Source organism: Oncorhynchus masou, chromosome 32 (assembly GCF_036934945.1).
Source record: "Oncorhynchus masou masou isolate Uvic2021 chromosome 32, UVic_Omas_1.1, whole genome shotgun sequence".
Lineage (NCBI taxonomy): Eukaryota > Metazoa > Chordata > Actinopteri > Salmoniformes > Salmonidae > Oncorhynchus > Oncorhynchus masou.
This window is the reverse complement of record NC_088243.1, coordinates 54,107,790-54,177,519: the sequence shown is the minus strand read 5'-3', so window position 1 is coordinate 54,177,519 and position 69,730 is coordinate 54,107,790. Positions and strand designations below refer to the sequence as shown.

Here is a 69,730-nt window from a genome sequence, read left to right as displayed (position 1 = left end):
TTTCCCTTGTGGGGATGGGCAAAATGTCCTTGTTCTATTATCCCTGTGAGGACTTCTGGTCCACACAAGGATAGTAAAACCAAACACACACACACAGTCAAAAGTTGCATTTGGTGGATTCATTCTAATCACCATTGGATTCCAGCCAAGACGTTTGAAAGGGAAGATGCTCTGTGTTTGTTTGTGTATGGTACCTGATTGTGTAGATGAGGTCATAGAATGTCTTCTCATAGAAAAAGGAATGAGGGGTTATGTATGCCCAAAGCCATATACATGTCTTTACACATGTGGTTCATTGTGAGCAGAGGTACATGTCCTCCAGCATAGGAAGATTGAGCCAAAAACAGCTGGACATACAAAACATGTCTCACACATGTTGTTCATTGTGAGCAGAGGTACATGTCCTCCAGCATTGGAGGATTGAGCCAAAAACAGCTGGACATACAAAACATGTCTCACTCACGTGGTTCATTGTGAGCAGAGGTACATGTCCTCCAGCATTGGAGGATTGAGCCAAAAACAGCTGGAAATGCTTGACATGATAGCAGGCACATAACCATGACTCTATGTGGGATGGTAAAACACTGACCTCCTGTGGCTACTCCTCAGAATGCACAATGTCTAATGGAGACTTGGATGTGTGACTTTCTGCTTGGTTCTCCACAGGGTTTCCCTGGTCTCAATGGTGTGGAGGTGAGTCTGTTATCCAAATGTTTGTGTTTCTTTGTGTTTTGACAGTTTTACTAGCACAAGAGCACATGACATGGTACCGCAGCTAGAGACGTGCTATTTCGTTTTGGGCACTAGCACGTGCAGGCGAGTAGAGGGATTATGCGCCAACTACATCTCTTTGTCATTCACAGGGACAAGCAGGTGTACCTGGAAAGCCGGTAAGTCATGCCTCTATGCCCGTACACATACCACAAAATACACTATAAATGTACACTCGATATGCATGGAGTTCACAGTATATCTGGCCGGATGCATACAATAGGGTACAAGTTTGTGTTGTGTGGTTACCTTTGTTGACCCCTTGTGCACTCTCAGGGTGAAGATGGCGAGCCAGGATACCCAGGGCCACAGGGACCCCCAGGGTCAAAGGTGAAGATGATGCTAACGCTAATTAAGGAGTTAGCCATTGCTAACACTACTAGCTGCTTATTACATGACCACGCTCAGAGTTTCTCCTACGCCTAAACCTCCTTCTCTTCTTTTTTTCATCTCTAAGTCAGACTGTGTTTTATTCCCTCTCTCTCTCTCTCTCTCTCTCTCTCTCTCTCTCTCTCTCTCCCTCTCTCTGGCCGTCCCTGCCTCTCATATCTATCCCTTTCATTCCTCTTTCTTCACTTGTTTCTGTCTGAAGTTTATCACTCTAAACAGGTCTTGGGTGGCATGGATCAAGACATCAAACACATTGCTTTCGCTTTCATTTGTACCCTCATTGCGCTCTCTCTTTCTCTCCCCATCTCTCCCTCTCCACCGAGTTAGACCTCTAGCCAGTGCTAAATACTCTCCTCTGTTGCAGTGATGTCATGCGCTTTTTAAAAGACTCCAGAGACTACAGATGCCAGGCACTCGGCACTGACTGCCTCTCTATCAGCTTCAGTCTGTGTGTGTATGCGTGCGAGTGTGTGTCTGTGTGTGTATGCGTGCGTGTGTGTGTCTGTGTGTGTATGCGTGCGTGCGTGTGTCTGTGTGCGTATGCGTGCGCGTGTGTGTCTGTGTGTGTATGCGTGTGTGTCTGTGTGTATGCGTGTATGCGTGCGTGCGTGGTGTTTGTATGCATGCGTGTGTGTGTGTGTGTCTGTGTGTGTATGCGTGCGTGCGTGTGTCTGTGTGCGTATGCGTGCGCGTGTGTGTCTGTGTGTGTATGCGTGTGTGTCTGTGTGTGTGTGTATGCGTGCGTGCGTGGTGTTTGTATGCATGCGTGTGTGTCTGTGTGTGTATGCGTGCGTGCGTGTGTCTGTGTGCGTATGCGTGCGTGTTTGTGTGTCTGTGTGTGTATGCGTGCGTGCGTGGTGTGTGTATGCGCTGTCTGGGAGTGAGTTGAAGTGAGCTGCTGTTTGTGGTTACTGAAGCTTTTATTCTGGAAGAACTGCTCAGCTCCAGCTCAAACTGCTATGGCCAGGAATAGTAGAAGGCCTGCTGGCCTTTCTACAGTCTGTAACACAGGCCTGTTTTATGGTGTTAATCCCTCTCTGTTCCTCTGGTGTTGTTTTTCACCACTTCCTCCTTCCAGCTATACCACCATAGATGGAACAGACCGACTACAGCAGGCCTACAGTTTTTTTATGATATTGTACAGAACACATTATTGTAAAGTGACTTACCTACGTCTAAGCTATTTGTTTTCTTTCTGTGTGTAACAGGGGGAGGCTGGTTTGCTGGGAGAGAAGGGGGAGAGGGGCATGGACGGACTCCCAGGGTTTAAGGTGCGACATATCCGGTCGCCTCCACACTAATACATGAGAGGTTGCTTCTCCTATATGGACACAGCCAATTCAAAGGCTTTTGTTCAACTGTTTGTGTTTGCGTGTATTTTGTAGGGAGACAAAGGAGATATCGGAGAGCAAGGCACCCAGGGAGACTTGGTATGTCTAATCAGCCTAATCACCACCAAAGATCATGTTCACAGTTGTCTGAGGCTACCTTTTTATGTACTTTTTTGTGTGATTATTTGATGCTCATGAGCATCTCAATCTCTCTCTCTCTCTATATATATATATATATATATATATATATATATATATATATATATATATATATATATATATATATATATATTTCTCAATATCTCTCTTTCTCACTATCTCTTTCTCAATATCTATCTCTCTATCTCTTCCTCAATATCTGTATCTCTTTCTCAATATCTATCTCTTTATCTCTTTCTCAATATCTATGTCTTTCTCAATATCTCTCTCTCTTTTTCTCAATATATTTACCTCTTTCTCAATATCTCTATCTATCTCTTTCTCAATATATCTCTCTCGATCTCCTTCTTAATATATCTCTCTCCATCTCTCTCTTTCTCTTTCCCTCGACGACTCTCTCTCTCATTCTCTCTCTCTTTTCTTCTCCACTTCTCTTAGGGTTATCCTGGTGAAAAGGGGGGTCCTGGCTCTACTGAGGTCATTGACTTCAATGGGAAGCTACTAGAAGCCTTCCAGGTGAGACCACCCAGTCAGAGACGTAGACAATGTGTTTGAAGGCCCCATAGAGTATCATAGAGTTATCCCGACAGACTTAACACGCTGCTCTTCCTTCCTGACAGGCCATCCAGAAAATCAGTGTCGGGGTAAACCACTGTCACATCACGGCTTTGTAGATGTGGTCTGTGTAGTCAGTGTGTTCTCGCACACACTAATGCATAGACATAGACGCATACACTCATACACGTGAGCATACACACGGGTGCCTGTGTACACATGTAGCTTCTAAGACCGGAGTGAACAACCTCTGAGTGTTTGTGTAAGGAGGACACTCTGTCCCACAGCCCTGACATCAGACACATTAGATATCACTACTCCATCACCCACAACCACCAACTAACCAGAGACATAAAACCAAAGTTTCCTGCAACCAGCCACTGTCCTCTCATACATATATATATACAGGATCCAACACCAAGCCACCATAAATACCTAACAGCTGGAACACAGCCTCTGATATTACATAGCCTGGAGTGACATTCTCAATCATGCAGAATCAAAACATCATTCATTTCACTTTTCAAATGTATTTTTTCCATACGTTGTTATTGTTGCCTCACATGATATGCGGCTTGAAGTTAACCCTGCTGTGTGGCGGTGTGATCTGTGATGTTGCTTGGCTTGAAAGAACTAGAATGATATAATATCCTATTTGCGATTTTTTTTTTCTTGCTCAATCCAGTCGGGACACATAGTAAAGAGAGAGGGAGATGTCTTTTAACTCATTTCACAGTTTAGGCACAAACATCTTCTCTTCATGCTGGGCCCCATGCTACATGCTAATAAGAGATCCCTATCTCTTCACTGGCGTGTGCTTCGGATTCACAAACACTATCTACATGGGGTCCCCAGGTTTAGAGTAGGCTCATGCATGCTATGCTTGAGACATGACTGAGTTACACATGAGCTGGTCACCACATAGACCTGAGATCTCATCAGTGTTCTGAAGCCTATCTATATTAGTTTACATACTGGTGAACTCTTACCCAACCCAAATCCCTTTTGAATCATTTCACTTGCTTCATGATGGGCCATATTGATTCCATCCACATTTGGGTGATGCAATTGGTGCTTCAGAATTCATTCATTTGTTTTTACAGCTTTCAAAGCATCCGTGTGGGTGGCCATCGTTTCAGAAGATGGAGTAACTTGGAACAATAGTTGTTTGTAAACCCTTTCCGTTGCCATAGTTTTGCCAGAGCACAAAACAAAACCCTGGAAGAGAGAGGGATGGAGAAATCAACATGTATTATACACCTCTGGGAATTAATCGGATTTCCATCTTTTATTGCTTCAAGAGGTCACACACACTGACTCTGCTTTGTGGCGAAGCACCACCACCGAAGGCACAATGGCTCCATGTCCCTCACATACAGCATGCAGAAATAGAACCATGCATTAGCAACTAAGGCCGAGGGTCAGCCTTCTCAGCTCTAACCCAGGAACCGTCCATGCTGCACTGAGAAAATGTCAGTCTGAGTCCAGGCTTCCATTCTCCTGCCCTGAGAGGTTGACTCCATCCTGCCCCATTAACTGTGTGGTTAGAAGAGGTTAGGATGCTATGGATGCTATGGTAATAGCTCTGGCTAGGTCAATAGGGCTGTATCCTCTTTTAGGTTTACTGCTGGTGGGTGCTGGAGGTCTTTGCTGTGGTGTGTGTGTGTGTGTGTGTGTGTGTGTGTGTGTGTGTGTGTGTGTGTGTGTGTGTGTGTGTGTGTGTGTGTGTGTGTGTGTGTGTGTGTGTGTGTGTGTGTGTGCGTGCGTGCGTGCGTGCGTGTGTGTGTGCGTGTGCGTGTGCGTGCGTGCGTGCGCCATCCCCAGCTCCTTGCTGGACTTGATCCACTTTCCTATTGTTTGCTCAAGACTCCAGAGTCCTTCTCTGAGAGTTCAACCCCGGGTTAATAATGAACCAGCCATGTAGTGTGACATGATGCCAAGGCATTGTGTTCAGCAAACCGCATAACCTGACCCAATAGATCAATTTTATTGCCGATTTGCACCAAAGCATCCATAGCAAAGCTGGTCCTCATCAGAGAAAGGAGAATAATGATCCGTTAGTTTACTGAGTGTTGTATTGTGAAATCCACCATCCATCCACAATGTTTTTCTGTTTTTGCCCTACACTGGCGTCTTGAATCCCACAATTGCTCTAAGGATAATACACACATAATCCACTGACTCTGAGTTAGTATGCTTGTCTGAGCGGACCTACTCAACAAACAATCACAAACAATCACTGCCTGATGAAGAGTGATGGAATTGGATATACGTAGATTTATCCATGGATTTTATTGTAATTCTACTAACAGACTACTGAGACAGATCGACTCGCCTGGCTGATGTTTTGTGTTTTGTGTAACCTCTCTGTCTGTCTGTCTGTCCCTTCCTAGGGCCCACCGGGTTTACCGGGGCCCCCAGGACCCCCAGGAGGAAAGGTAGGGTCTTATTTATATACACATGCCATCTCTTCCATCCATTGTGTCTGAATCAATGGAAGTCAATACTCTTTGAAGGTAAATTGTCAGTTGGAACTTGTGTCTTTTCCTCACTACTCCAGGGAGAGCTCGGCTTGCCTGGGACATCTGGACTAGATGGGGAGAAGGTACAGACACTCTAATGTCCCTTTGACTGTTTTGTTTTATAACCCACGTTGAATCACTGTGTCACTCCAATGTTTAGAAATGTTGCACATTTATATATTGAATTCACTTATTATCTGGAATGATAATGCACATGATTAATCAGAGTTGTCCTGAAAAAGAAATCTCTCACCTCTCACCTTTTGACCTCTAACCTTCTCTCCTCTTACGGTCCAAAGGGAGATATGGGGGAGACGGGGTCGATCGGAGAGAAAGGAGAGAAAGGAGAGATGGGTCTCTCTGGGCCAGGGGTAAGTAGACAGACGGGAATCCAAAGTAATAACCCCTTTCATCAGAGGTGTATACATGTTGTCGAGTAGCCTACTGCAAAGAGATTTAAATCCCCCCTCTCTGTCTGTCTCAGGGGATGGATGGACAGAAGGGGGACAAGGGAGACTCCAGGCTGGAAGATAACCTGGTAAGTAAAGCACACGGGTGTATACGGTATTCACACACTCAATAGTTGTCGTTGAATCTGTATCATATTGGCATTGAACGCTGCTTCATGTGGAGCATAGCTTGGCAGACAGTTGAATTACACATGGTCTGTATCTCAAAGGATACCATTGGAGATACAACCATTGATATGTTCATCATCTTCAATGTGTTTGTTGTTCTGTTATTCAGGTTCAGATGATTTCTCAGCCAGGCCCTCCCGGCCCCCCGGGACCCCCTGGACCTACAGGGTACATGGTGAGTGTCACTATACGAGAGTGTCTGTGTGTCACCTAAAGAGTTTCACCCCTCTGTTCCCCAACATGATGTGGCTGAATCATTTCAGATACTTAAGACTGACATGAAATGATATCTTTGTGTGTTCCAGGGCCATCATGGAACGCCTGGCCCTAAGGTAAGACTAGAAAACCATAGAGGTACAGTAATGTCTGTCTTCACATTGTATTTGTCATGTGCTTCGTAAACAACAGGTGTAGACTAACAGTGGAATGCTTACAGTGCCTTGCAAATGTATTCATCCCCCTTGGCATGTTTCCTATTTTGTTGCATTACAACCTGTAATTTAAATTGATTTTTATTTGGATTTCATGTAATGGACATACAAAAAAAAATCTAAATTGGTGAAGTGAAATTTAAAAAATAACTTGTTTCAAAAAATTCTAAAAAATAAAAAACAGGAAAATGGTGTGTGCATATGTATTCAGCCCCTTTGGTATATGAAGCCTCTAAATAAGATCTGGTGCAACCAATTACCTTCAAAAGTTAAATAAAGTCCACCTGTGTGTAATATAAGTGTCACATGATCTGTCACATGATCTCAGTATACCTGTTCTGAAAGGCCCCAGAGTCTGCAACACCACTAAGTGAGGGACACCATCATGCAAGCGGCACCATGAAGACCAAGGAGCTCTCCAAGCAGGTCAGGGACAAAGTTGTGGAGAAGTACAAATCAGGTTTGGGTTATAAAAAAAGGTCCGAAACTTTGAACATCCCACGGAGCACCATTAAATCACGTATTAAAAAAATGGAAAGAATATGGCACCACAACGAACCTGCCAAGAGAGGGCCGCCCACCTAAACTCACAGATGAGGCAGGAGGGCATTAATCGGAGAGGCAACAAAGAGACCAAAGATAACCCTGAAGGAGCTGCAAAGATTGGACTATCTGTCCATAGGACCACTTTAAGACGTACACTCCACAGAGCTGGGCTTTATGGAAGAGTGGCCAGAGAAAAGTCATTGCTTAAAGAAAAAAATAAGCAAACACGTTTGGTGTTTGCCAAAAGGCATGTGGGAGACTCCCCAAACATATGGATGAATGTACTCTGGTCAGATGAGACTAAAATTAACTTTTTGGCCATCAAGGAAAATGTTATGTCTGGTGCAAACCCAACACGTCTCATCACCCAGAGAACACCACCCCCACAGTGAATCATAGTGGTGGCAGCATCATGCTGGAGGGATGTTCTTCATCGGAAGGGACTGGGAAACTGTCTAGAATTGAAGAAATTATGGATGGCGCTAAATACAGGGAAATTCTTGAGAGAAACCTGTTTCAGTCTTCCAGAGATTTGAGACTGGGACAGAGGTTCACCTTCCAGCAGGACAATGACCCCTAAGCATACTGCTAAAGCAACACTTGAGTGGTTTAAGGGGAAACATTTACATTTCTTGGAATGGCCTAGTCCAAGCCCAGACCTCAATCCAATTGAGAATCTGTGGTATGATTTAAAGATTACTGTACACCAGCGGAACCCATCCAACTTGAAGGAGCTGGGGCAGTTTTTCCTTGAATAATAGGAAAAAATCCCAGTGGCTAGATGTACCAAGCTTATAGAGACATACCCCAAGAGACATGCAGCTGTAATTGCTGTAGAAGGTGCCCCTACAAAGTATTGACTTGGGGGGGTGAATAGTTACGCAGGCACAAGTTTTCTCTTTTTTGTCTTATTTCTTGTTTGTTTCACAATAAATAAATAAAATGCATCTTCAAAGTGGTATGCATGTTGTGTAAATCAAATTATACAAATCCCCCAAAAATCCATTTTAATTCCAGGTTGTAAGGCAACAAAATAGGAAAAATGCCAAGGGGGGTGAATACTTTCACAAGCCACTGTACTTCCAGACCTTTCCCAACAATGCAGAGAGAAAATAAGTTAAATAAACACACAATGAGTAATGATAACTTGGCTACACCGAGTCTATGTGCAGGGGTACAAGGTAATTGAGGTAGATATGGACATATAGGTAGAGATAAAATGACTAGGCAACAAGATAGATAATCTGTACGTGCTCTTGAGTGTTGTAGAGTGTACTGAGTATAATGTGTTCCTCCCATGCAGGGAGAGCCTGGAGACAAAGCTAAAGGGGAGAAGGGAGACATTGGACCTGCTGGACTGAGGGTGAGTGATACTGTAGAATAATAGATTATGAGCTGCACCCGCTGATGATGGTGATGATATCTAACGTGTCTGTCCTCCCCAGGGTGTTGATGGCCCTCAGGGTCCCCCCGGCTCCACAGGATTGGTGGGTCTCCCAGGGACCAAAGGAGAGAAGGTGGGTGACGTCCTCATTATCAAATTACCTTAGCATATTAGGCTTACAATCATTTGCATGTCATGGTTTTCCATGGTCTTGGTCATGGTGGTACTGATGCATTCAATAATGTGTGTGTTGACAGGGCAAGTCTGGGGAGCCTGGAATGGATGTAAGTATGAAATAGTGTTTTTGAACTTTGACCTACCAGACTATATGACACTGGGGATTTCACTGCAGCCCACACTAACCTGTTCCTCCCTCTACAGGGTTTCCCAGGCCTGATTGGAGAGAAGGGAGACCGGGGAGACAGAGGAGACAAGGTGGGAGGAGCATATTCTTCCCTTCTCTCGCCCACAGTTCTGCTATTATGCATACACATCACAATCAGTGTTGCTGCACCTGTATGCTTACCTGACACCATTGAAGCAGGTCTCGCCAATTTAAAGTTGGTGGGTTAGCCAAGACATGTTCATTCCATTAAACATTGGTTAAAGATCTGAGATGGTTGTAATGGTTATTGTACGGTCACTGTTATTACAGTGACTACTTGGTGATGATCCATAAGTACACAGGCGTGCTGTAGGGAGCTGTCGTTGTAAATACACTGGGGTGAGTTGTAGTTCTAAATATGACCACCAAAATACACCACGTGAAACCTGCATGATGAGCGTTCGAAATCCCGTTTTCCCTCATCAGTATTTGAAGTCTCTGTGATGTGACAAACACTATGCTAGTCTACATCGTTTGCCCTCCCCATCTGGGGTCAAAGCCCCAAAGTACCAATAAACAACCATTTGCCTTTGTAAGCTATGCATTAATGAAAGTAATAAAGATAAATGAAGTAAATATGAGTGTTTAAACTCAGTTCTTATAAAACAAGGGTTGCAAAGGGAGGGTATATTACTGTAGTTGACCAGTAAACTACTAGAATTTCGGTATTTTTCAAAGATTTTATGTAATCTATCACCAGACATCTAATGGCCCCTTTGAGTACTTCAGATTGTCAGAGGAGTCTGTAATTACTCTGTTCCTCTTTCTGGCCCCATCACATGTAAAATATATGAAATATGAATTGATTGTAAATAAGAAATGACAAAGCTACTAAACATTATGCTAAATACAAACCGTCAATTTAGGGTGTGTCTGTAAATTCAATCTGGAGTGCCAGAGCGCGCTTAGTGTGCTCTCGGGGTGTTCAGAGCGCACACTGGCTGAGGAGTAGGGTTGATCCAGAGTGTTCTGACCTCACAAAGGCAGTCAAGCACCCAAGATAACTGGCTAGCATTGGCTAGCTTGCTTGCTACTTCCAGACACAAATGAGAGAACACCTCACTCTGACCATTTTTCTCACCCTAGCAGACCTGGTTAGGATGTTTTCATGTTATCCAGAACATTGGTGCCTGTAACTGTGCTGCTGGCAACGTTTACTGACACTGGCCATATTCAACAGGTGTTGAGCATTCAGCGTTTGTGAATTCATCAGTTATTCTGCACTCTGGCATACTCAGACGAGAGCGCTCTGAAATTGGAGCAGATAGCCAGAGTGAATTTATGAACGCACCCTTAGTGCATACCTTTGGTGATAATATGAGAGTTTCAGCATGAAATATCCTTTATATATATTTTTTAACACTTGTTTTGTTTACTATGTCAATATGTATTTAGTTGTCTATGTTTTGGCGTCAAACTGGCAGCAGTTGTGAAAAAAGATAATAGTCGGGTGATTTGTGGAGGTAGTTGAAACAATGCAATTGTTGATTAGATGCTATTTCATTAATTAGGTTATTTTCTCTTGAACCAATTGTTCTTTCTATTAGAAACTGGTTTATCTCCGCTGCAGCAGGGTGCTCTATTCTTCACTCCACTTCTGCATAGTTGTCATGCTGGACTGTTGGTCTCCTCTGATTCAGGTGCTGTGCTGTTAGCATGGGGGGTAGTGGGGTGAGGGGGTGTTGGACACTCTGCAAGGGGCCCGATGGTACAGGGTGGTGTTGGACACTCTGCAAGGGGCCCGATGGTACAGGGTGGTGTTGGACACTCTGGATGGGGCCCGATGGTACAGGGTGGTGTTGGACACTCTGGATGGGGCCCAATGGGACAGGGTGGTGTTGGACACTCTGGATGGGGCCCAATGGGACAGGGTGGTGTTGGACACTCTGGATGGGGCCCGGTGTTGGATGGTACACTCTGGATGGGGCCCGATGGTACAGGGTGGTGTTGGACACTCTGGATGGGGCCCGATGGTGTAGACACAAGATTTAAGTGCTTTTGAACAGGCACAGGTGCACCGGTTTGAGTGTGTCAAGAACTGCAACGCTGCTGGGTTTTTCACGCTCAACAATTTCCCGCGTGTATCAAGAATGGTCCACCACCCAAAAGACATTGAGCCAACTTGACACAACTGTGGGAAGCATTGGAGCCAACATGGGCCAGCATCCCTGTGGAACGCTTATGACACCTTGTAGAGTCCATGCAGCATCAGGTTGTTCCTCATTACACATCGATTATTTTTCACATCTTCGACATAGGAATCATTGCAAAACCTCATGCATGATCGCTTTTACACAATTTTAGTTCCAGTCTTTGGAACTTATTTTTTTCCAGATATGCCTATTATATTATGATCAATACATCCAATGGTTGTGGATACGGCTTCAGATCAGATTTCTGCCACATTAGTAAAGATGTGATCAATACACGTGGATTTAGTTCCTGTTCTGTTTGTAAATACGCTGGTAGGTTGACTGATAACCTGACCCAGATTGCAGACATTGTGTTACAGCTTGAAGACTATTTTTGAGTGGACAGCTGGATGACAACCAGTCAATATTTAGGTCACCCAGAAAATATACCTATCTTTTAATATCACATACGTTATTGAGCATTTCACAAGTGTAGTCCAAAATACTGACTTTTCGCATTCGGTCGCCTGTAGCATCTTCCCACAAGAATAGATTTTAGGTGAGGCAGATGATTCTGTAGTCATACTACTTCTACGTCATCTGATTGAGATCATCTCTCAGCCTAACAGGAATATGACTCTGGATATACATACAAACACCTCCTCCATTTGCATTTCTATCTCCCAAATGTATTCTATAACCATGTACAGCTACTACTGCATCGTCAAAGTAATTATCTAAGTGTGTTTCAGAGATGGACAGAATATGTATGCTTTCTGATGTTCGTAAGTTATACATTTGATGAATCGTGTTTCTCAGGCTACATAATGTTTATATGGGAATTGTTTTTGTCCTTTACTGGGTTGCTATTTTTTTGTGATATTCTGAGAGGCTGATCCGAGGTAGACATGTCAGAGTAGTGTTGGGTGAGGTACTCTGAAAATATAGTTTATCAAGCCACCAACTACTTCACACTGGAAGACATTGAGCTACAGTAAAGCTACCCTTAACGGAAATATAGTTGGTTAGCTGAAGTTGCTTTGAAATCTACCTTGTGAAAAATGATCATATCTAAATCTGAAATGTCATATAATAAAAATGTTGTGGGGGTTTTGCGAGAAAAGGCTATGTTTTTGGTTGAAAATAGTGTTTAGTTCCAGTAGTTCCCTTCGCCATTGCAGGCAACAACAAAAAATGATTGACTCCTGAAAACACTACAAAGATTATAATTTAGTTCAACTTCAACCAAGGTCCTGCAACATGTCGTTGAATTACTAGTTGAATTTCATTTAGTGGAACTACTCCCCGACACTGCATGTCTGACCCCTCTCTATCTCTCTCTCTCTCTCTCTCTCTCTCTCTTTCTCTCTACAGGGTGACCGGGGGACGGTGGGGAAGAGAGGTCTGAAGGGCGGTAAGGGGGAGCAGGGTCCTCCTGGACTGGACCAGCCCTGTCCTGTGGTATGTCACACTCAACTGTGACCTTTCGTCCATGAGCCTATGGACATTTAGCTCCTTTGACCCAGGCTTGATCAAATATGTAACAACTCTATGTAATTACATTTGTAGATACTTCACTATTTACTTTTTTCATTTCTATCTCTATTTCTATGATTTCTTACTACAGTGCCTTCAGATAGTAATCACACCCCTTGACCTTTTCCACATGTTGTTGTGTTACAGTCTGAATTTAAAAAGCATTATTAAATTGCAATTTATTTATTTTTTCCACTGGCATACAGTACACAAAATACCCCAAAATGTCAAAGTGGAACGTTACGTTTTTTTTACATTTTTACAAATTAATCAAAAATGAAAAGCTGAAAAGTCTTAAGTCTCTAAGTATTCAACCCCTTTGTTATGGCAAGCCTAAATAAGGCCTGGAGTAAAAATGTGCTAAACAAATCACACTCAAGTCACACTCTGTGTGCAATAATAGTGTTTAACATGCTTTTTGAATGACTACCTCATCTCTGAACCCCACACATACAATTATCTGTAAGGTCCGTCAGTCGAGCAGTGAATTTTAAACACAGATTCAACCACAAAGACCAGGGAGATTTTCCAATGCCTCACAAAAAAGGGAACCTATTGCTAGATGGGTAAAGAAAGTTATTAATTACATTTTGGATGGTGTATCAATACACCCAGTCACTGCAAAGACACAGCTGTCCTTCTTAACTCAGTTGCCGTAGATAGGAAAGAACCGCTCAGGGATTTCAACATAGGCCAATGAAACAGTTATAGAGTGTAATGGCTGTGATAAGAGAACGGAGGATGGATCAACAACATCGTAGTTACTCCACAATACTAACCTAATTGACCGAGTGAAAAGGACGCAAATCCAATACCACACATTACTGAGTACCACTCTCTGTTTTCAAGCATAGTGGTCGCTGCATCATGTTATGGGTATGCTTGAAATTGTTAAGGACTGGGGAGTTTTTAGGATAAAACAATTAATGGAATGGAGCTAAGCACAGTCACAATCCTAGAGGATTGGCAAACAGTTACAATGTAGTCCGCTACTCGTGTGTTTTCCACCAGACACTGGGAGATGAATTCAACTTTCAGCAAGACAATAACCTAAAACACAAGGCCAAATCTACGCTGGGGTTTTCTTACAAGGAAGACAGTGAATGTTCCCAAGTGGCCGAGTTACAGTTTGTACTTAAAACTACTTGGAAATCTATCGCAATGCCTGAAAATGGTTGTCTAGAAATGATCGACAACCAATTTGAAAGAGCTTGAAGAATTTTGAAAAGATTCGTGGGCAAATGTTGCGCAAGCCAGAGATAGAAAGCTCTTACAGACGTACCCAGAAAGACTCACAGATGTAATCACTGCCAAAGGTGCATCTACAAAGTATTGACTCATGGTTGTGAATACTTATGAAAATGAGATATTTATGTATTAAATTTTTATTTTTTTGTTGCAGTATGTATAAACAATATGTATAAAAATATGTTTTCACTTTGTCATTATCATGTAGTGTGTGTATATATATATTTTTAATCAATTTTGAATTCAGGCTGTACTACAACAGAATGTGGAGTAAGTCAAAGGGGTTTGACTACTTTCTGAAGGCACTGTATATGGTATTCTGTGTCTATGGGGCGAATGTACGTTCAGAGTGTGTGTAACACTAGGTTGGCTCTTGCTGACAGGGTTCTAGTGGGACTAAAGGACTTTCTGATGAGGAGGTACAGTCCGCTCCTCCTCCTCTTCCTCCTTCTGGCCCTGAGGCCTCTTGTCCTTTGGTACAGTATCTCTACGTGTTTCTACCTTTCCACCTCTTTCCTGCATCGTGTGTCTGCCTTTTTTCCCTTGTCTATCCCATGTCCCTTAGTCCGCTGCCCCATTCCATTGTGTGTTTGCAATCTGAATTCTGTCTTCTTCTTTTTTTTACATCAGTAGGCAGGATGGTTACAGGAATCCATAGATCAGTATAATTCCAGCTCTATATTGTTGTTTTTCTTATAAAGATTGTGCTGAGTTACGTTGTGGTCTCGGTGTGGTTGCCGGTTGTTAATGTGCTGACTTGCATGTGGGATGGTATTGTGCTTTCAGAAGCTAAAATAACTATGCATGCTGGTGATTGCACACTCTACACATCAGCACCTACAGCCAGTGAGCTCAGTGAGACTCTTGGCAAGGGGTTTGCAGTCAGTGTTCGAATGGGTAAGGACCAATACACTGGTCTTAAATAGAGCCAAAAACCAAAAGCATTGTATTTGGTTCAAAGCATTCTCTTAGAACTAAACCTCAACTGGAGCGGCCCATGTAGGGTGTGACCGTTGAAAAAGTAGAACGTCAAGGAGTAACATTGGATAGTCAGCTACCATGGTCAAGACATACTGACAAAGTTGTTGTGAAGATGGGGTGAGGTATGTCTGTTTTTTTTTTACACAAACACCACCTGTACTAGTTGTTTTTGATTACTATCCGGTAATATGGTCAAGTGCAGCAAGGAAAGACCTAGCAAAGTTGCAGCTGCCTCACAATAAAGCAGCATGCCTTGCCCTTAACTGCACACATAGATCTAACATAAACAAGATGCATGATGGTCTTTCATGGCTGACGGTTGAGGAGAAATGGACTACCTTTCTTCTAGTCTTTTTAAGAAACATTTGTGTGTTGAAAATGCTGAACCACTTGCAATACACCTATTTGCATACCCTTCAAACAGACATGCATACCTCACCAGACACGCCACTATGGGTTGCTTCACTGTACCCAAACCATAAACAGATTTCATGTGTCACTCAGTTATCTATAGCCATGTCATCGTGGAATGCTCTGCCATAAGAGGCAAAAAGCAAGTTTAGCTTTTAAAAAAAAACAGATTTAAAAAATATTGTATCACAGCAGCTCTCCTCTTTCTAAATATCTAATTTAACTGTATATAAGAATATGAATATGTACAGTATGAACAGTGTGTAAATAGTATTTTTGTTGTTTCTTGGTGTCTTTCCAATATATAACTCTTATTTAATTATATGTGTTATTATTATTATTATTATTATTATTTGCTCCTATGCTGTATATATACAGAGTATATACAGTATACTGTATATTGAATTTAATGTCCTTGGCTATAACTGTTCTGTACTTTGTCATGTTATTTGTATGTTTTATGTGGATTCCAGGAAGAGTAGCTGCTGCATGTGTAGTAGCTAATGGGGATCCTAATAAACTAAACTAAAATGTAGTGTTTTCACCCTACATGACGTGAAACTGCCCCACTGACCATCCCTGTCTCTTGTTCTCTTATCCCCAGGGGCAGGATGGACTGCCCATACCAGGATGCTGGCACAAGGTGAATGGTGGTAGATTCTAACACCCAGAGTTGCTTAAAACCTGTCTGAGTTATATGTAGTACATTCATTCACAACCACATGCACTGTGATGAGGGGACATTCTCTATCAAACCAGAGCTTCAAGATAATAAACAATGAACAACACAATGTTCATTGCCCAACTTAGATTATTTTTACTGTGCCAATAAGCATGTATTAAACCCAATATATACATGTTATTGGGGTGTGAGTATGATTATAACATGTATGTTATATAATCATCATCTTATGAGTGTGATTATAAGATGACGAATGAAGCATGTATTACAGAGCTGTAGTGATTTGCTAACATTAGTGTTGTTCTTGACCTGTGATCCCCACTAATCCCTACTCTCCTTCTCTTGCAGTGATGACTAACATCAAGCATGGCCGCTGTACATATTGATATGGTATATATTGCAACTGAATACTACATCGCATTTATGTTCTTTTTTTGCCTTTTTATGGGAACGTTTTATATAATATATAGAGATTTTTTTGTTCGTTATTTTGAGTCAACAATATTAACCAGACAGCATATATCGATCGATACAGATATTTTTTGGACACATAGACTCTGGATATAAAGTAAAAGGGAGTCAATGAGACACAGACATCTTTGAGAAACATCAAGACAGAGAAATAAAGCAGCAAACAGACTCCAAACCTAACGGACATACAGACACATGCTGGAAAGTAGATGGATAAGGAGAGTGGTCTTACTAATGGAGTCTCGTCTGCCATATTGCTGCCTGGCCGTTCATTTTGCATGGGAGTGTGTGTGTTCGCGCCCCCCTGCTCAACCCCACGGATGGACAGACCCCCTGGTGTGGTAAATGGAGGAGTGGAGGTCAGTGCTCTCTTCTCCGCTCTCTGTTTTATAAAGGAGGAGAAGGACGAGGAGAGGAGGAGACAGAAACTCAAACGCAAGCGTCTCGCTCTCTCTCAGCCCAGAGGGGAGAGCAGGCCTGGAGGACGGAGGGAAGACGTGGGAGAAACAGACAGTCATGGGAGCAAAGAGGACAGACAACCTCTATTGAGAGAGTCATGAAACAGTTCCGTGCAATTCAGTTCACTGAAGAATAGTGAGATCCTGCATTATGGAAAAATACCAGTAGAGGGCGACACAACACTACATTTACACTTTCACCTGAAGAGGAATCTCACCCATTGGCTGTTGTCGTTTTTTACCACACTCACAGTTGGTTCTGGGCTACAGAGGCAAGGATTGTCCTACGATTACAAAATAATAATAATATATGTCTGTGGATTCACCCGACGGATATGATGAAAGTGTTTTTATGATATGAAGTATGACAATTTAATTTGTTGCTCTTCTTTACTTTAGTGTTTCCATTTAATAAAGTGCATGATCAACACAAGTCACAGCATTATATAAAGTAGCTTCCCCCATACCAGCACACTAAGGCAATAAGTTACTGAGGTATTTACTTTGCAAAGAACAATCTCTAGCAGTCTTTCCATGTAAAATGCCACGTATCGTTTCTTTATGCAGATGTTGCTGTTTTTTGTGTGCGTGGGTGACACTACTGGGAGTGATGACAAGTGTGATGTTTTATTTGATTTTGATCTAGTTCAGTTACATTTGCATTCCTGTGCATGGACGTGTTTGTATAATATACAGATGCATACTAAGTTCATTGTGTTTAAATTCAACGTCAGAATTGAAGGAGCCATTTGCAGTATTAACAAATATGGAGCAATCCATCAATGAAGATGAATATGAAGTTCTTTGAATATTAAGTCACTTTGTGATTTTATATGGCATTCATCAGATGCCAAATAGAAATATCACATCAGTATTTTCTGACAGTGTTGACAGTACAGTGTTGAAGACACTTTTTATTTAAGTATTATCACTTAACCTTAGCTAAAGAGACATTTAGATGAAATACTGTTCTCTCAACAACAGTATGAATTCTTGCTGCTGACTTAAAATTGTATTGTTTGTTTTTCTTAACCAATGAGTTTAGTTATATAAGACAAGAGTTCACAGACTGAAGTACAATAATGTACCCAAAGTCATTGATTTAATAATAGTTATACTCATTGATCCACATTGACAAAAAGGTAATCATTGACGGTTGGTTTCACTATACCTACTTGTTTTGTTTTTTTTATACATTATCACATCATGAATGACATTTTTTCATTTTTTTCTGATTTACATGTTTCTTTTCTGACTTTATGGATTGTCTTTTGGAGATTTATCTTCTTGGTGCTCGATCACTCTTTCTAACTTTATGAATTCTCTTTTAGAAATCTATCTACTTGGTGTTCGATCACTCTGCGTTTCTGTTTTTCTCAAGTCTTCCTGTATGGTCCACACACAACACACACACACACACACAGACACACACACACACAGACACACACACACACACACACACACACACACACACACACACACACACACACACACACACACACACACACACACACACGCACACCTCAATTTCAATGTCAAGAGCACATGGCATATATAAGTAACTTGTCTTGTGGGTTTCACTATACCACATTTATGCTATTAAGATAAGATAATAAGCAACTAGTTCATTATATTGTACTTTATTAATGTACCATTTCCAGTATTTTTAATTCACAAAGTGTTATATTTGAAACTGGGATGTAGTGCACAATCATATTTGTTGTTTCCTTCAACCCTGTCATTTAAAGGCCCAGTGCAGTCACTGTGAAAGTGTGAACAATTTTTATCAGTGTTATTTCCTAATAGTTCCTGATTGAAAATACAATCTACACAGGACCTTTCCATTCAGCAGGTTTACATAGGCGGGAGGTTGGTAAATTGGTTAATAGACCAATACAAAGTAGACTTTAAACCTCTCTCCATTTTAATTCAAATCTATTACAGTAAGGGAATTAATTGTTACCAAGAAATTATTTGATATTGATATAAAAAAAAACATCTGCATTGGGCCTTTGATGTTAGATATATGCAGCAATGTGTGTGGTACACTACCTTAACAAACTGGTGTTTCTCTGCAATATTACAGGTTTATTTCTTTGGCAGATATCCTCAGTTTCTAATTTTTTAAGGAATAATTGCCATCCATTGGTGACACAATGTCTCAGTACAGTTTAGCGTGTTTTATAACAAAAATATTACAGTATTAGGTCATTTTATGAGTTTGTTTATTTGGTTGTGTATTTGGTTGTAAAAATAATTAAGCTATTTTTGTAACTGCTATCTTTATCTTTGTATTATGTTACATCTGGTCAACTCAACATGTAGACTGAAATAAACTCCATAAAATATACTGTTACCTTCTTGAAACTCTTCCGGTCATTTGTTCTTAACAATCCTCACTCATATTTAAAAAATTGTAGGAAAAATAAAGTTATATAATTAAGAGGAAAATGTATTTTGCATTGGGAATAGTAGGCCTACTGCATTATTCAGAGCAAAGCACCATAATGCATTCTGACTACAATCATTAGGCCACATTAGGCTACAATCTTGATCTGCTTGCAAACCCAAATTGACTCCCAAAAATATAGGGGATCCCACTTGAAATGTTTTCTTGCCTTTTTGTTTAATCAAGGGACTCCATTTCAATATAAGGATCCCCAAGTTTGAGAACCTCTGCATTAGGTCTACTAATAATTCCAGAATGCATTTGAATGAAAGACCTGTGGCCTATTTTCATGGCCACCTATAAAGCACTTACATGTATGAAACTGTAATACAATTTTGGGATCCATTTTTGGGGATTACCACATGATTGCTACAATTATAACTTTGCAATGGTCTCTTTAATCTTTATAATAATTTTATTATGTGTCTGTTTGACATGGAAGAAGAGTAAAATCCAAGTAAAAATAATAATAAAATACACGGGCATGAAAGGGTTAAAACTGTTCTTCCCAGTGTACTCCGCGCGCGATCGACCCCTCAAAGGTTCTCCATCCGGGTCTGAACTTCCTTTTTCTCTGTGCCTAAATGTGAGAGGACCTAGGGAAACCTAGCCCTCAAACTAATCTATATCCATCCTTGAAAAGGGCACACTAAAACTTCGCCGAAATGACTGAGCAGATGACAGTAAGGGGCACCCTGAAGGGGCACAATGGTTGGGTCACCCAGATCGCGACTACCCCTCAGTTTCCCGATATGATTCTGTCTGCATCCCGAGGTAAGCGCTTCTCAGCCCGCTACAAATGGTCGGCAATATGGCTAACCCCAAGCATGTTACATTGCTAAATTGATGTGTAGCCGCGACGGCTTAAACAATGTAAATCGTGAAAGTGAACTAAATCAATGTTGGGGGCAAGTCTTGTGTCGAACGCAATGTCTAGTGGACAAACTACTCTATACAAGTAAGTTATGTCTGATTGTTAGCCCTTGAGAACAGACATCGCCTGCTATACCGACACATCCACGTGCACCGCCAAGTGGACAAAATGTTCATTAGGCTCGCAATGAGAGATGCATTTCTAGACCTGACAATTGAATTGTAACTACCATAGCAGTCTATTAAAAGTTTATGTTTTGAGGACGCTATGATTGTGCTTGTCTGTCGGTAATTGTTGAAGGAAACATACCGGTAGTTGGCTGGCTAGCTTCCCATACTTAACGCGACGATAGTTGGACAGCTTGCATGGCAATGCATTTTTTGCTTCTGTCAACCGTCCATGTTACATTTAGTTAGCTAGGCCTACCTTTTGGTTGTTCAGCTGCAATCTACCATTCCATACATTTTATATTTTTATTTTAAATGTATAATCAGCATTTCTCTTTCAGATAAGTCTATCATTATGTGGAAGCTGACTCGTGACGAGACCAACTATGGCATCCCTCAGCGTGCCCTGAAGGGACACTCTCACTTTGTGAGTGATGTAGTCATCTCCTCAGATGGACAGTTTGCCCTGTCCGGGTCCTGGGATGGGACGCTCCGCCTGTGGGATCTCACCACGTAAGTCTAGGGTTGTGGGGTGATGTAGTACCATACAGAGGTCTAAATTGTGTGCAGGCATCTGTACATCTGATTCTGGCCTGAACTGAAGACTAGGATCAGTTGCCTCATTTTGTCCTGGGTGGTTCATTGCTGAGCTGGAACAAAAGCTTACAGACATTCTAGGACCAGAGTTATCTGCCTCTGCCAACCTGTTTACACCCCTCCAGTCATATCAGGTCAGTGTGGATGAGGTTATCAATCCAACCATTTGGGTAAAGGGGGTTCACCCCTGGTGCATAAGCCCAGGAAGGAAATGTTAGTTTCATATCATGCTGCAGTCAAAATGCTGGTTCTAAAGTGATGAAACTTCCGATGCCATCTGTATCCTTGTGATGATAAAGAGGCTGTTTCTGAATGCAACCTGCGCTTACCTGTGAAAGATGAGACGTGGATATCAGAATCATGTGCTGCCTTGGTTTCAATGTTGACTTGAACAACGCAATTACACCGTTTATTAGTCATCTGTAGTATGAAGATTTACACATGGACTCAACGGTTCTCTTCCTCTCCAGTGGCACCACCACCCGTCGCTTTGTGGGCCACACCAAGGACGTCCTGAGTGTGGCTTTCTCTGCTGACAACCGGCAGATCGTGTCTGGGTCTCGGGACAAGACCATCAAGCTGTGGAACACCCTGGGAGTCTGCAAGTACACCATCCAGGATGAGAGCCACTCTGAGTGGGTGTCCTGTGTGCGCTTTTCCCCCAACAGCAGCAACCCCATCATTGTCTCCTGTGGTTGGGACAAGATGGTCAAGGTACGGGCAACGCTGCATATAGCACCAGTGACTCGCTAGGACAGTTGGCTGCGTAGATTATTAAACAAAGCAGAAGTCCTTTTAAATGGTTTGGTTACTGTAGATGTAATAAAATCAAGCTCTCTGAAGTGTTTTCCTGCATTGCCCTGTGATTACAATGTGACATAATCACCCTGAGCTTCGGCTCTGACGACAAGTCCTGCAATGATGATGGGTACAGGAACCAGACTGCAAATGTGTTACACATTGCACGCTTGAAATGGTTCACCTCAGCGGGTATTTTTCTAATCAGTGTACCCTAACACATGGCCTTCCCCACTAGGTGTGGAACCTGGCCAACTGCAAGCTGAAGACTAACCACATTGGCCACACTGGCTACCTGAATACAGTGACAGTCTCTCCTGATGGCTCTCTCTGCGCATCTGGTGGAAAGGTATGCTGAAAGCACTCCTAATATTTGCTATTACGTTATAGATTTAAGGTTGTCACTGTTCACCTGCAGTTTCTGCCTTTATTGAATTTGACCGGATTAGATTAGGGTCACTGGATGGGTCTGTGGTTGATGTGATAACTTGGGGCTTGTTCTTGGTGTTAAATGTGGTGTTGCAAAGTTATGATGGAAATATTGTTGCCGTCTGTTTCACTATGATGATAAAGAGGCTGTTTCTGAACGCAACCAGCACTTTTGAAATGTAATTTAGTGTACTCGAACCTGCTTCCTGAGATTTGCCATTTAGGGTTATTGTTGATGGTTCGTATCCCCGGTGAACGGCCATGGCCATACACTTAATTGCATGCCCAAGTTGCCCTGCAAAGCAAGCATGTTCGTTTGCATTGTCCATTGGCTGACCTTTGACCCTGAATCCCATTCTCCCATAGGACGGTCAGGCCATGCTGTGGGACTTGAACGAGGGCAAGCACCTGTACACCCTAGACAGTGGTGACAACATAAACGCCCTCTGCTTCAGCCCCAACCGCTACTGGCTCTGTGCTGCCACCGGCCCCAGCATCAAGATCTGGGTAAGACTCCTACACTCAGAATACATCAGCACTGTCTGTGCAGTTGGTTAGAAACACGGTTTGATGTTGTAATCTGTAATCAAACTACATTAGTCAAGGAGCAATGATGGAAAATTCCAATGCCATCTTATTTCTATGATGATAAAGAGGCTGTTTCTGAGCTCTGCTAACTGCGTCCTTTTCTGAAGCCATCTGTTGGACCTGAGAATGTGATTGTCATGTCCACATCAGAGTAGGTCCAATTTCATCACAACCTATTGTTTCTCAAAGCTATGCTAATCAGTCCCCTTCTCCCCCCTTCAGGATCTGGAGGGCAAGATCATTGTGGATGAGCTGAGACAGGAGGTTATCAGCACCAACAGTAAGGCCGAGCCCCCACAGTGCACCTCTCTGGCCTGGTCTGCTGACGGACAGGTACGTCCCACAGAGCTACGCTAGAACCCTGGGTTTACTTCTAGAACAGGGTCGTGTTATTTCAGTCTGCTCTCAAAGTAGTGTCTCTGCTGGATTGTTTGTTGCCTTGCCCTGTGATTACAAAGTGACATTTTATTGCCTGAGCTTTGGCTCTGATGACAAGTCCTGCAATGATGATGGGTATAGAAACAACAGTAGTACATATTCATGCAATGTCTAGCACTAGGAGTCAAACCTAGTGGGAGCATTATACTTTAATATATTGTCAGCAGCTTCTTTTTTGCAACTTCTGGACTTTTATTTTTATTTCTTCCCTTATTCTTCTCTTTTAACAGACCCTGTTTGCTGGCTACACGGATAACCTGATCAGGGTGTGGCAGGTTACCATCGGAACCAGATAAGGACCTTTTCAGATGATGAATAAAATACCGTTTTAAATGAACTTTTTGAGTGTCTTTGTTTGAATACGTTTGCACTGTGGCACAATTAATGACACTTTGTTGACCTTTTGTCATAATTGGGTTGTTATTCTGTAATAAAAGGGTGCGACATATTTTCACATTTAAGATGTTTTGTAATTGTCAAACAGTCAACATGTTACTGAGCTTCTGCGTTTCTCCACTTGCCGTCAAGCGGTCTAAATATTTTACTGTAATAGGTATCCTAGCAACAGTGCGAACGTCGATGGGACTGGGTTAACCTCTTCGAAAAGGTTTGTAGCTAGCGGCCACTTTAAACTTGGGCAGCTTTACCATGGGTCTTCCTCATCAGCCTGTAATGTGGTAAAAGCTATTCCATTACCAATTTGAACATGTTGCAAACTGACGTTATATTCGTGTCGCCGGATTTTGCGATGGTGCCCGTATTAATCTGACCCGGGTGAGATTGGGGCCGAGAGCGACCGTTGACAAATGTATAAGTAATGTGTTTATTTTACCTTTAACTAGGCAGGTCAGTTAAGAAAAAATTCTTATTTTCAATGATGGCCTAGGAACAGTGGGTGAACTGCCTGTTCAGGGGCAGAACGACATGTGTACCTTGTGCTGACAATCTGTCGTTCTGCCCCTGAACAAGGTGCACATGTCGTTCTGCCCCTGAACAGGCAGTTCGCCCACTGTTACTAGGCCATTGAAAATAAGAATTTGTTCTTAACTGACTTGTCTAGTTAGTCCAACGCTCTAACCACTAGGCAAATCAGACGCCCCTCGGATTTACGTGGAGAGAACTCTTGGTGTTGCACAAACCTGAAGCTATACACTACACTGAATATATAATTCTCAGCTCTGGGTTCACTGTTACAGGTTGGTGTACAAAGTTTATTCACACAGCCGTTGAACAACAAACATTCATGCTGCCCATAGCATCGTCACTAGCCAGGTCCTGAACAGTTTAACATCAGTGGCGGTCATGTGTAAATACAAAGGGGGTGTTGCCAAAGTAGAGGCTACGACTGAAAATAATGAATGTGTCGTCTGCAATAAAAACAAACGATGCCAGAGTAATGAACAAAAAGGAATAGATTGACATGGGCAAATTTGAATGATTGTGTGCGCCGCTTTGGTTTGATCCACAGACATCAGGCAAACTCAACATCATCCATGTACACTTGTCATTATTCATAATGTGATCATGTGTCTTGTCTGTGCAATTGCTCTTTGACAAAGTGAAGCTGAGTCCGGAGCAGTGCAGTGACTATGTTGAGCAGTAAGCTGTTCTTCCCAAGCCAAAAGGCCTTCATGAGCCCTGAATTTATCGCCCTGTCCAACTGCACCAAGTCCAGGGAAACACCCAGAAGTGGTAAGGCAGAGCATTGGGTTTCCAGCCCTCTTGTCCTCTTCTCACCCCAAATGGAAGATATTCACTGGGCTCTGTGGTAAGTGTGGTTTGGGATTTGTCTTTAGAGACCTTGACAACTGTCTGAATCTTTACTGATTTCACCCAATGGAAGTCCACCTATTAGGACAGCAAATATTTATCCATATGCAGCAAAATGTTGTCCATCCAGTTCAAATACCGGTAGGCCTAGTTATTGTATTACCTCCGCATACCTACTGCATATGAGTTATTGCGCATATGATCGATCAATACTGTATGACTGAGCACTTTTACTGTAGGCTACATGTGAATGTCACCTCTCCCCCAGCCTGCGAGCCAAGTATGGCACCTCTGACCTAAGGAATGCAATGCATGGCAGCATCTCGTTTTCAGTCGAGTGAGAGATCAAGTTCATGTTCCCCAAATGTAAGTTAAACACACACATTAAATATTTAGTGTCTTCAGAAAGTATTCACAACCCTTGAATTTTTCCACATTTTGTGACAAAGTGCGATTCAAATGAATTTAATTGTAATACCAAAGTTGAAGAAAAAATCTAAAATTTGTAAAAACATTTTTTAAATATATTTATCTTTGTAGTGACCGGGTGTATTGACACACCATCCAAAGTGTAATAACTTCAAAATAAAAGAGAGCCGCACACTCTAGCAGCTCAGATGCAAAAATGTAATACCGTTTCGACAGCCAAGCTGTCTTCATCAGGGTATAATCACAAACACTGCGGAATGACTTATTTATATAGTGTCAAAAGACACAGGTGTCTGTAATCATGGCCAAGAGTGGCCTATTATCATTGGTTAATAATCAAATATTAAAATGTCATACAAAGAACAGTGTACAAACAAATGGATAGCATATGATCATAGATTCATTTGACTACACAAGTTTACAAACAATTACAATGGCAAAGTCACAATAATCGCAAAAATGGCTTAAGATCAAAGTCTACGTTGAGACCGAAGGGCGCATGGGTCTTTAAATTAAAGATCCAGGCAGCCTCTCATTTTAACAATAAATTATCAAGGTCACCCCCTCTCCTAGTTCGATGCCAATATAACGCAGAGACGAAATTGAGTGGCCTGCCTCCAAGAAGTGTATAACTTCACCATGCTCAATGGGATATTTAACAACTGCTTTTTGTATTTGTATTGCACAGAGAGTGAGTCCATTAAATTTGTGACTTGTTAGCACAGTTTTATTCCTGAACTTATTTAGACTTGCCATAACAAAGGGGTTGAGTACTTGACAAAAGACATTTCAGCTCCTAATTGTTTTTATTCATTTGTAAACATTTTGAAAAACAGAATTCCATTTAGACATTATGGGGTATTTTGTGTGTAGGCCAGTGACCAACATCTACATTTAATTCATTTTAAATGAGAGGCTGTAAGACAACAAAATGTGGTAAAAGTCTATGGGTGTGAATACTTTGAAGGCATTGTTTCTTTCTTTAGCACTTTTTTAATCAAAGGTAAGCTATCCATTTAATGCAAGTTCAACCTGACCTATATTGCAAAGAGTACCATTCACACAAAGTACAACAGGCTTACATTGACATAGAAGTTGGAAGAGTTTTTCCTGTAGTCAGTGTGTTATACCCCTGTGATTTTCTCTCTGATACACCCGGGTGTCTCGCTCATTGTTCAGCTGTGATCGAGCCCATCCCTGTGGGGGAGGCATCCAAAGACTACCTGGGCAGGTTTGTGAGACCCACATTGCTCAGGGGATTCATTGAGCTCTGCAAACAGACGCCTGTCGCCCCCTGCGTAAGTAACAGGGTGGAATGAGAAATGTGGATGTACAAATATGCACCTTCAACAGTACATGTTACATTTGCTTTTAGTTTTTTTTCTGAATAAACTAATTCAGTTATTTGTGTTTTTCTCCGAAGACTTGGCTGGCTGATTGGCTAGTCAGAAATAATCACAACAAAAAAATCAGACTCAACTAATTCAGTTATTTGTGTTTTCTCTGAAGACTTGGATGGCAGATTGGCTGGCCAGAAATAATCCCAACAAATCTCAAATATTTGATGGTGCAACTGGGGAGGAAGCAGCATAAGCACAGAGATGGGGAAAATACCCAGCTTAGGTAGCCGATAGTGGCGCTAGATCTGCACTATCGTCTAGGATTAATGTGGCCACATTCTTGTCACCCGTGGACTGGCTCGTACATAAAGCATCATCCATTTAGGCTGCAAACGCATCATTTCCCTCAACTGGCCCGAGTTGCTCCCCTTCAAGAAAACAACCCTCAACTCCTCTGATGCCAAAAACTACAAACCACTGTCCTTTTATTTTCTTTCCAAAACATTTGAGTGTGCTGTCTGACCAATTTTCTCGCTATCTCGCACAGAACGATTCAACCAAGACTGCTGTTCTCTGTTACAGAGGCTCTCCGCACTTCCAAAGTTGACTCTAATGTTCTTATACTCCTTGATCTATCCGCTGCCTTCATGTGAACCATCAGATCCTCCTCTCCGCCCTCCGAGGGCTGGGCGTCTCTAGCCCTCTCCTCTTCTCTCTATATACCAAGTCACTCGGCTCCATCATATCCTCACATGGTCTCTCCTATCATTGCTATGCAGATGACACAACTACTTTTCTCCTTACCCACTTCTGACACCCAGGTGGCAACATAGATCTCAAGCTCAACCTTGACAAGAGGGAGTCGCTCTTCCTCCCGGCAAGGCCTGCCCGCTAGGGTTGGGTGATATATCAAAATAATTTGAATTTATGTTTTAGCCCATTTTGGTCTCGTCTCCTTCGCTTCTTCTGTGCTGTGTGCACTGTGCACCTTCCCACTTGCACACAGAAACCAAGCACCTCCCACTGCCACTCACAACAATGACAAAAGAGAACTTCAATCTTCTCTGACATAAACTCGCTATTTGCATTTGAGATTTGGTCCAACAAAATCGTTCATTTGCACACCGAAACGCTTAGAGACATTATTTTACTCTAATATAACTTAACCTTTCTAATGCTACCCTTATTATGTCTCAACTCCCTAAAGGTAGAACAGAGCAGACCATACTGAAGCGAGAGTATCAATGAACATGTTTAAAATGAATGCTCAGTTTCTGTCGCGCACGGCATTGTGGTGACCCGAATGGCTAGCAGCATTTTAGCCACAGACCAACAGTACGTACTAGTTGTCTAGTCTGTATGATAAATGTGTAGTGAGTATAAAAATATTTATTTATGTAAGGAATTGGCAACTCATTCTCATTCTGAGAAATAACCATTTTCTTGTCCAGGTAGGCCAGTTGGTTTCAATATCTAAACAAATTGAACAGGCAGTTGTTCAAACAGTGTTAAACAACCATCACTGACAGAGAGGCAGCTGCCTACATACAGACTCGAAATCATTGGCCACTTTAATAAATGGATCACTAGTCACTTTAATAATGTTTACATATCTTGCATTTCTCATCTCATATGTATATACTGTATTTTATACCATCTTGCATCTTGCCTATGCTGCTCGGTCATCCATATATTTATATGTACATATTCTTATTCCATCCCTTTAGATTAGTGTGTATTAGGTAGTGGTTGTGGAATTGTTATATTACTTGTTAGATATTACTGCACAGTCGGAACTAGAAGCACAAGCATTTTGCTACACTCACATTAACATCTGCTATGTGTATCTTACCAATAAAATTAGATTTTTAAACAGTTGGAGACGGGACACGAGGGTCTATTCATAACTGTTCTACCTTGTTAGCAAGGAAATGGATCCAAGTTGGCTAGACTTTTAATGTAAAGATCAGCTGGCTACTCACTACCATGTGGGCTTGTGCATGAGAGATTGTTTGAGACCTGTGTTCATTTTCTATGATGCCTGCTACAAGAAGTTGGTCATTATTAGTGGATGTTCTGGTTAAATTTGTAACAAAAATTGCGTTTTCAGATACTTGAAAGTCAGATCAATGATTAGCGCAAAAAAAGGTTAATCTATTTTGATAAAATAATTAAATGATTAGTGGGTCTTACATGCTGATCAGACCACTCGTGAGCGTGTGCAATAGGGCGCATGTTGATTTTGTCCACCCGCACCAGACGAAATCAGGACACGCAGGTTGAAATATCAAACAAACTCTGAACAAACTATATTAATTTGGGGACAGGCTGAAAAGCATGAAACATTTGTGACAATTTAGCTAGCTTGCTGTTGCTAGCTAATTTGTCCTGGGATATAATCATTGGGGTGTTATTTGACCTGAAATGCACAAGGTCCTCTACTCCGACAATTAATCCACAGATAAAAGGGTCAACTGAGTTAGTTTCTATTAATCTCTCCTTCAGGCTTCTTCTTCTTTGGACTTTATATGGCGGTTGGCAACCAATTTGAAGGTGCATTACCACCACCAACTGGACTAGAGACCTCAGTTCATCTTTCAATCACCCACGTGGGTTCATGCTCCTAAAAACCAATGAGGTGGGAGAGGCAGGACTTGCAGCGCGTAAAGTGTCACAAATAGAACCAAGTTCTATTTTAGCGCCTGGCTACGCAGACATGCGCAGGCAGTGTGGGTGCAATGATTGAGTAACATGTATGTGTACATTTATTTTTCAATGCTCGTGCTCGCAACACGAGCGGTGTGGTCAGCATGTTATGGTTGTGGAAGGCTTATATTTAGCCTAGGTATCATTTTACAAGCCTTGAATTCATTAGATTATTCATAACTGTTTCAAATGCAGTGTATTGACCTAATTGTGCAACAATGTTTTGTTTATATATATCATGAATTGCCCATAGATGAAAAAAAATGAGATATGGTTTTTAGGCCAAATCGCCCAGCCCTTACTGCCCATTCCAAAACCTCTCCATCATGGTTGACACTGCAAGTTGTCCCCCTCCAACAGTAAAGAACCTTGGCGTGACCCTGGACAACACCCTGTCCTCTTCTGAAACTATTAAAGCAGTGACTCGCACCTGCAGGTTCAAGATCAACATCTGTAGTGTACGACCCTACCTCACACAGGAAGCAGTGCAGGTCCTAATCCATGCACTTGTCATCTCCCATTTGGACTACTGCAACTTGCTGTTGGCTGGGCTCCCGGCTTGTGCCATCAAACCCTTGCAACTCCAGAATGCTGCAGCCCGCATGGTGTTCAACTTTCCCCAAGTTCTCCCATGTCATCCAGTTTCTCTGCACACTCCACTCAGGTACGGATTAAGAAATCATAGAGCCTGAGGCTATTTCCCCCTTCCCGTCACACCATCATTTCCTGTAAACAAATCCATGCACCAAGATGCAATTTGAGGCATGGTAAATTTAATTTCAATTTCTAATAAAGCCATAACGTTTGCCATGTGGCATAGGTTACAGTTAAGTAGAGGTGTTTTTTGTGGTTCTATTTTTTTTTTCTCCCACGGTCCGAAAAAAACCCAGCTTTTTTTTAAACGCATGCAATTCTACGTCATTTCCATGACAGAAGACATTAGCTGAATATTTTTTAATACCACACAAATTAACAAAATGAGTGGCTACTTTGATAAACGGCGATCAATCTGGTCTTGATTTCAAACAAACAATAGCCCAGGCCAATGAAATGACACACAGAATGTACTATATTAGGAGGCAATATTTAAGCAATAAGGCACAGGGTGGTGTGGTATATGACCAAAATACCACGGCTAAGGGCTGTTCTTACGCATGATGAAACGAGGAGTGCCTGGATACAGCCCTGAGCCGTGCTATATTGGCCATATACCGCAAACCTTATTGCTATTATAAACTGGTTACCAATGTAATTAGAGCAGTAAAAATAAATGTTGGTCATACCTGTGGTATACGGTCTGATATACCACAGCTGTCAGCCAATCAGCATTCAGGGCTCGACACACCCACTATATAAATGCATATATATCGTAGGCGATGAAGTAAAATTTCCAGTGCCAATTGACTCACCTAATGATGAAGCCATAGGCTACTCACGGTGATGGTCGATGCGCTTGTCATGAGACTATCTCAAGATGAGGTACTTTGAAAAAGAGTGCTGCTGTTAGCTACAAATTGGGAGTTGTTAATAAAAAGTGTTTGTAATGGTTCTACAGACAGATTACTCTTTTCTTTTCAGCAATAGGCATTGACTTTCCAAACGGTAAGTTTTTCCCACAATTGTATTTTAAAATCTGCAAAAGGCAAACCTAGAGCCACAAACAACCATAGACATATAATCCATAGATGGCAGTTCCCATTCAAGTCAGGACTGGCATCCATTGCTAGTGCACCCATGAGTTTAACAGTCAAATTGCCAGGGTAAGAGGTTACAAAACCCTTCTATGGATTATATGTCTATAGCCACAATGCAACAAGCTGTAGCCTATATTTGTCACACTTTCCCAAACTGCAGCCTTCCCTGTAGACATACCGGTAATTGCCACAAGGGATACAATGTATATGTAATGATGTGGGGTGTATTTTCCTGGCATGGTTTGGTGAATCTATGTCAAATTGCATTGAAGCTGTTCTGGCAGCTCGTGGCACAACACCCTTTTAAAGACACTTTATGTTGGTTTCCTTAATTTTGGCAGATGCCTGTATGTGCTTGTGATAAAATTTAATCCACAGTTATTTTTTGATTAACTATTGATCCTCTATGACAAAATTATGCTCTCTCGTGTATTTTGAACATTGAGGGCGGGCTCCTGTGGTTGGATAAAAAGTCATTTAGATTAGTATTTTTTGCCTCTTGGGCACACTACAGGTGTGGGCCCAGCCCCTGACTCACACAATTGACCAGTCACATTTATCTATCATGCAGTTTTTGTTTTTATTAATCAGTTACCCAATCAAGGCAGGGGCCCCCAATTAACCGTGTGGTCCCCCTACCACCTCTTCTCCCCCCATCTGATGATTGGCAGAGCGGCAGCAGACTGTTTATACTCATCGAGAACAGACTCCTGAGTCTTCCTGTGGTTGGCAGTTGCAGTGAAAATATATCAAATATACACTACATTAAACAGTGTATAATATATTCAGAATGGCACCGGAGGAGATGGTTGCCGTTTTATGGTCTCCTAACCAATTGTGTAATTGTGTTGTTTTTGTTGTTGCTTTATTTGTAACTTATTTTGTGCATATTGTTTTGGGCACCTGTCTCTTATAACCGAAAATAGCTTATACTCACCTCGTACTGGATGAAGATTTTTTCTTTAACGAGTTGGACACAAAGGATTTACTTCAGACACCCGACAAGGCCCTAAAAATGGTCAGACTCCAGCCACCCTAGTCATAGAATGTTCTCTCTGCTACCGCACGGCAAGTGGTACCGGAGCTTCAAGTCTAGATCCAAAAGGCTTCACAGCTTCTACCCCCAAGCCATAAGACTCCTGAAAAGCTAATCAAATGGCTACCCCGACTATTTGTACTGCCGTCCACCCCACCCCCACATTGACTCTGTGCCGGTACCCCCTGTACAGTATATAACCTCACTACTGTTATTTTACAGCTGCTCTTTAATATTTTTTTACTTACTTATTTTTCTTAGTTACATTGTTGGTTATGGGCTTGTAAGTAAGCATTTCACTGTAAGGTCTACATCTGTTGTATTCGGCACATGTGACAAATACGATTTGATTTGATATAATGTATATATACTTATTTGTTTTTGCTGCCTCTTGGGCCCCCCACGGCATGGGCCAAGGGGCTTCGGCCCCAGTAAGCCCCTGCATTATTCTGGCCCTGATTCCACTGGCTTCCAGTCCAAGCTTGCATCCACTACAAGACCATGGTACTTGCCTATGGAGCAGCGAGAGGAACTGCCCCTCCCTACTTTCAGGCTATGCTCAAACCCAACACCCCAACCCGAGCACTCCGTTCTGCCACCTCTGGTCTCTTGGCCACAGCTCCCCCCCCCTCCCTTAATTTTTTTTGTATTGTTTTGTAGTTTGCAGACTTGTTTCTTCAAGAATGTACCTAAAATAATAAAATGTACTGCAAGTTCTTACGTGTAGTGGGCGTGTACACTGAATCGGGGTACATAATTGGCCATGGCCATGATAGACAGCTTTGGGGATCAAATCAGAGGCCCCTAAATGAAAGGTCGTTTTTTTGTTTAACGGGTACTATAAAACCGACCACGAGTTGGCGTTGTATGGGAGAATCCATCTTGGAGAGTATTTTCTGATTGTGTGATCACTAAGAGGCTTTTGGGGGATTATTTTCCATCTATTCATCTCATTTTGTATTTGTGTAAGTACCATAAGAATAACTATTTTCGTTATTTCGGTGTTAGGCATAAATGTGGCTGTAATATTTGAGTAGTAAAACAGCTCGCATGGCCTTCGCATTACGTAACGGAGTGGTGTGGTTCATGCTAACGGTTTATCCGTGCGATACAGTTACATTGACGATATTTGGTTGTTACATTCAGTCCGTGCAAAAAAAAATATTTTGTTGTACCCTCATTCGATGAGTCGATTGCCATGTCTCGCTGTTATTCCGGCAACATTGTCTCCCGTACATTTACAAAAACCAATGTTGCCAGCCAAAATGGTGGGGGAGTGTAATTCACTGGCATAGCATAAATGGCGAAGCATGTACGGCGTGTGGGTTACATAACTGTACAGGTCCTTTGGTAACAATGTTTCATTTTGTGCAGGAAAAGGGGAACCTAACAATTACAAAATGTCTGACACGGAGCAACAGTTTATGGAAACATCAGAAAACGGCCACGAAGGCGAGGATGATTTTAACGGCGCAAAGACAGCCGATGAAACGGAAGAGACCGAAACCCTGAATAAAGGCGAGGAAGAGACCGAAGCCTGCATAGAAGACGAGGCGGCAGTAGAGGGAGAGGATTCGCAAAATGGTGCCACTGAAGGCGAAGGCGGACAGATCAACGCCAGCAAAGGCGAGGAGGATGCAGGGTGAGTACAGAAATGTTTTCGATCTCGGCAGAGTGTTAATGGATTGTATCGCTCCTTTGTTCAGTCTGGCTTTGTTGGCGCCATGTGGGGAGCGAGGGGGGGCGCCACTTCCAGCAGCGATTAAATGTAACTCAATCGCCGGAGAGGGAGTATCTTTTTGCAGGGCTAGGTTGTTTATTCAGTTTAGGGCACACCGGACTTTCTGGTCAGATATTTGGGGTTTGATGTGGTTTTGGACATACAGTAATAGGCCCAGCCGATCTACAACAACAATAGCCACTGATTTGTGGAGTACTAGATTCAGTCGCGGGGACCATTTTATGTTTTTCGGAGCGGTTGGCAAGGGGGCCAGAACGTAATTACAAATTTTATGGACTGCAAAAAGGTCAAAACAAACGAATATATTGTAACGACCCTGGGTTTATAAGCGCGGAAATCGACTCTGCCGCACGAGCATGCTTTTGCGGCACAGTTGATAGCGCACCGGACCTCGGGCTCGAAGGTCGAGGGTTCGAGACCTGCTGTTTCATTACAATATATGTGTGTTGACTAAAACATAATTTCAAACCTTGATTATATATTTCTATACCATTATATTTGGGAACAGATGTCTTACATCACTTGAAGCTGGTCTCCTTGTTTTTAGTCGTATGTCTAACAATGGAAAATTCACCCACCCAACAAAAATAGATATGAACATTTTCTCTCAGAATTTGGGGGGACAAATAAAACGAACCACATGGCAAGATTCCTCCCACTGGCTGCCAGTTGGGGAACCCTATACTGATGTTCCCCAACACTTTTTTTTTTTTTTTTTTTAGAGCAGTTGTTACCCAACCATCATATTTAGTCAGTTATCCTTTTTTCTTTGCATAGGAAAATGTTTGTTGGAGGACTTAGCTGGGACACAAGTAAGAAAGATCTTAAAGATTATTTCTCTAAATTCGGTGAAGTGACGGACTGCACCATAAAGATGGACCAGCAGACAGGCCGGTCAAGAGGCTTTGGCTTTATTCTATTCAAAGAAGCAGTCAGTGTAGACAAGGTAAGAGAATATATTTTGGGGGTTTGTTACTTTTATCTACGAACTGTAAAGCATATTGAATGTCAGTGTTCCCATGTGTAATATTACAACTTGGCAACATCCCTGCAGTACTACAACTATTTGCTATTCTTCATTCTCTGGCTGCTTTTTTTTCCCCCTTTTTGTCTAGGTTTTGGAACAGAAGGAACACAGACTTGACGGACGACAGATCGACCCCAAGAAGGCCATGGCTATGAAGAAGGAGCCCGTAAAGAAAATCTTTGTTGGTGGCCTCAACCCAGACACAGACAAGGAAGTTATCCAGGAGTACTTTGGAACCTTTGGCGAGGTACAGTATCAACATCTATCTCTGGGGGTAACACTGACATAGTGGTAAGGTGGTGTTTGAACAGTAATTGTTTTATTTTCCGTTGACCTGCAGATCGAGACAATCGAGCTTCCACAGGACCCAAAGACGGAAAAGAGAAGGGGGTTCGTGTTCATCACATATAAGGATGAAACTCCTGTCAAAAAAGTGCTAGAAAAGAAATTCCATAACGTCAGTGGAAGCAAGGTAACAATTGTAATGCAGTCAATGCATTGCAGGGTTGTGTGTGTGTGTGCGTGCACGGTCTCTTTTTGTATGTGTGATTGCAGAGTTGTGATTTCCTCTTCCTTTCAAATTAAGCTTTAGATTTCTGTATATAACAAATTCTGTGGTTTCTTCGGGTAACATGTAACCCTCACATCGAAGATCCATGCAGTGGGTGTGGCAAAGGTTTTTTCCCATGTCAAACTTAAGTCTTCATGTTACTGATCTGTTCCAGTGTGAGATTAAAATAGCACAGCCCAAAGAGGTGTACCAGCAGCAGCAATATGGCGGCCGTGGTGGTGGTGGTGGAGGTGGTGGTGGAAGAGGCAGGGGCCGTGGAGGTGAGTATCTACACAACACCTTGTGTGGCTTTAACCTGGCGAACCGGGTTCTAAAATAGGCTCCTCTCACCTCAGTCCCAAGATCAGTGGTTGCTTATATAACTCTGCTCTATGTGCTTCTAATCACTGTAACGTAATCTTCTCAGGTCAGGGACAGAATTGGAACCAAGGTGGCGGATACAACAACTACTGGAACCAGGGCTATGGGAACCAGGGCTACGGCTACGGTGGACAGCAAGGCTACGGCGGATATGGAGGCTATGGCAACTACGACTACTCCGCTGGATACTATGGCTATGGGGGTGGCTACGACTACAGTAAGCGATAACCACCCAAACACGCAAATGTGAGAAACTTTGTTGGTCCTTGTCGTACAGAAGACACTCAGTCCCTTTCTTTCTTGTCCTCCAGACCAGGGCAATGCAGGCTATGGGAAAACTCCAAGACGTGGAGGCCACCAGAGTAGCTACAAGCCATACTGATCACATGTAGTGCAGGTATGCATTTTTGCATCATCTATGGTGATATGACAATCTAGCTGTAACCATTTGTGCCCTTTGACTCCAAAATTTCTCCCATCTAGTCTGATCCCATTCAAACGTTTGTTAATGGGGGGGAAGTGGGTGGGGAGGGTCTGCAATTCATTAATAATGGTCTCATTCCATGTGCCAACCATTTTAAGATGCATCCCTACAAACACTACTTGATCAATAAGGGTTGAGGTGGTGGTTGACCCAGTATAAGCATTAGGGCCTTTCCGATGGGGTGCTAGGTGTGGCAGCTAGGTGTCATGTCCCCTTTGACGTTCTCCCCACGCCGAGTGTTCATTTTTAATAGAAGTATACAATTGTTCAGTCATTCATAAACATCATGGTGTCCATGTGTAATACAAAATGCCATTTGGTTATGCTCAGTAACTGTAAGCACCATGTTTCTCTCTTAAGGTCTTAAGTAAATAAGAAAAAAGAAACCCATGGTCCGACCACAGCGAACATGGGCTTTTCCTTTGGAGTTGGCAGAAATTTGGACTCATGCTCCATATGTACAGATCAAGTGAGGAACTGGGGAAGCAAATGTCACTTTTCCACCTTTTTATTTTTTATTTTATATGGTTTTGTCCATTTACATTTCCAGAGATGGAAGTGTTATTTTTACTGTACTTTTTGGTACCTTTTTTGAATCTAATGTATTGTGTGGTTGTATTTTACATGTCTACTGGATTTGCCAACAAACCGGAGCAGAGCTTTCAGAAGCTTTTGAAATAAAACAATTACCTTTTTTTTTGTTATTTCTAGGATTAGTAAAACATTTTCCCGTGCTGAGTGTTTGACGCGAGTTGCATGGCTTCAGATGTGGGGTGAGGTGAAATAAGAGATTTAAAAACGAATCAAAGGTTTCATTGTAAGCTTGTCTAGTGAATGCTTGCATTTGGCTAGTAGACGAGGACAACCAGCATTAGTTTTTTGGCTTTTAAGGAGGTCCCCCCCACCATCTTCTCTGTAATTTTTTAAAAAGTGGCTTTACTAGTGTTACATACGATACAGTACAACTGAGCGCAAGCCTGTTAATGTAAGTAGAGGGCCTTCCCTTTCTCTCTGGAAACTCATTCCTCTAGTGTCTTGGGCAAATTGGTAGAAATAAACTTTTGGTTTATATTACACGTGGATCCTTTTGTTATCATTTATAACCCCCCTAATGCTGTTTTGGTTACTGTTAACTGCTTTGTACTGTTAAATGGATTACTTGTCCTGTCTTGGGTAAGGTTAAAATCGTGCCATACAGATGGATGCCTCTCTGGGATGCGATGGCAGATACTTTGCTGGCAGAGGGATAACTGGCTCAGTCAATGGGTTGAAAGCTGTGCTACGTAGCCTCCGCGTCATTTTACTTTTCCGAGCTAGCTGATCTTACCCCACTATGGATCTGACGTTGAACTACAGTATTTGGTATGTTTTTATAAGTGGATAAGTCAAGGTAATAACTGTAGTCCTCTGGTAAGTGCACGCCCACCCCCATACATCGTCTGTCATCTATACAGTCATGTGTACAAAGTCACTGTTGCCATGCAATGTTGCAGTTATCAAGATCAGCTGGAAGTGACCTCATCAGTCTGCCTGGGCTGGTGTCCATTTCACGTCAAGTAGGCTGTTTACACAGGCAGCCCAATTCTGATTATTTTTCCTACTAATTAATTGGTCAAAAGACCAGTCCCAGATTGTTTCACAGAGCTGATCTGATGGGTGAAAACACCAATTTAGTGGGGAATAAGATATCAGAATTGAACTGCCTGTGTAAATGCAGCTTAACATACACTTTTCTACTGTATCAGTAGACCTTTGTGACCACTTCTTGATCCAGTGGTTGCTATGTGATTATCTATTTCCACAGTATAAATGTGAGGATCACGACTTTAGTGTTTTATAGTAGAAATGTATTGCCTTCCTGTTGCATATGTCACTGTTTCTCTTATCCCTCATGCAGAATCAAAAACAGTCACTAATTCCACTTCATGAACTGTCACAAACATTCTTGTGTTGGTAGATCTAGTAGTGTAATCTTAATGTCTTAACAATTTGGCTTTTTATCCTTAATTGTGGTATGGATCCTTGAGATTGGCTGTGTTGAATAAGTCTGCGCTCCTTCCCTTTATTTTCCACCATGAGGACTGCAGTTTGTATGAAAAGCAAAATACCCAAGTTCTGGGACCATATCCACAAAGAACCTCAAAGTAGGAATGCTGATATAGGTTAAGTTTAGCCTTTTTAGATCATAAATACCATTTCTATGGGCAGGTCCAAGGTGAGCACTTCTACTTTGAGATGATTTGTAGATACGGGCCCCGGTGCTCTGCCCTATGAAATCCAATGTCTGAGAAATGCACTTTTAACGGTTAGTGAAATCTCCTGGAGGAGCACATCACACTACCAACAACACTACCTCTGACTCCTGATTGTGACCAATTCTTACTGTCTGATGCAATTAAATCTTTCTACAGGTTTATACAAACCTTAGAAATCTCCACTGTCCAGTTTTTGATGACTGCGCTCCATGTCTGAAAAGGAAAAGTAGAATTGTCAACAGGTCCCCACACACCTGCTTAGGTGGTGTGTAGTATGGATCCTTCAAGACTGTTGTGTAAGTGCCATTGGCCTGATTCAGAAATGGTCCCCCAACACTTCTGTGTCGGCAGATATAAGGAATCAGGTCAGTGTAAGCTCTCTGAAACTTAAGTTCTGCAAACACTGCAGTTGTGGAGGCCAAGTTGACTTGGGTTTAAATGTTTTGTTGAGACTGGGTATTCTGTCTCTTTAAGTATAATAAATGTATACTATACAACTGTGTAAATGTATTGTAATAAGTCAGGGCTACAGGGTAAGTGTTCCAGTCACCTGTGAGAATGTGGTGTATCCTGTCTGCCACCAAGTCTGCGTCCTCCATACTGAAGCACAAAGGAGGTTTAAACTTGACAATGTTCTCCCAGGGGAGAGACTATCACAATGGCCTCAATCTTTTATCCTTTTCTTCACTGATAAGAAAATGGTAAAGTATAATAGTGCACTAATATTGTATGCTCAGAAGCAGTACCTACTCTGCTACTTTAGTTGAGTACCCCTTGGGCAAGAGTTTTGGCCTCCAGCACTGGGCGACAACTCAGCAAGAAATATATATATATTTAGAGAAAAAATCTGAGACCTGCATGTGAAAAGGAAGCAGAACAGTAGTTTTTGTGTGTGAGAAACCTTACTGGTCAAGTGCAATGTCTTCATGTTTGGTGTACTGGTGGGCAAGTGTAGTGCTATATCATTGGCCTCTGAACTGTTGGAGACATTACATTATTCTTATCATAAGCGAATGTCATTGGGGCTGTGCTTCAGGAGGAAGTTATAGGTTGTAGGACATGGTGTCTTACCGTGAGTTGACAAAATAGAAAACAGCTTGTCGGGCAGAGTGGCAGCGAGGCGGTCGGCATACTGAATGATATTGTCATGAAGGAAGTGCAAATTGACATTCAGAAGCTCCATCTGCGTTGTGGCTGCTTGTGTGATGCTGGGATGACAGTGACTCACTAGGTGCAACAACAATCCAACGTTGTCAAAGTTTCATTACATACACTTACCACTAGGAGGTACTATCATGTCGATTGTATTACTAATGTTCAAAGGGCTTTGAACTGTGTCCTTTGCTCTCTCAAAATATTATTTGAATACAACATATTTATCAAGCCATGCACGAGCTGCACAGTGACGTGAGCCTACCAGGTGGGCTAAATTAATTTTATGCTCGTTTTGAGGCAAGCAACACTGAAGCGCGCATGAGAACCCCAGCAGTTCCAGACGACTGTGACCACACTCTCCGTAGCTGATGTAAGATCTTTACAGGTCAACATTGACAAGTCCACGGGGCCAGACGTATTACCAGGACAGGTCACCAGAGCACACGCGGACCAACTGGCAAGTGTCTTCACTGACATTTTCAATCTCCCTGACCAAGTATGTAATATATTTTCAAGCAGACCACCATTGTCCCTGTTCCTAAGAACGCCAAGGTAACCTGCCTAAATGACTACCGCCCCGTAGAATTCACATCCCATGAAGTGCTTTGAAAGGCTGGTCATGGCTCACATCCACACCATCATCCCGGAAACCCTAGATCCACTCCAATTCGCATACTGCCCCTACAGATCCACAGATGACAATCTCTTTCACTCCAAACTGTCCTTTCCCACTGGGACAAAATGAACACCTATGTGAGAATGCTGTTCATGCTCATCACTAAGCTAAGGACTAAACACCTCCCTCTGCAACTGGATCCTGGACTGCCTGATGGGCCGTCTCCAGGTTGTGTGGGTAGGTAACACATCCGCCTCACTGATCCTCAATACGGTGGTCCCTCAGGGGTGGTGCTTTATACCTGTACTCCCTGTTCACCCACTACTGCGTGGCCAAGCATGACTCCAACACTATCATTAATTTTGCTGATGACACAATGGTGGTAAGCCTGATCACCGACAAGGATGAGAGCCTACAAGGAGGTCAGAGACCTGGCAGTGTGGACAAAGGAGCTGATCGTGGACTACAGGAAAAAGAAGGACCGAACATACCCCCATTCACATCGACGTGGGTCGTGAGCTTCAAGTTCCTTGGTGTCCACATCACCAGCAAACTATCGTGGTCCAAACACACCAACACAAGTCGTGAAGAGGGCACAGCTGCACCATCGAGAGCATCCTGACCGGTTGTATCACCGCCTGGTATGGCAACTGCTCAGCACCCGACTGGAAGATGCTACAGAGGGTAGTGCGTATGGCCCAGTACATCACTGGGGCCAAGCTTCCTGTCATCCAGGACCACTGACACTGCCTAGTATAAATAATAGAAGGCCCATAAAATTGTCAAACTCCAGCCACCCAAGTCATAGTCTGTTCTTTCTGCTACCGCATGGCAATCGGTACCGGAGAGCCACGTCTTAGCATGAGGTTGTAAGTAACAACATTTCCCAGGACATAGACATATCTGATCTTGGCAGAAATCTTAAATTCTTGTTAATCTAACTGCACTGTCCAATTTACAGTAGCTATATTACAGTGAACGAATACCATGCTATTGTTTGAGGAGAGTGCACAGTTATGAACCTAAAGTTATTAATAAACCAATTAGGCACATTTGGGCAATCTTGATACAGAAATGCAATGGGTCTTTGGATCAGTCTAAAACTTTGCACATACACTGCTGTCACCTAGTGGCCAAAATCTAAATTGCACCTGGGTTGGAATAATACATTATGGCATTTCTCTTGCATTTCAAAGATGGTATTTTCTTTCACCAGAGCTAAAGTGTTATTCTCCTACATTCATTTCACATTTCCACAAACTTCAGTGTTTCCTTTCAAATAGTATCAAGAATATGCATATACTTGCTTCAATCCCTAAGCTACAGGCAGTTAGATTTGGATATGTTATTTTAGGCAAAAATTGAAAAGGGTGGATCCTTAAGAGGGTTAACAACTTCTACCCCCAAGCCATAAAACTGCGGAACAATTAAGCAAATGGCTAGACTTTTTTGTTGTTGTTGTACACCACTGCTCCTCGCTGTTTATTTTTGCATTGTCACTTTACCCCTACCTACAGTTGAAGTCGGAAGTTTACATACACCTTAGCCAAATACATTTAAACTCAGTTTTTCACAATTCCTGACATTTAATCCTAGTAAAAGTTCCCCATTATAGGGCAGTTAGGATCACAACTTTTATTTTAAGAATGTGAAATGTCAGAATAATAGTAGTGAGAATTATTTCAGCTTTTATTTCTTTCATCACATTCCCAGTGGGTCAGAAGTTTACATACCAAATACTAATTGAGTGTAGCTTTGCCTTTAAAAAAAAAAATATTGGATCAAACCCTTACACAAACTTCCCACAAATTGGGTGCATTTTGGCCCATTCCTCCTGATAGAGCTGGTGTAACAGTCAGGTCTGTAGGCCTCCTTGCTCCACACGCTTTTTCAGCTCTGCCCACAAATTTTCTATAGGATTGTGGTCAGGGCTTTGTGATGGCCACTCCAATACCTTGACTTTGTTGTCCATAAGCCATTTTGCCACAACTTTGGAACTATGCTTGGGGTCATTGTCCATTTGGAAGACCCATTTGTGACCAAGCTTTAACTTCCTGACTAATGTCTTGAGATATTGCTTCAATATATCCACACAATTTCCTCCCACATGATGCCATCTATTTTGAAGTGCACCAGGCCCTCCTGCAGCAAAGCACCCCCACAACATGATGCTGCCACCCCCATGATTCATGGTTGGGATGGTTTTCTTCGGCTTGCAAGCCTTCCCGTTTCATCAGACCAGAGGACATTTCTCCAAAAGGTACGATCTTTGTCCCCATGTGCAGTTGCAAACCATAGTCTGGCTTTGTTATGGCAGTTTTAGAGCAGTGGCTTCTTCCTTGCTGAGCAGCCTTTCAGGTTATGTTGATGTAGGACTCATTTTACTGTGGATATAGATACTTTTGTACCCGTTTCCTCCAGAATCTTCACCAATCCTTTGCTGCTACTCTGATTGGTTTGCACTTTTCACACCAAAGTACATTCATCTATAGGAGACAGAACGCATCTCCTTCCTGAGCAGTATAACTGCTGTGTGGTCCCATGGTGTTTACACTTGCGTACTATTGTTTGTACAGATGAACATGGTACCTTCAGGCGTTTGGAAATTGCTCCCAAGGATGAACCAGACTTGTGGAGGTCTACAAAAACAATCTTAGGTCTGGGCTGATCTTTTGATTTCTCATGATGTCAATCAAAGAGGCACTGAGTTTGAAGGTAGGCCTTGAAATACATGCACAGGTACACCTCCAATTGACTCAAATGACGTCAATTAGCCTATCAGAGGCTTCTAAAGCCATGACACCATTTTCTGGAAGCTGTTTAAAGGCACAATCAATTTAGTGTATGTACACTTCTGACCCACTGGAATTATAAGTGAAATAATCTGTCTGTAAACAATTGTTGGAAAAATGACTTGTGTCATGCACAAAGTCGATGTCCTAACCGACTTGCCAAAACTATAGTTAACAAGACATTTGTACAGTGGTTGAAAATGAGTTTTAATGACTCCAACCTAAGTGTATGTAAACTTCCAACTTCAACTGTACATGCAGGCTGGCAGAATCATATTACTCTCGGCTCCGGGTAATGGTACCTGGGCCGAGTCCACTTAAATGTGTCCGGCCCGATTAACTTTTTCAGGAGAAAGGCCATTTGAGGCTTTTATTCGGCAGGTGTTGAAATACCAAGGGGGGGAAAAAAGATTTTATTTCACCCCAAAGTCATGGAATTTGCTTGGTCATTAAAAGTTCAAATTGGTGATAGTCTCTGCGATCCTATAGCTATCAGAGATGATCCCTAATTTTAGAGAATCTCCGATGCTATAAATGCTTTTGGTTTTAACAGGCTATTGCAGTGTTTTTCGTAGTTACAGTCCACCAAATTGAAAAGTGTATATTCACTTCCATAATATTTGTTCTAGGCAATAAACATGCAGGATACCCCTACAAAAATGCAGTAAAATGGCAGTTCCGTGAAATAATGGTTGTTTAATTATATCTGGTAGCTTGCTGTATGTGTTGGCTTCTAATGGTCATTTTTCATTTGTGTTCGCTAATTGCACTGTTTATTGTGCTACACATTTTCTTCTGTTCCACTGAATTCTGTTTGGAAGTTTTTTTTACTAACTATTTACACAAGCATGTCTTATTTCATGCTTCAATCCACTAGGGTTTTCAAAACCCTATTTTTATCGCATACATAATTTGTCAATGTATTGCACCTTAATTTGACCCTGAAAATATTACTATTATATTTTCCCTTAGCTTTTAAGCAATTAACATAATCCGTGCAGTCATTTTAGCTACAGAAATGAAAATTAATATGGAGGTAACCATATTAGTTCGAGCTAAAAAAAAAGATCTCTGCATGCAGCCTGCTTGCTCGAGCACATTGGTCAACAGCAACAGTTTTTCAAAATGTACACAACTTCTAAAAGTGGTAGTCTCTCTTCTCCTGAATTCTTGTTTTACTTTTGTAAGTAAAGCGGCAGTTTGTTGGGAAGACGAAAGTCAAGGTAAGATTAGCTAGCTAACTAACTAATTCAGCTGGCTAATGCTAGCTCTCTGGCTAATCCACTATGGACATGGTACATTTGAATTTCTACCTGTTGAAGCTAGCTAGATAACATTTGAATATCTGAGTTAATGATTGTAAAGGTGTGTGTGTGTATATTCTCTGCAGGTGTGTGAGAGAGGAGATGATCACAATAACTTTAGAAAACATTCATGTCAACGTAGTCATGCTAGCTATGTGTGTGTGTTCAGTGTGAGAGGGAGAGAGATGATTGATCATAATCTATAGAAAATATCATGTAAACATTGTGTCATGCTAGCTGTGAGGTGTGTGTGTGTGTGTGTGTGTGTGTGTGTGTGTGTGAGATTGTACATGAATACACATAGGAAACATTGATTGTGTGTGAGACAGTAAGGTAGCCTACTGTAAAATTCTTGAAACGTGTACCTCCCCACACTGGATGTGAAGATTTTTCTTGATTAATCAGAGATCTTTTGTATTTGACAATAGGATACATTTTGCCTATCCCTGCTCCCCGTCAACACTCATTCTAACGTTACACCTCAACTGCCCTTTTTTCCAGGAATCTTCCAGCTTGGATGGAGGAAACAAAGGGAGGAGTACAGAATTGATCTAGCCTGCTGACTAAGAAATGTAAATAGCCTGTTTTGCTTTCTGTCTATCTATATCTCTTCATCTGTCTGCCAGGTTGCTGAGGGGCAACAGCCTAGCAAGTACATTGACTAACTTAGTGAAGATCTTAGGTAATGGTGAATCATAATTCATCTGTCTTTACAGTTCCTGAAACATGTCAATGACCTGATGCATGGCCTCTACAGCAGTGCTTCGGCACCCACTCAGTTACCAGTGACCTATTTTGGCACATCCCAGTGAAAGGAAAGAGCAGAAGCACCCTTCCTTAAATCTATAGTCATTGACAGTAAGTTGTTGCCAAAATGTTATTTTCTCTTCTGTTTGATACTTCTTTCCCCATATACATCACGTCTCACAGACTGGATTCCCCAAGAGACATGCTATTCAGCTTCCCATGATTGCCTGATCGTACACATAAAAAAAAAAGTGGTATCTAGAACATAAAATGGTTCATCGGCTGTTCCCATAGGAAAACCCTTTGAATAATCTTTTTTTGGTTCCAGGTTCCATTTAAAACCCTTTCCGCAGAGGGTTCTACATGGAACTCAAAATAGTTCTACCTCAAACCAAAAATGGTTATCGTATGGGTGCATTAGAAGTGTAGTGTAAGGAAATCCATTTGAAATAGCACTGCTTCTAATAATAGAAGTTAATAAAGTAAACCAAATCCTATTTTACCCTCGCAAAACTCTCGTCCTAATTAATGAGTCATGTAAAGTTTCCCCCATTTCTCTCTTGCTCATTCTCTGTTGCTCACTCAAACTCACACATGTGCACAGTTACAGAGAAGAGGAAGATATTTGCCAATTACACCCATTTCTAACAATGTTTGTTGCAGTAATGATATGATAAATATTTTTCTCTTTATTGCCTGTTTACGCATACTTTAATGGTAGCATTTAGCTTTCTATTTTTAAGACTGCCAAGCTGTCTTCAATGTGGGGGAACCTCTGTACGGGACAATGCTCTCAGGATTATGGAGCAGTGTGTTTATAAAAAGTTTGAATATAACATGTATTAGGATTAAACAAAACTTTACCATTTAGAGATTAGTTAAACATTTATCTAACTATTTAATTTTGATATCCCCTTTCTTAGAATGTTTCAGATTGATGACCAATGAATTAATGTTCCACTTCAATATGAAGGGACAGAGGAGCAAACATACCATTGCTACCACTTTTAGTAGATTCTGACTGTTAAATATATTTTACTGTGTTACATTTTAGTTAAGACTCTTTTATCTAGAGTGACTTAGTTAGTGCATTCATCCTAAGATAGCTAGGTGGGACAACCACAGACATAAAAAGTCAAATGTTTATCAAAGTAGCTAGCAGTTGAGTCAGAGCTAGAGGAGGGAGGGGTCAAGTGCAAGTGCTGGTTCAGTTGTTTAAAAAAAAAAAAATATTGGGGGAGGGGTCCGAGGTGAGGAGGTTTATTTAAGATACTGTTTAAAGAGGTAGGGTTTCAGATGTATTGGGAAGATTGAGTGTAATCATGGAGGCTTCCCCCAAAAATCTACCAGGAAAAAAACATCCAAAATAATGTATCTTTCGTCTCTCAGTGTTTCATAAATGTCCTTTTAATTCGCAAGAGGCTGACTGTATCTCACCGGCGAAAGCATCCGAGCGAACGAAACAGTGCCCCTCTGTCTCAGTATGTGTAGCAAATCTATCTGATGCTGTCTGGTCAGAAAGAGTATGACATTGTTGCAGCCCGTAGCATTGAATGCAAAAGAAGCCAGCAAGCATTTGGCCCCCATTGGCTATTTAATTTATTTTTTTATCAATCAGAGTTAGCTCAGCTGTGAATGTTCCTGGCTCACCAAAAAAGGTTTAAAGGGAAGCCAGTCTGGATTTGGCTTCAGACCATTCACATCACAAGCCATACGTCAACATTGTGTTGTCTTCATGGCTAAATTTTCTAAATTAGCCATGGATGGAGATAGGGATTTGGACTTCTGCTTTTACTTAATTCTCCGTACTGGCCAATGATTATAACGGATCCAACCATAAATTCATACATTGTGTCCCTGTCCTGAGAGGATGGAAGTTAAACATGTAGTATGCTAATGTTAACTAGCTGGCCTGGCGTATCATTGCCTATGAAAGGAAGTTAAGCTAGCAAGCATTTTAACCAGGTAACCTAGGATTCAAAAAAACTGAAAGCGTGTACTGTACGACACAGTCAGACTGTTTAGGCAACATGAAAGAGGAGGATGGCATTGGCGTTTCTCTATAAGTAGGTTGAATCAATTTATTATTTTTATTTTTTCTATATGCAAGCATGCACATACACACACAAATCAGAACCATGGACAACCACATCATATTTAGCTTACGTTGATTGGACTAAATCGTTTTTGCTTTCTTTTAGTTACTGTATTAGACTAAGCATAGGTGATTTAGATGTTGAAATGATGCTGGAATACTGGCGGCAGCTCCTGTTTTCTTTGACTTGGAGTAACTCTCCATGGTTCTAAATCAATAGTTTAGTAGTCTGAAAATGTAGGATACTTTTTTTTACGTTGCTTGACCATGCTGTAGGTCATAACTGTTTGTTACATGCATTATGTTTTGTGGACTTTACCGGAAGGATGTTGCTCTCTGGCTTTGTAGTGAAACAACATGTGGTTGAATTTATTCTGCCAATGTGTCTTCTTATTGTCTCGGCATTAGGCCTATATATCACGGTGTCAAGGCATATGAACGACTAGGTTACAGAGCAAACAATTTATCACAACACACATGTTGTAATACGGTTTCCCCATTGATTTTACCCATGCACTGCTACTGTGTTTACAGTTCTGTCATGTCCTGCGTGCCCACATTATGCCAATCAATTTATTTTATTTGTATGCTTACAGTAATTTTCATGAAAAGCCAGAAAAGAAATCAGGAGGTTGGTGTGTTGCAGTACCCCTGGAAAGCCCTTAAATATGCCCCTGACTGCCGTGGTGAAAATTCTTCAACTAGTACTTTGGAAATACTTTTAGCCAGCTGAGGCCACAAAGTTTCTTCAGGAATGACCTTTTTCTAGTTGTCTTTTAAAATCTCAAATGTATAAAGTTGTAATGCACCGATTCTCTTCACTGCAGATCTGACCCATCGCATGACTCTTGAAGAGGGCCATGAGAATCTCCAGTACCCCATAACAACATTCTTATTAATCATTCATTGCCTTTTTATATATTCTGTGTCCCTGTCTTTCTATGCATGTAGTCGGTGGGTGAATTATAAAACAATTACTGTATGCAGATGTGCAAAACTTGTGCTTTAGATTTGTTTTTGCCGTTGCTTGATCCATTTTAAATGTAAGAATATTTTGCAGATTAACTTTGCATTTGCAGTTCTTTATGATAGCTACATTAGCAGCGAATTAGGATTTTAATTTTGGGGTGGTAAATACAGGCGAATATACTGATAAGTCACCTTGTCCTAGAGTTTTACAGTTTTCAAAACATCACGCCAGGGTAAGCCTACACAACACCTTATTTGAAGTGTTTCGGAAATCCCCTATGGGAACACTTAGTTGCGATGGATTGCATTCGGAAAGTATTCAGACCCCTAGACTTTTCCACATTTTTGTTACTTTACAGCCTTATTCAAAAATGTTTTTTATTTTATTTATTTTTATCCCTTAATATAAACACAATATCCCATAATGAGAAAGCAAAAGCAGGTTTTTATAAATGTATAAAAATACAGAAATGAATTCTTGGGTATGACGTGACAAGCTTGGCACACCTGTATTTGGAGATTTTCCCATTCTTCTCTTGCAGATTCTCTCAAGCTCTGACAGGTTAGATGGGGAGCGCCGCTGCACAGCTATTTCCTGGAATGCTTGAAAGGGTTTAAGTACGGGCCACTCAAGGACATTCAGAGACTTGTCCCGAAGCCACTCCTGTGTTGTCTTGGCTGTGTGCTTAGGGTTGTTGTTCTGTTGAAAGGTTAACCTTCGCCCAAGTCTGAGAACCTGCGCCAGAGCGCTCAGGACTTCATCAAATATCTCTGTACTTTGCACAATTCATCTTTCCCTCGATCCTGACGAGTTTCCCAATCCCTGCCGCTGAAAAACATCCCCATAGCATGATGCTGCCACCACCTTCACCGTAGGGATGGTGCTCTTTCAGAGTGACTAATGGGTCACCCATGAGGCAAGCTCTAGGAAGTCTTGGTGGTTCCAAACTTCTTCCATTTAAGAATGATGGAGGCCATTGTGTTCTTGGGGACCTTCAATGCTGCAGAAATCTCTTGGTACCCTTCCGCAGATCTGTGCCTCGACACAATCCTGTCTCGGAGCTCTACAGACAATTCCTTTGACCTCAGGGCTTGGTTTTTGCTCTGACATGCACTGTCAACTGTGGGACCTCCATATAGACAGGTGTGTGTGCATTTCCAAATCATGCCCAATCAATTTAATTTACCACAGGTGGACTCCAAGTGGTAGAAACATCAATGTTTATTCATGGAAACAGGATGCACATGAGCTCAATTTCGAGTCTCATAGCAAAGGGTATGAATACTTAAAAGTAAAAGTATTTCTGGTTTTAATTTTATTTAAATTATCAAAATGGGATATTGTATGTAGATTGAGGATTTCATCCATTGTAAAATAAGGCTGTTACGTAACAAGATGTGGAAAAAGTCAAAGGGTCTGAATACTTTCCGAATGCACTGTATTTCCACAGGGAAGTATAAATGCGAGGAGGATCAAAATTCATATGTACATTGTGTTATAGTACAAATTGTATTGCCTTTCTGTTGCATATGTCACAGTTTCTCTTATCCCTCATGCAGAATCAAAAGCAGTCACTTTCCACTTCATGAATTGTCACAAACCATTCTTGTGTTAGATCTAGTAGGGTAATCTTAATGATTACATTTTTTTTATCCTTAATTGTGATATGGATCTGTGAGATTGGTTGTGTTGAATACTTCTGCATTCCTTCCCTTGTCTTCCTCCAAGATGACTCCAGTTTGTCTGAAAAGCGAAAGATGCAAGTTCTAGGACCGTATCCACAAAATGCTACAAAGTAGGAATGCCAATATTGGATCAGTGTAGCCTTTTTGTTCTTTAAAAAAAAATGTTTTACCCCTTTTTTCTTCCCAATTTCGTGGTATCCAATTGTTAGTAGCTACTATATTGTCTCTTCGCTACAACTCCCGTACGGGCTCGGGAGAGACGAAGGTCGAAAGTCGTGCATCCTCATATACACATCCCAACCAAGCCACACTGCTTCTTAACACAGCGCGCATCCAACCCGGAAGCCAGCCGCACCAATGTGTCGTAGGAAGCACCTGGCAACCTTGGTTAGCATGCCTTGTCCCCGGCCCGCCACGGAGTTGATGGTGCGCGATGAGACAAGGATATCCCTACCAGCCAAACCCTCCCTAAACCGGACGACGCTAGGCCAATTGTGCGTCGCCCCATGGACCTCCCGGTCGCAGCCTGTGACGACAGAGCCTGGGCGCGAACCCAGAGTCTCTGGTGGCACAGCTGGCGCTGCAGTACAGTGCCCTTAACTATTGCGCCTAGATAAGCACTTCTACTCTGAGATTTGTAGATACGGGCCTCAATGCTCTGCCCTATGAAATCCAATGTCTGAGAAATGCACTTTTAACGGTTAGTGAAATCTCCTGGAGGAGCACATCACACTATCAACACTACCTCTGACTCCTTCTGATTGTGACCAATTCTTACTGTCTGATGCAATTAAATCTTTCTACGGGTTTGTACAAACCTTAAATCTCCACTGTCCAGTTTTTGATGACTGCGCTCCATGTCTGAAAAGGAAAAGTAGAATTGTCAACGGGTCCCCACACACCTGCTTAGGTGGTGGTAGTATGGATCTGTTAAGACTTGTGTAATTGCCATTGGCCCAGTTCAGAAGTCGGCAGATATATGAATCGGGTCGGTGCAGGCTCCCAGAACCTTCAGTTCTGCAAACACTGCAGTGGTAGAGTCTAAGTTGGGTTAAAAAGACTGGGTATTCTTGTCTCCTTAAAGGAAAAATCCACCCAAAATCACTCATTCTTTTAATTTACAGTGTTAAATATCACTATGTGAGAACAATATTATTTTGTGAACAAATGTTTCATTTTTGGCGTTATGGTTGACAGCAACATGGAAAATCGTTGTGGAAATCTTTTGCAGCTCCAGTCGACTACAAAATCCACAATGCAATGCTTTCTATGGGCTAGCTGGCTAGCTACATAGCAAACGTAGCTACCCACAGTACCAAAGACAATATCAGCATGTAAAGTAGTTATTTCGCTGTAAAATTGACTAAACTGCACTATCAATTTAGGAGTCTACAATTTCACCATGTTCAACCTGCAGATTGTTGTGCCTCAGTGGCGCAGCGGTCTGAGGCACTGCATCTACAGACCCAGGTTCGATTCCAAGCTGTATCAATCGGCCATGATTGGGAGTCCCATAGGGCGGCGCACAATTGGCCCAGCGTCGTTAGGGTTTGGCCGGGGTAGGCTGTCATTGTAAATAAGCAGTAATTCTTAACTGACTTGCATAGTTAAAGGTGAAATAAAAAACAGAGTGGAGTCAAACATTTGCAACGGCAAAAGACTTTTGATCAGATAGAAAATGTTGCCCATGCTACGTCAATAAGCCGCACGATGCATTCTGTGTGATTCTGGGACAAGGGGAGCTTTCCTTCAAGGAGTGAATGGGAGTTTGAGATAATTAACTTATCTAATATCGTATAGCTTTGGAATCGTGACAGTACGTACTTTCTAGGAAAATAGACATATACTGACTTTGAGAAGGGATTACGTGATGATTAGCTTAGTATCCGCGTGATGCAGCATGACGGGAACTCGATTGGGCGACAGTCTGTTGGGTTGGGTGTTATACGTTCTTTCATTCATTGGATTCCTTTCTCCTTTCTATAATATCTCTGGCAACTGCACTATGCAATGCACCCTGTACTAAAGAGGCAGACAAATAGGAACATTTGCTAGGCTCTGTTAAATTACATATTTCTCGAGGTAGGAATATGCAAAAATATAATCAATGGCTCACTTGACTGAAGACATCGGACAGTATTGAAATGTGACGTATGATAAACGTTTACGCGATCCAAAAGTTGTATTCCTATGAACTTCCAGTGAGAGACTTTATCACGGTGTTACGTCATACAGGACAGATTTCTGCCTGCTTGAATGCCCATAACTCAGATAAACATGAAATGTCCCAGGGAATCGATAGAACATCACTCACAGACGCACAAAAACAATATAATATTCAAAATGGGTGAACCTTTCCTTTTAAGTATAATAAATGTATTGTAATAAGTCAGGGCTACAGGGTAAGTGTTCCAGTCACCTGTGAGAATGTGGTGTATCCTGTCTGCCACCAAGTCTGCGTCCTCCATACTGAAGCACATAGGAGGTTTAAACTTGACAATGTTCTCCCAGGGGCCGTCTGTACTGACACAGATATACTCCTCTTTCAGTCTGGAATGGGAGACGAGACCAAAGGATATTTCTGCTTAAAGGTTCTCTTCTAAAAAATAATGCAAAGATTTATACCAAAATAAGAATAGTGTTAACTCTTCACCGAATTGTGACTGCAGCAAACACTTTGATATGATTGTATAGTTGTTGCTTCACAAGGCCTCGCAGCAGTGAATGACCAGTCTGACCCCATACCTTCTGACAACTTGCGCTGCTGCGTCTGTAGCTGGGGTCCTCTGTTCTTTGTCGGTGACCATCTCCAAGCCCACAAACAGCCCCACTCCACTGCCAAGAGTAAACACAAAGCCAGTTATTGTATACTGTCTTCAGCCAGTATCTCCGAATGGATCATGCTGTAGACTAGAGAGTATGAGGTTGACGGCAAGGTCATATGTGAGTAGTTATTATAGAGACATTCCCTTCACATAATCCACGTCGTAGGCACCCTACCGGACATCTCCAATGATTGGATGTTTGGTCTGTAGCTGTCTCAGCCGGTCCAATAGGTGTCCTCCTACTCTTGAGGAGTTCCCCCTCAGGTCCTCCTTCTCAATCACGTTCAGGACAGCCAGGCCGATGGCACACGACACTGGGTTACCGCCAAACTGCACAGTCACAGGAGAACCACAAACCATGATTAGGGATGAGACCCCTAATATGAATGTTTGTGCACGGTTAACATGATTTAATAGGCAGAATATAGGTTGTAACAGCCACCAGTTTCTCACTGTATTGAAGTACTCCACTCCGTTGGCTGTGAAGGCCCCAGCGATCTCCGCTGTGGTTGCTACACATGACAGGGGATGTCCGTTGCCCATCGGCTTGCCCATAGTCACTATGTCAGGGCTAAAATCATCACCCTGCAGCTGGAAGGCCCAGAAATGGCTCCCTACACGCCCAAAACCTGTTTGCACCTCGTCTGCCACAAACACTCCCCCTGCAGAGCGCACGTATCTGTCGAGACCGAGATACCAACACTCACTGTCACATGTCAAAGATAAAAGCAATAGCTTTTACTATCATAATGGCCTCAATCCAAACTCAAATGAGGATTTGGCTCTTCGTCCTTTTCTTCACCGATGAGAAAATGGTACAGTATAATAGTGCACTAATATTTTATGCTCAGAGGCAGTACCTACTCTGCTACTTTAGTTGAGTATCCCTTGGGCAAGAGGATTTGGCCTCCAACACTGGGCAATGACTCTGAAAAAAATGCAGAAACCTGTAGGTTGCAAGTCAGTTTTGAGTTATTAGATCCATAGAATTCGTACAATACTGAACATTGTTATTACTGTTACTACACTAATCAGCATTAAACCCCGCTCGGTGTCCAAATTGAGACTATTTTCGAACTTTCCTTCTCCATGCAAAACCTATTGTATTTACTGTACCTTGCGACCTTTTTGGTGCACCTTGTCTATCACATCCTTCACAGTATCTGCATATGCCTGGGCTGGGTTGGGATGGTCCTCTCTGAATATACCTCTATAGGTGTCTGGTATGGGTGCCTGTAAGGATTAAACAGGAAAATTATAATTTTAGCTTTTTGTAGCACAAGCCAAAAAATAGAGGCATGCTATATCTATCCTCTTACACACCACGTGAACCCACTCTTTCTGTCCTGTCAGCTTCTGGAACTTGTATGGACTGATATCGATGAGCGAAGTCAGGTGCCCATGATATGCACTAGTATGGAGGAAGAGGGGGAAAAGAGGAAGAAGTACATTTTAGAGAAGAAATCCACTGAGATTAGTAGTAGTTTTTGTGTGATGTGAGAAACCTTACTGGTCAAGCACAATGACATCTTCATGTTGGGTGTACTGGTGGGCCAAGCGTAATGCCAGATCATTGGCCTCTGAACTGTTGGGAGACATACATATTACATTATTCTTCATATATCTTACGTGGATGTCATTGGGGCTGTGTTTCAGGAGGAAGTCATAGGTTGTAGGACATGGTGTCTTACCCTGAGTTGACAAAATAGAAGACACACAGCTTGTCGGGCAGAGTGGCAGCGAGGCGGTCGGCATACTGAACTATGTTGTCATGAAGGAAGCGCGAATTGGCATTCAGAAGCTCCATCTGCGTTGTGGCTGCTTGTGTGATGCTGGGATGACAGTGACCCACTGTAGATGCGACAACAATCCAACGTTTCGTTACATACAATTACCACTAGGAGGTACTGTCATGTTGATTATATTGTGGTACTACTGTAAAGTTCAAAGGGCTTAGGACTGTGACATTTGCCCTCACAAAATATTACTCACCAAATCAGATGCATTAAAATAATGTCACCAATAGAGAACAACAGTAATGGCATCTTTTTGAAGGCACTAACTCCGCCATGGTTTGTTGAACAAAGCCTATGGGAAAAAGTATGGAGTTGTTGGATAAATGCCGAAAATAAGGTCTGTGGTAAATACAGGCTTAGGAAATCTTAAACGTTTTGTTCTATGAGATCATCCTTATCAGGTCACTTTTGGTGAATTTTGAAGCATTTACCCAGAGGGCATACGACGTGATAAAGACTGCTTTTACTAGTTAATCTTGTCGGAACGTCTTTATAACCAGATCACAACCAGATTAAGATGTATTTTTGACGTATGAACAAAAAAAAAGAAGTCTTATGTTGGTTGAGATCTGATTGAAATACTGACCAGTTATCTATATGCTACTCAATGAAAAGACATCAATCTATGTAAACATGGGCATAGTGTTTGTGGGCCATGGACCCATTGAATATAAGACACTAGAAGCATTACAATTATTACAGTTAGAGTAATGTTCTTCTTCAGCAGGGTTTGCATGATTCAGACCGGGCAGAATAATATTACTCTGGGCTCCGGATATTGCTACCCAGGCCGAGTCCAATTCAGCTTATCCGGCCCGATTTAACTTTTTCAGGAGCAGGGCCATTTAAGGTTTTTATTTGGCAGGTGTTGAAATGCCAATTTTACAAAAAACTAAGAAATGTGATCTATTTCACCCCCAAGTCATGAAGGTTGGTAGGTCATTAAAGCAAACATTCGAGATGGTCTCTAATTTAGTGAATCTATGCATGCTTTTGGTTTTTACTACAGGCTATGGCAGTGTTTTTCGTAGTTACAGTCCACCCAATTGAAAAGTGTATATGCACAATATTTGGTCTAGGCGATAAACATGCACAATAATACAGGATACCCATACAAAAATGCACTGCTGTTAAAATGCAGTAAAATGGCAGTACTGTGAAATAATGGTTGTTTAATTAATGATATCTGGTAGCTTGCTGTGTGTTGGCTTCTAATGGTAATTTTTTATTTTGTTAGCTAATTGTACTGTTTATTGTGCTGCACATTTTTCTTCTGTTCTCTGAATTCTATTTGGAAGTTATATTATGACTAACTATTTATTTAAGAAATAAAACATAGGCCTGTCTTATTTCAAAAGCATACTACAATCCACCAGTATTTATAAAACCCTACTTTTAATCGCAATTATTTCCACAACTAATTAGTCAAATTATTGCACCTGAATTTGACCCTGAAAATATGGTTATATTTTTCCTTAAATGCTTTAAGCAATTCACATAATGCGTGCAGTAATTTAATTTTAATTTCAGTGGCTAAATAAGGAGGCAGGCATATCAGTTCCAGTTAAAAGTTGGATGGGAATCTGTACCTCGCGCGCAGTAATAGATCTCTGCGTGCAGGCAGCCTGCTTGCACGAGCACATCAGTCAACAACAACCGTTTCTTAAAATGTACACAAACCCCTAAAATATTTGACTGCTAAGTGGTAGTCCCTGTTCTCCTGCATTATTGTTTAACTTTTGTAGGTAAAGAGGCATTTTGTTGGGGAGAAAAACGTCAAGGGATAATTAGCTAGCTTGCTAACTAACTAACTCAGCGGGGCTAATTTTAACTAGCTAACATTAGCTCTCTGACTAATCCTTCATGGAAATGGTCAGTCTTCATTTTTACCTGTTGTAAGTGTTTGTTGTAGCTAGCTTGCAAACAGATTGGCATTTGAATATCTGTTCAGTTAATAATAGCAAATGTGTGTGTATTCTCTGCGCGTGTGTGAGTGAGAAAGATGATCACAATAACTTTAGAAAACATTGTCATGTCAAAGTTGTCATGCTAGCAATGTGTGTGTGTATGAGAGAGGGTTGGGAGAGATGATGATTGTGTATAGAAAAGATTGTCGTCATATCAACATTTTGTCATGCTAGCTGTGTGGCTGTGTGTGTGAGAGAGAGATGGTACATGAATACACATATAGGAAACATTGATTGTGTGGGACAGTAAGGTAGTTTAATTCTTCAAATGTGTACCCCCAATATGGTTGTGAAGATTTTCTTGATTCATTTTTATTTAACTAAGCAAGTCAGTTAAGAACGAATTCTTATTTTACCTACCCCGGCCAAACCCTCCCATAAACCAGACGACGCTGAGCCAATTGTGCACCACCCTAATGGACTCCCGATCACGGCCGGTTATGATACAGCCTCATGCTCGAACCAGGGTCACTCGGGAGCCCATTCATCAGAGATCCTTCTATTTTTGTGTATTTTGTATTTGACAATACAATTAATTTTGCCTATCCCTGCTCCCCCTCTACACTCATTCTAATGTTACACCTCTCAACTGCCTTTTCAATTCTTTATTTTTTATTTGCAGGAATCTTCTAGCTTGGAAGGATGGAGGAGTGAACAAAGGGAAGGAGTACTGAAGTTACCCAGCCTGCTGACTAAGAAATGTAATTAGCCTATGTTTTGTTGTCTATCACTCTCTCCATCTGCCTCACTGCCAGATTGCTGAAGAGCAACATGGTCAATGTACTTGCTAACTTCGTGAAGAGCTTAGGTAATGGTTAATCATGATTCGTCGTTGTCTTTACAGCTCCTGAAACATGTCAATGACCTAATGTATGGGGTCTACAACAGTTACCAGTGACCTATTCTGCCACATCCCAGTGAAAGGAGAGAGCAGAACCACCCCTCCTTAAACCCATAGTCATTGACAGTAAGTTGTGTGCTCGATGTTACTTTGTCTTCTGTTTGATATATTTTGTCTTCTGTTTGATATATTTTGTCTTCTGTTTGATATATTTTGTCTTCTGTTTGATACTTTTTTTTTCTCTGGATTAGGTCTCACTGAGACTGGATTACCCAAGAGACATCCTATTCAGCTTCCCATGATTGCCTAATCTTACCACCTATTTTTTCAAAAGTGTATCTAGAACACCTGTGGAGTATTGTTTTTGGTTATGGTGTTTGTGTTTGATTGCTGGTGGAAGGGGAAACAAGTAAAACGGTTCATCGGCTGTCCCTATAGGAAAACCTTTTGAAGAACACTTTTTGGTTCCAGGTAGAACCTCTTGGTTCCAGGTAGAACTATGTTGGATTCCATGTAGAACCTTTTCCTCAGAGGGTTCTACATGGATCGCAAACGGGTTATACCTGAAATGCAAAATGGTTCTACCTGGAACCAAACAGAGTTATCCTATGGGGACAGCAGAAGAACCCTTTGGAACCTTTTTTTCCCCTAAGAGTGTAGTGTAAGTAAATCCAATTGAAATAGCACTGCTTCTAATAACATATGTTTGTAAAGCAAATAAAATACTATTTTAACTCCCCCTTTTTTTCAGTTGCAAAATCTGTGTCCTGATCAACAGACACCTCCCTTGCTGAGTTATGTATAGTTTCTCACATTTCTCTCTTGCTCATTCTCCTCGCTCGCTCAAACATTACAGTGCATTTAGAAAGTATTCAGACACCGTGACTTGTTCCACAGTTTGTTACCTTACAGCCTTATTCTAAAATGGATTAAACCATTTTTTCCCTCCCTCAATCTACACACAATACCCCATAATGACAAAGCAAACACTGGTTTTTAGATTTTTAAAAAAAACATTTGATTAAAATTAAGAAAAAAACATGGCAGATTTACATAAGTATTCAGACCCTTTACTCAGTAAAGGCAGTGATTACAGCCTCAAGTCTTTTTGGGTATGATGCTACAAGCTTGGCACACCTGTATTTGCGGAGTTTCTCCCATTCTTCTCTGCAGATCCTCTCATGCCCTGTCAGGTTGGATGGGGAGCGTTGCTGCACAGCTATTTTCAGGTCTCTCCAGAGATGTTCTATTGGGTTCAAGTTCGGGCTCTGGTTGGGCTACTCAAGGACATTCAAAGACTTGCTCTGAAGCCACTTCTGCATTGTCTTGGCTGTGTGCTCAGGGTCATTGTCCTGTTGGAAGTTGAACCTTTGCCCCAGTCTGAGGTCCTGAGCGCTTTATAGCAGGTTATCATCAAGGATCTCTTTGTACTTTGCTCCGTTCATCTTTCCCTCGATTCTGACTAGTCTCCCAGTCCCATAAAGGCCTGATTGGTAGAGTGCTGCAGAGATGGTTGTCCTTCTGGAAGGCTCTCCCATCTCCACAGAGGAACTCTGGAGCTCTGTCAGAGTGACCATTGGGTTTTTGGTCACCTCCCTGACCAAGGCCCTTTTCCCCCGATTGCTCAGTTTGGCCGGGCGGCCAGCTATAGGAAGTGGTTCCAAACTTCTTCCATATAAGAACGATGGAGGCCACTGTGTTCTTGGGAACCTTCAATGCTGTAGAATTGTTTTGGTACCCTTCCCCAGATCTGAGTTCTACATACAATTCCTTTGACCCCATGGCTTGGTTTTTTGCTCTGACATATACACTGTCAACTGTGGGACCTTATATAAACAGGTGTGTGCCTTTCCAAATCATGTCCAATCAATTGAATTTACCACAGGTGGACTCCCAATAATGTTGTAGAAGCATCAAGGATGATCACTGGAAACAGGATGCATCTGAGCTCAATGTTGAGTCTCATAGCAAAGGGTTTGAATACTTATGTAAATAAGGTATTTCTGTTTTTTACTTGCAATAAATTTGCAACAAATTCTAGAAACCTGTTTTCACTTTGTCATTTTGGGGTATTTGTGTGTAGATTGAGGAAAAATGTTTATTTAATACATTTTAGAATAAGGCTGTAATGTAACAAAATGTGGAAAAAGTCAAGGGGTCTGAATACTTTCCAAATGCACTGTGCACCCATTTCTAACAATGTTACAATGGCGAATTCTGATCCAACCATAAATTGATACATTGTGCTCCTGGCCTGATAGGATGGAAGTTCAACATGTAGCTAGATTTGCCAATTGCACCCATTTCTAACAATGTTTGTTGCAGGAATGATATGACAGACATAACTTTTGAACAAGATACTATTTGCTTGTCTCTTTAAACATACTTGAATTGTTGCATTTGGCATTCTTTTTTTTAAGACTGCCAAGCTGTCTTCAATTGGGGGAACCTTTGTCTGGGACAATGTCCTCAGGATTATGGAGCGGTGTGTTTATATAAAGTTGTTTGAATATTAAACATGTATTAGGATTTATGCAAAACTATCATTTGGAGATGAGTTAAAAATTGTAATTATACAACTACTGTGTAATTTTGATATCCTCTTTCTTAAAATGTTTCAGATTGATGACCAATGAAGTAATGTCCCACTTCAATATGAAGGAACCGAGGAGCAAACATGCCTTTGCTACCACTTTTAGTAGATTCAGACTGTTAAATATATTTTTCTGTGTTGTTATGTACTGTCCTGCATGCCCACATTATGCCAATCATTATTTTTTTATGCTTACAGTAAGTGTCATGAACAGACAGAAAAATCAGGAGCTTGGTTTGTTGCCGGCCTTCTGGAAAGGCTTTAAATATGCCCCTGAACGCCGTGGTGGAGAAGGACGCAAAGTATGTGCATGAGCAAGTTTAAGAGTATAGGTAATAAATTGTAGTCAGGTGGTCATTACCAGGTTATGATGCGGTGTTAACCTCAGACTTTATTTTCGGCGTTTAACTTTATTCCAAAACTATTCATTTCCCATTAATTTTGCACATAGGAATGGCTGAACGATCCTGAGGTATATCATTTCCGATTTGTTGTACTACAAGTTGGCGAGCTCTATAGATGTGTGTCTTACCGTGCTGAACGTTGCTGATACAGTCCAAGTACCGCTTGCCATTTTCGTCATACAAATACTGTCCTCTGGCTCTGACTATCTTCACGGGATCGTCTGAATAGAAGAGTCTGCAAGACTGCCTAGGAGAGACATAATTTAAACCATTTTATATGTCAGTGCATAATTTCATACGAAGGCCAAGCGTTGTTGCTGCCAGCTTGAGTTTTGTCGAGTCAAACACCGTTACATACCCAATCAGTTTCTTTCTCATTGCAAGAGTCTCTTCTTTCCTGAACATTTCCAACGCCATTTTCACTGCGTTTCTCTTAGTTTGTATTACTAAATTAAACTCCAGCTTCTAGTTGTCTTTTCCGTCATAACAACTTTCTGAAGAAATCACGTGGATTTTCATAACTGCGCATGCGTCTGTCTGAATGACGTAGGCGCATTCTGGATTCTAATATTATATACATATATATTTTTTTTTTTAACGAATGATGTGTCTGTCTTTTTGTGTGTTTCTTTCCCATGCAAAAACTTGTAATTAATTCACAGCACCTCATCGTCACGAAAATTTGACAAACTACACTACCCAGAGTTCCAAACATGTTTTTGTAGAGAGCTGGAATCTCGCCGGGCACATTCATTTTCAAAAGGACTAATTAAAACTGTGGTAGTGGCAAAGACCAACCCAACCGACACATTGCTGAATTATTATCGCAAAAAAATGCTGTACTCGAGGCGTTTTTCTTTAGAATACTTTACGTCTGTTTTTTTTCTACTTTCAGAACAATAGAGGGTGATTTTAAAGAATTAAAAAGCAAAACGTTTTTCACGTTTAAGATTTACATTGAATTTCGGAGACAATATATAGTTAATTCCTAGATGGATTGTGATATAAATAGATTTTGTATAATAAAGATACAAGCATGTTAGACGTTTCAACCACCCCTTTTTAATGGTTTGTTCCGATGGCTATATATTCAGTGCAAGGCCATCGACTACCCCGTGCTGCTTTCGGTTGCTAAGGAGACAAGGTGGGCAGGTAAATTAATCATCGAGTTAGCTACGAAGCAGTCTTGTGTTGCTGTCAATAATCAACGTCATTTTAAGCTACATTTCTTATACCGATATGTAAATTAATTCAGATACGCTGACAATTAAATGCGTAAGCATGACAACAACATAATAATTGCTAGCGGAGTGATGAGCCAGACTGTCAGTTCCCACGGGCTGAATGTTCATGCTAGCTAAAGTTAGCTAGACTTGAGTCGGCTTGCTAGCTAACTAGGTGGCTGTCAAGTTACCTGACCTGGACAGCTAAATATGCTTGTGGTGATACTGCAATTTGTTAGTCAAGACTGACTGGCTAGTTTGTCAGCACTTACAAACTGTTACGTTTAATTACTAGCCAGCTGCCTGGTTGGCCCACCGCACAGACCGTATTGCTGCCGGCTAACGGTAACTAGCTAATTGCTTTCGTAGCTATCATTAGCCTCTAAGCCTCGTATTTGGGATGATGACCAAATTTAAAGTCATACATTTGTAAGTTGCTTGTTAACGGGCACCATGCCATATTGCTACTAGTTAGCCTATTCATATTAGCATGCAACAATCCAATTGGTCAAGATTACATTTGTTGTATCGTTAGTAGGCGAGTTTGCCTACTACTAGGTAAGTAGTTACTAGCTGGTAACTAACTAGCTAGATCAGAAGATGGCGACCTCAGAGCTGACCACAAGTATCTCGGTTTACCAAGCACTCCTATTATTGATTTGAGACGTTGCTTTGTTAACTTCCAAAAATAGTTGCCTGCTAAGTTGCAAGCAAACTTTAACGTCTTTCGAAACATGTTGAGGTTCCGTTAGGTTAACTATGGGTTTGTCAGTGAGTGGAACACGTGTGCCATTTAAACCAAACTTCTTATGACTAACATTACCATTCATGTTTTAGTCACTAGCATTTGTAACTGTTTGATAGGTTTGACATGTAACGTGTGTTAGTGATGATTCTCCCACAAAGTCCAGTCATGGAACTTATTAAGTTAGCTTATCTGTCAAATGGCTCGTCCATACCACCAGCTTTTGAGTTGTATTTTGTGTTGCGTTTCTCATGTGCTGTAGAATTAACTTGCCACATGGAAACCAAGTCCCTGTAGGCCCCCTAAGCCCAAGCACTTAAAGCAACAGTGGCTAGTAGGTGGTGGAAACTCCCCATAGTTCCCAAAATGAGAGAGACCTCTTGTCACCCACATTGGGATGACTGCATAGGCAGTTGGAAGTGGTTTATCAATTGTTGGTTTTATAACTTTTGGTTTCGTTGTGCACAATATTTATACAGAACAGTGCAAAGGTTGCAATGAGTAGTCAAGTGTTGTATCTGGGCCGGTCTTATTTGGTGTGGGACTTTGTATAGCAGAGAATCAGTGTGTTCCCATAGGGTGTGTCTAGTTTCAATAACTGTTACGTTTGTTTTAAAGCTGACTGACTCTGGCATTTGCATGGGGGGCTGCATGGTGTGGAATGTGTCGGCGAACAACACTAACTGGCACCTTGTTTTGCTTGTCACTGCATGGTGCTTAGTTGTGCTCGGGTCCTTTTATGCATATTTTGTTTTCTCTGTGCCTTGGTCATTTTAAGGTCCTAGTCCCATTTTCCACTTTCTCTTCCCCCTTTTGTCTGTCTCAGAGTGGGCATGGCATGCCTATGGCCCCAATCCCCCTCTGTTTCACACACTTCCCCCATCCTCCCCCTCTGTTCCTCCTCTCGCTCTCCCTCCCCCTCCATTCTCCTCACAGCCCTCTACAAGGGCCACACTATTAGCACTCACTTTGAATTGGACCCACTTGACTATAATGTGCCTTGGTATTGCCCTGAACTCTACCTCTGTGCAGCTAATAAATTATTTTGTTTGTATTCTCACAAAGAAAATTAATGTTTTTTGCAATGTATCGGATTAGTGTTCTTAACATCATCGCTTTTTGAGGTTGCACTTCTGCTGTTACTTTGCGTACCTTTCATCTCTGAGGCAGGAGCTAGCCTATGTCCTAGTCTGTCTCCTGCCTTACCAGATAAGAGTTATAGAACAATCATTAGGGCGGTGGTCACTCTTCCTCCTTTTGGTCTTCTCACAAAACGGTGTCAAAATATCTGCACTTGTGTGTTGCATGCTTGTAAGAGGGAGAACAGATTCCAAGTACAGTAAGTATCCTGCCACTTTATGATTCGTGCACACACGCACATTCCTGGTATTACCCAACGCAAAGCTATGGGATTAACAGGAAATTGACTTGCACACCCAATCATTCTGAATCCATGATGCTCAGATTGATGTGCTATTCCAATCCCTGGTAAAATAACTCTTGAATATGGTCTACTACTCGGCATTAAAATGTGGATGCTCTGCTTACTCTTTCCCTGTTCAGATGAGATGATGAAGCTGTTGATGACATTATCTCAGTGAGGTTGGAAGGGTCAGTCTGGCCAGTTGAGGTGGGGAGGGGATACCACTAACCTCCCCAGCAGTCCGACTGACAAGCGCCACCCCTTCCTCATTGGCATCAGTGTGTCACCATGGTGACGCTCATCACAGAGCAGCTCCGCAGACAGAATCTGGAGGAGCCCCCTTATCGCAGGGCTTTCTCTCTTAATGTGGTGAGCATGCCATGTGATACAGACTGGCTGTTTTGTAGCTCTTCTATGAGGAATTACCATGGCTATAAATCCCTTATCTTCGTTGCTTTGTTTCAGTCGTTGCCTGAAGTGGGCTCTAGCCCTACGGTGTGTTGGCGCGGGTATGGGTTGACTCCAGGTAAGGATCCATTAATTCCTTAAACTTTTTAATAAAGTTGTCTCATTCAAAGCTCCCGCTAAATCATTAACTTGGAAGTGCCAACATTGAGTCATGTTTTTGGTTTGTTTCACTTCCACAGAGAGCAGTTGGTCTATGTTCCCATCCTCCAAGACCCATCTGCAGGATGCAGCCTCTGTCCTGTCCTCCCTGGACCCCCTAGGAACCCCTCTCCCCAGCACCTCTGCGACAAACATGTCCCTACAGAACTCCCCGCCGCTGCCCCCTCCTCCCCCCAAACGCCACTGTCGCTCCCTGTCCGTCCCTGAGGACCTGTCCCGCTACCGCACCCCCTGGCGCCCCAGCGCCTCCAAGATCTGGACCCCCGTCAAGCGCCGTTGCCACAGTGGTGGGGGGGTGGCCGGCATGGGAGTTGGCTCCTTGGTGGGCTCCGTACCCCTCCGAGGCCCCAGCTCCTCCCTCACCTCCTCCCTGCACTCCTCCTCCAGTCCTACCTTCTTCAGCCTGGCCCTGTCCCCGGACTCCCCTATCCCTTGGAGTGTTTCCTGGGACCACTATGACCCGCCCAGGGAGAGCTGCACAGGCTTATTCCCCTCTTCCTGCTCCTCCTCCCCGGCCACGCTGAGTTCCTGTCGGCCCCTGCAGCAGCGCCGCTTCTCCCTGTCCCCTGTGCACATCCTGCCCCCCCAGCCCTCTCCAGCTCTAGCCAGTCGCTACATTGGGATGGAGGCCCCGGCCCCCTCCCCCACTCCCTCCTCGGCCTGTAGTACCCCATCGTCCTCAAGGCGTGTCCTGCCCCTCAGTCTCCCACGCTGCCACTCTCAGCCCTGTGATCTACGTAAGCCCGGCCTGAAGCGACGCCATGACCCAGACACGCTCCCCAACTACACCAGGCCCGGACTTGACTTCAGCAAGATGACTCAGGTGCGCTGGATGGGATGTACATCAGTTTTAAGGCCTATTAAATAATATAAATGCAATATATAGAGCCAAAAATGCATAGCATGCACCATTTTTGTAGAAACTGCTCATAGTTCTCCTTTAGTCAGAGCAAACTTCATTTGCCTGTGAGTGGCTGGAGGCCTAAAGCGGCCCCCCCAGCTCTCCTGCCTCTCCCCATAGACCAGAGTGTTTATGTTGGGATCATTAGCGAGGAGAAATGGGCCTCTGGTTCTCTGAATCGCTCTCCCCTCATGAGACAGAACTACTGCTCTCACATTCCTGTCTCAGCCAGACCAGTCTGGATTTGGGTTCAGGGTGTGGTGTTGGGACTGTGCTGCCTGGCTATGTAGCCTCACTGCCCTGACCCGGCGTGTATGTGTGTTTTTGGGCTGACCCTTGCATTCCTGTGTCCGTTAGTTGATGCATGCCCATGACCAATTGCTTGCCCCTATGGACATCCACCACCACCCAGCCATCTATATTTAACCACTGGATTTGAGCAACACCACTGACTTCCTGTTCTGAGGAGTGATGTCATCACTTCTCCTTTCTCTTTTGTGATTTTCTCTCACCCCCAGTTCATTTTTATGGCCTTCTGGGCATTGGACCTGGGGGTGTGACTGAAGCTGCTGCAGGGTTTTGCAGCTGGCTGTGTGTCCTTGTCATGTTTTAAGATGGTGGGTGGTGGTTTATGAAATGGCTGCCTTTCTGGTGTAAAAAGATAAAGGGACTGCACAAAGTTAGCTTTGGCTGGGGTCTCGGTGCAGGATGAGGAAATAGCCAGAACATTAGTCCAGACAGTCTGATACATTTGCATATGATTTTCATAGACCGTCCTTAGGTGGACATTGAGGTTCTCACACATGGTATTTTGAATAACCATGGAAAATAATAAAAGCTGTTGCAGTTGTATGCCTATTCGTTTATATATTTTTTAAATCAGCATTATATCAAAATTGCACTATGAAGATGCTGTATTTATTGTTTTCTTCCATGTCCTGTGTTTTAGATTCGCAGTGGGGAGCCCCTGGTGTGTGGAGCGGCCATTTGCATTGGTCTGGAACCTGTTTTAGGGGACTTCAGAGGAACCTTTTCACCTGCAGACCTCCTGGGAAGAACCAGCATTGGACCGCTGAGTGAAAGTGAGGAGGAGGAAGAGAAAATACCTATGGGTGTGCTAGAGGCTGGACAGCAGAGTGTGTTTGAAAGAGACTGCACAGAACTGGACTTGAACCTCATTGAGGAGAACTGAAAGAGGTCCCTGGTGCTCTCTGTGTGATTGATATTCATAATCATATCCACAACACACACACACACACACTTTATATAAATGTTTTCAATGAAGGTAAAATAAACAAATGCACATCCCTGGCTGAGCCCTCAGGAACCTGCTGCCTTCCTAGGGGCCACACCAGGGACCCTTCATATCACTGGCTGACTAGACTAATAAGAATCAATATTACCATTATTGTAATGCTCAAGTAACTTTGACAACCTTGTGTTATTCAGCATTTTGGGACAATGTAATTCTGCGTGACCATACTCTATGCGTAAATGTGTATACCCAGAAACCCAATGGTGATAAAGGTTAAGAAATGATTAATTCTGAAGGTACAAAATAGGCACTTTTTAATAATCTGGATAGTTGGTGTACGACTGATAAATACCATTATAAAAATTATGCAGTTAGATTTCTGTGGACACTCCAGTTGCCGTTGTACATTTCTGAAAGTATGGTCATTTGCGTTGCTGATCGAAGGCCTCTGAAACTGTTACACAAGCAGAAGCCTGCACACACGTCTGTTTTCATGGGTTTATTACTACTACTTTCTGATGCTTTTGATTTGGCCCTGTGGAATACCCACACCAGTAAAGGGAAACAGAGGGCTTTCCTCAGCTGGCGAATGGATCTTTACTGCTTCCTTTCCCCATACTTCTTGGACAATAATGCATTCATTTGTTCTCCAAACCACTTATCCATCATTGAATGAAATCAACATTGTACATTCATCATGCCTTAAGCTCACTATAAAAATAAGCTCTACATTCTATTTCTTTGGTCTCCATTCTCTGTTTCCCACTAATGAACAGATCACACTTGCACTGTAATAGGATTTGAATAATTGACTCGATGCTGCAGTTGGATTCTATAGGGCACAATGTAATAATGTACTGTACAGTGGTAAGGTGGAAACCATTTTGTGTGAGAAGAAACCAGTAGCGATGCAAAGGATTGGTGGCCTTTCGGAGAAAATTTGTATTGTATGTTTTCAGATGGAAGTTGTCCTCTTACACAATTTGTGTACAAATAAAGTTTATTAGAGAATAATTTTGCAAGAAACCCCCCCTTGTCCTGTGTTTCTTTCAATGGGAGATTTTTTTTTTAAATGAATAGTTCACCCAAATTATAAAATTACATATTGGTTTCATTACCCTCAAAGCAGTCTATGGACAAGGTATGACGGGAATCCTTGCTTTGGTTTAGCAAATGATAACGGGCTAATGTGATGCTCCATTAGCCATTACTGGATAGGTACTGTTTGGCGTAGCAGCATAAAGAATTTTCGACCAGCCTTGATTTGGTGATACTATCTTCATTCTCGATTTGGCCATACATGTACCTCCTAAAATGTCTGTGTCCAGTTGCAGGGGGTTTGTTTGAATTTATTAAAATTATTTGTTGTTTCTCCATGAAGTAATCAAACAGTGTCTGCCTACATATTGTCTGTTTCAAATCTTATCTCATTGATCGAGACAGGTGAGTGTCTTCATGACATGCGGCACTAGGGAGTGAACCCACCTGTCTTAATCAACGATTGAAGATTTGAAATAGAAATAGTCTACTTATTGCCCCCACCCCCACATAAACTACAATATCTTATTTATCCACCATATTTGGTTTAGCTTCCAAATTATATTATTTTAGCATTTCTGGCACAAGTCCCATTCTAGTCATAGGACCGATATTAGCTTATTATACGCATTATGTCCAAATCATCTGAAAGTATCTAAAAATGTATTATGAAGCTCAAAAAAGTAACCTATAGATGATTTGAACATAAGCCGTGCTTGACTTGGGATGGAATAAGTGCAGGAGCTGTCTTTCCAAGTCGGTCCATTAGACTACCTTCACCAAAATTCACAAGTGACATTATGCTATAGCTATAAAGACCTCTGATTATTCACTGCTAATGGTTTAGACACATTTTCCATGACTTTTAACCAACTTTTCATGACTTATAGCCTACATGAATGAACAAGTAAGCATGCTGTGTCTGATCCCATGCCATTGTGCCCTTGATCAAGGCACTTAGCCCCCCACATAGAACTGCACTGTTTGTCACATGTTGTCAACATGTGGTCAACCTTCCATCGGAGAGCTTCTGGGTGTGCATGCTTGGCTTTTGATCCAGCCCGGAAACACCCAAGTCTGCTCATCAAGGTCCTGTTGAGGAGCTGATTTTTAGGCTACAATGTGGTTAATACTATGGTCTTAATAAAGTTATTCCCTCATTCAATAAATCATGGGTGAAATGGATAAGGTAGGCTACTTCAATGCACTGTATCTAACTAGACGTGTTATTATATAATGCTCAAATATGGATTTTTCATGGGAGATCTATGCACATGCTTAGTTAGCTATAGTTAACTAACGAGATAACTGCTACAAGTTATGTTTTGAATTGACGATCTAGTTAGTCTGGCATTATTGTATACCTGCTGCTCGGGCAACGGGCCACTCGCACTGGTGCACAAAAGGCAGCTTCACAGACATACACTGAAGGGTCAAAATGATAATGGCTGATATGTAGTTGTTTTTATTGGTTGATCATATTTAAAAGTGTGATTTCATGAATTACATTAAAAACAGGTTTGAAACAAATTCATATGACTTTTCATGACCATACAAACCCAAATGTGACATTTTGGAACAGTGCATATTCAATCTGCGCAATCTCGAACAGCCTACTGTCACGCACAGATTCACAGACCTGTGGCAAATAAACTTGAACAGAGCGGAATCAAGAGAAGAATGCACACTCTCCATTGCTAACCAAAACGTGGATTGCTGTCACACCTTGTCCGTAATGCTTACAGGGTAAGGAAACGAAATTTGTACACTGGACAAAAATATAAACGCAACATATAAAGTGTTGATCCCATGTTTCACCTAACATTGCCACAGATGTCTCAAGTTTTGAGGGAGCGTGCAATTGGCATTCTGACTGCAGGATTATCCACCAAAGCTGTTGCCAGATCATTTAATGTTTGTCTACCATACTATGCCTCCAATGTC

At 42.0% G+C, this 69,730-nt stretch overlaps 5 protein-coding genes and 1 long non-coding RNA gene across 10 annotated transcripts in view; 5 read left to right on the top strand and 1 right to left on the bottom strand.

Moving 5' to 3' along the window:
• LOC135526214 (collagen alpha-1(XXIII) chain-like) overlaps window positions 1–19,387 on the top strand; it is a 62,610-nt gene extending 43,223 nt beyond the window's left edge. Inside the window, exons 8-28 of the mRNA XM_064954382.1 lie at window positions 667–693; window positions 864–890; window positions 1,048–1,101; window positions 2,370–2,432; window positions 2,547–2,591; window positions 3,090–3,167; window positions 3,272–3,295; window positions 5,600–5,644; window positions 5,767–5,811; window positions 6,028–6,099; window positions 6,213–6,266; window positions 6,476–6,541; window positions 6,672–6,698; window positions 8,647–8,706; window positions 8,789–8,860; window positions 8,985–9,011; window positions 9,109–9,162; window positions 12,619–12,705; window positions 14,412–14,504; window positions 16,025–16,063; window positions 16,451–19,387. Of these exons, the coding sequence (XP_064810454.1) occupies window positions 667–693; window positions 864–890; window positions 1,048–1,101; window positions 2,370–2,432; window positions 2,547–2,591; window positions 3,090–3,167; window positions 3,272–3,295; window positions 5,600–5,644; window positions 5,767–5,811; window positions 6,028–6,099; window positions 6,213–6,266; window positions 6,476–6,541; window positions 6,672–6,698; window positions 8,647–8,706; window positions 8,789–8,860; window positions 8,985–9,011; window positions 9,109–9,162; window positions 12,619–12,705; window positions 14,412–14,504; window positions 16,025–16,063; window positions 16,451–16,453 (1,062 nt within the window). The 3' untranslated portion in view covers window positions 16,454–19,387. The remainder of the gene's footprint in view (window positions 1–666; window positions 694–863; window positions 891–1,047; window positions 1,102–2,369; window positions 2,433–2,546; window positions 2,592–3,089; window positions 3,168–3,271; window positions 3,296–5,599; window positions 5,645–5,766; window positions 5,812–6,027; window positions 6,100–6,212; window positions 6,267–6,475; window positions 6,542–6,671; window positions 6,699–8,646; window positions 8,707–8,788; window positions 8,861–8,984; window positions 9,012–9,108; window positions 9,163–12,618; window positions 12,706–14,411; window positions 14,505–16,024; window positions 16,064–16,450) is intronic.
• Window positions 19,388–20,037: 650 nt separating this feature from the next.
• On the top strand, window positions 20,038–23,708 carry LOC135526213 (small ribosomal subunit protein RACK1). Its single transcript, XM_064954381.1, has 7 exons — window positions 20,038–20,254; window positions 20,863–21,034; window positions 21,589–21,832; window positions 22,155–22,265; window positions 22,712–22,852; window positions 23,156–23,266; window positions 23,602–23,708. Exons 1-7 carry the CDS (start codon window positions 20,146–20,148, stop codon window positions 23,665–23,667), a joined length of 954 nt encoding a protein of 317 aa, XP_064810453.1. The 5' UTR covers window positions 20,038–20,145; the 3' UTR covers window positions 23,668–23,708.
• Window positions 23,709–33,182: 9,474 nt separating this feature from the next.
• LOC135526212 (heterogeneous nuclear ribonucleoprotein A/B-like) lies at window positions 33,183–37,603 on the top strand. 2 transcript variants are annotated; one of them, XM_064954378.1, is made up of 9 exons: window positions 33,184–33,311; window positions 33,721–33,988; window positions 34,865–35,033; window positions 35,203–35,361; window positions 35,455–35,586; window positions 35,840–35,945; window positions 36,092–36,262; window positions 36,357–36,442; window positions 36,890–37,603. In XM_064954378.1, exons 2-8 carry the CDS (start codon window positions 33,747–33,749, stop codon window positions 36,425–36,427), a joined length of 1,050 nt encoding a protein of 349 aa, XP_064810450.1. In that variant the 5' UTR covers window positions 33,184–33,311; window positions 33,721–33,746; the 3' UTR covers window positions 36,428–36,442; window positions 36,890–37,603. The 2 variants fall into 2 exon arrangements, with proteins under 2 accessions (XP_064810451.1, XP_064810450.1); XM_064954379.1 differs by lacking the exon at window positions 36,357–36,442 and having other exon boundaries at window positions 33,183–33,311.
• A 6,777-nt stretch (window positions 37,604–44,380) lies between these two features.
• Window positions 44,381–57,710, top strand: LOC135526211 (uncharacterized). Its single transcript, XR_010453265.1, has 5 exons — window positions 44,381–44,570; window positions 45,153–45,223; window positions 45,368–45,509; window positions 57,359–57,437; window positions 57,581–57,710. It is a non-coding gene; the product is annotated as an uncharacterized LOC135526211 (long non-coding RNA).
• Window positions 46,970–61,100, bottom strand: phykpl (5-phosphohydroxy-L-lysine phospho-lyase). Of its 3 annotated transcripts, none has more exons than XM_064954373.1 (13): window positions 60,933–61,100; window positions 60,703–60,821; window positions 54,665–54,824; window positions 54,484–54,558; window positions 54,297–54,384; window positions 54,090–54,206; window positions 53,838–53,920; window positions 53,427–53,652; window positions 53,149–53,303; window positions 52,894–52,983; window positions 52,568–52,698; window positions 50,967–51,009; window positions 46,970–50,206 (listed from the first exon to the last, which is right to left on the bottom strand). In XM_064954373.1, the coding sequence occupies exons 1-13, from the start codon at window positions 60,989–60,991 to the stop codon at window positions 50,119–50,121; spliced, it is 1,434 nt and encodes a 477-aa protein (XP_064810445.1). In that variant the 5' UTR covers window positions 60,992–61,100; the 3' UTR covers window positions 46,970–50,118. The 3 variants fall into 3 exon arrangements, with proteins under 3 accessions (XP_064810445.1, XP_064810446.1, XP_064810447.1); XM_064954374.1 differs by having other exon boundaries at window positions 60,703–60,817; XM_064954375.1 differs by lacking the exons at window positions 60,703–60,821; window positions 60,933–61,100 and adding an exon at window positions 54,966–55,053.
• Window positions 61,101–61,624: 524 nt separating this feature from the next.
• On the top strand, window positions 61,625–67,774 carry LOC135526209 (protein FAM53C-like). 2 transcript variants are annotated; one of them, XM_064954377.1, is made up of 4 exons: window positions 61,625–61,726; window positions 64,431–64,491; window positions 64,613–65,415; window positions 66,443–67,774. In XM_064954377.1, exons 1-4 carry the CDS (start codon window positions 61,640–61,642, stop codon window positions 66,683–66,685), a joined length of 1,194 nt encoding a protein of 397 aa, XP_064810449.1. In that variant the 5' UTR covers window positions 61,625–61,639; the 3' UTR covers window positions 66,686–67,774. The 2 variants fall into 2 exon arrangements, with proteins under 2 accessions (XP_064810449.1, XP_064810448.1); XM_064954376.1 differs by lacking the exon at window positions 61,625–61,726 and adding an exon at window positions 64,131–64,334.
• Window positions 67,775–69,730: the final 1,956 nt, after the last annotated feature.

Excerpts from the sequence above, each read along its gene's own strand:
- LOC135526213 (XM_064954381.1), top strand. The coding sequence starts at position 20,146 with ATGACTGAGCAGATGACAGTAAGGGGCACCCTGAAGGGGCACAATGGT. Across the intron at positions 20,255-20,862 it reads GATTCTGTCTGCATCCCGAG|ATAAGTCTATCATTATGTGG; the intron begins GTAAGCGCTTCT and ends TTTCTCTTTCAG. Across the intron at positions 22,266-22,711 it reads TCTGCGCATCTGGTGGAAAG|GACGGTCAGGCCATGCTGTG; the intron begins GTATGCTGAAAG and ends ATTCTCCCATAG.
- LOC135526212 (XM_064954378.1), top strand. The coding sequence starts at position 33,747 with ATGTCTGACACGGAGCAACAGTTTATGGAAACATCAGAAAACGGCCAC. Across the intron at positions 35,034-35,202 it reads AAGCAGTCAGTGTAGACAAG|GTTTTGGAACAGAAGGAACA; the intron begins GTAAGAGAATAT and ends CTTTTTGTCTAG. Across the intron at positions 35,946-36,091 it reads AAGAGGCAGGGGCCGTGGAG|GTCAGGGACAGAATTGGAAC; the intron begins GTGAGTATCTAC and ends TAATCTTCTCAG.
- phykpl (XM_064954373.1), bottom strand. The coding sequence starts at position 60,991 with ATGGCGTTGGAAATGTTCAGGAAAGAAGAGACTCTTGCAATGAGAAAG. Across the intron at positions 54,385-54,483 it reads GATGTCATTGTGCTTGACCA|TGCATATCATGGGCACCTGA; the intron begins GTAAGGTTTCTC and ends CCTCCATACTAG. Across the intron at positions 54,207-54,296 it reads AGAAAGAGTGGGTTCACGTG|GCACCCATACCAGACACCTA; the intron begins GTGTGTAAGAGG and ends TAATCCTTACAG.
- LOC135526209 (XM_064954377.1), top strand. The coding sequence starts at position 61,640 with ATGGTTTGTTCCGATGGCTATATATTCAGTGCAAGGCCATCGACTACC. Across the intron at positions 64,492-64,612 it reads CGGGTATGGGTTGACTCCAG|AGAGCAGTTGGTCTATGTTC; the intron begins GTAAGGATCCAT and ends TCACTTCCACAG. Across the intron at positions 65,416-66,442 it reads ACTTCAGCAAGATGACTCAG|ATTCGCAGTGGGGAGCCCCT; the intron begins GTGCGCTGGATG and ends CCTGTGTTTTAG.